Source organism: Nomascus leucogenys, chromosome 6 (genome assembly GCF_006542625.1).
Source record: "Nomascus leucogenys isolate Asia chromosome 6, Asia_NLE_v1, whole genome shotgun sequence".
NCBI lineage: Eukaryota > Metazoa > Chordata > Mammalia > Primates > Hylobatidae > Nomascus > Nomascus leucogenys.
Window position 1 is genome coordinate 93062391 of NC_044386.1, and position 69481 is coordinate 93131871.

Sequence of the window (69481 nt, forward strand, 5' to 3'; positions counted from 1 at the left end):
CTATGAGGAAGAACAGATCCAAGAACAGGTGCAGGGATGGGCTGCACCACAGCAAAATCTGGACAGGCCCGACCCCCATCTCCTCCCAGGCTGGAGCAGGGCCCTGTAAGGACAGAGCCCAAAGCCACTAGGTGTCAGGTCTGTTGGAGCCAAGTCCGGCCAGCAGTCTGGGGTGGGGTTGGGGGCAGGGCTGGTCGGATGGCCGTGGGTGGAAAGAAAAGAGGAAAACCAGCTCAGTGGAAATTGTCCTGCGGTTGGCTCAGGCGCCCACGACACTGTATTTATAGAGAGCTCCTTGCAGCTCTTAATTCCTCGCAGTCGAGTTAACCCTTTCTGGGCTGTGGTGACAGCATGGTGTGGAGGAAGAACCCAGGACTGGGGTCGGACAGCAAGATTCCTGCCCTGTTCCGCCGCCAGTCGATGACCAGTCAGTCACCTGTCCCCTCTCGCAGAAAGGAAGATTCGGCTCTTGGAAGTGTGGGAACGGGGTGGGGGATGGGCAGCGCCCTGCTCCCGGAGCCAAGGGTTTTCCCCGCCAGGGTCAGGCCTGGGGGCGGGGCGGGGGCCAGGCCGTGTGCTCTGCCCAGCGGGCTGGCTCAGGCCTCCGTCTGCAGCCGCCGCCGCGGGGCCAATCCGGCCTCGGGGACGCACCGGAGCCGCCTTTCCCGGCCCTAGGCAGATTCTCCGGCCCGGCCCGCCCCGCCCCTCGGACTCCCCGGGCCGCCCCCGGCCCCCATCCGGGCCGGGCCTCGCTGCGGCGGCGACTGAGCCAGGCTGGGCCGCGTCCCCGAGTCCCAGAGTCGGCGCGGCGCGGTGAGTGCTGGCGTGGCGCGGGCGGCGCGGGGTGGGGCGGCCTTTGTCTGCTGCGGGCAGGGCCCGGATCCCTCGGAGGTCCGCACGTTCCCGCGCAGGGCTGCAGGAGCTGAGCAGGGGCGCCTTCCCTGCGGGCTCCTGCTCCCCTGCCCTCCCCCGGGTCCGGGCGGCCCCCCGCGCACAGGAGTCCCGGGAACCGCGGGCGCCCCTCCTGCCCTGGGCTGTGGGGCCCGCGGAGAGCTGGGGGCGCCCGGATCCTACCCCGCCCGCCTTTCCTTGGGTTGAGAGGGGCCCGGGCGCCGTCGGACCTGCAGACCCTGGAAGCTGCGGATCGGGCCGGGTGGGTGAATGCGCTTTTGCAGGCCCCGGGTCTGGAGCGGGCATGGGGGCAGATCTGTCCAGTGTTGAAGCTTAACGAAGCCGCCGGCCGGCGCTGGGAGGTTAGCGGGGTCTCGGGTCCTGCAGAGGAAAACGCCCAGCTCCGGGAGGGGAGGGGCGGGGAGGGAGGGCGAGTGGTTAGGCGTGTCCACTCTGCGGGGCCCAGCAGGGCGAAGGTGTGGGCGACTGGTGCACTTCCACAGGCAGCCATGGGCAGCATGAGGGGTCAGATTCCGGGAAGGACAGGTAGAGAGGGCTGGGAGGGGCCACGGGGCGAATAGGTGTTGGGGGTGGGGAGGGAATTGGGATGGGCAGTTTGGGCTTGGGAAGCCTCAGGGAGGTGGGGGGTGAGGTGGGATGGAGAGGAGATGCTGGCGACGGTGGAGGGAGGTGGGGACCCCGAGTGGGGGCACACTAGAGTGGAGGGGATTGAATTCCAGCGCCCAGGGCACTCCCTGCGACCGTTTAGCTAGCGAGTTGGCAGGTTTGGCAGCCTAAGGCAGGGGATTTATTTCTAAGCCAAACCTGCTCTAATGAGAAAAGCGTGATAGATGACTCAGATATGGGATCTATCACTGAGGAAAAACATTAAGCAAATAGTAAAGCAAAAAAGATGTGTGTGTGTGTGTGTGTGTGTGTGGCGGGTGCGGGGGTGTTATTTGTCTTAATTTAGAAAAACGATTTACCTTCAAATTGGATGTGGATAATTGTAAATGAGTCTGATCTCTTCATTAAAGCCCAGGGTCCTTTTCTTATAAGCATGTCTTCAGCAGTTAGTTTCTATATTAGAAAGTAATGAAGCTGCTTTGTCTTTAAGAGAGTTATTTATTTAGTGCGGCCTCCTCTAGTTCCCTCTGGCCTCCCAGAAATCCCTAGGAAATCTGATGCTGTACAGCCTTCCTTGTAGTGTGGGGACCTGCAAATAGGTGGGACAGTTTGAGGCTGAGGGGAATTAAAGTCTAAACTCGAAGTCTAAACCTGTCCGATGGGTTGAGCTGATCTGAGTGCAGGGCGGGGTGGAGGGTTATGGGGCTGTAGGGTATGAAGTGGCTCATTTCAAGGGAGTATTTTGGGTGAGTACATTTTCCTGATATCTGGAGTTCGTGAGCTTAAGCACTAACACTTAGGGTAACTGTTGACCGTGGAAATTTACATACTTCACTGTCAGCTTACTGGAGTATCCTGATGTGAATGAAATTTTCCTTCATGACTTTGGGTCAGCCCTGTGGACCTCAGTTTTTGTACTGAGGAATTGTATGGCAAGGGGACTCTGGTGGGAGAGACTTCGTTCCTGCATTAAGTGGCCTCAGTGATGCAGTCTGGGTCCCATGACTGACCTTTGGAGTTCTTCCATGTCCTCGTGGCATTACTGGTGGTTTCTCCTGCCTGCAGTAAGCTTTCCAGCTTCTCTAGACTCCTGTGCTGTGAGACATGAGCTTGCCAGAGGTGAGGAGCCTGTGTTAATGCAAGTCTCAGGTGAGAAGGGGTGTTGGAATCTGAGGACCCTGTTTTCCTTCCTGTCCCCTCTTCAGTTCTGTCCAGGCACCACCCAATGGTGGGTCGGCTGAATGTCTCATGTTCAGATACCTGACAGCTGGGTTGGGTGCTTTAATATTTATGGAAAGGACAGTTATAGAAGTGTAGTCCCTTCAGAGGAGTCCTCTGGGGTGTCTATGTCCTTATTAGGTTGACTTCTGAACCTTCCTGTGGGAATTCCTCCATCCTTAAACTTTGGCCTTCTCTGGAGGGATAAATCTTTGTTCTTTGGAGTAGGATTTGAGTATGACAAGGAGCTGGACAATGCTGTTTGGAGTCAGAGATGCAGCGTGATAAGAGAGCTGTGAGTTGGAATTCCACAGCACCCAAAGAGACTCCTAGAAAGTGTTGTAGAACAAGTGGCTGGATGGTACTTGGTTGCACATATGGGGTTTGGGGTCTGTGCAGAAAAATGACCAAATCCAAGCAGCCTCTGAGATTATGACCACATGGGGGCTGTTAAGCTGTGGATCTGAGTCATAGGGTCAGGGAAAGAGGAAAAATGGCAAGGAGGATGACGTTACTGCCCATGAGCTTATCCTCTGAGTGGGTGGCGACTTCTCATTGTCCTTCTCCCACATCCCCAGGGCAGGAGTGGTAGGGAAAGTCCACCAGCAAAAGGGGGAGGGCACGCCCAGGGCCTAGGAGAGGGGGAAAGGGATGAGGACTGGTCCACATGATTTTTGAGAAATTGCCTTTGGTCTTGTTGGCTCAGAATGGACCCCACACCTGGAACGGGGCCACATGTACAGTTATGCAACCTTTGCCTGCCACCCCCAATTCTACCACCTTGCAGTGTGCCAGATAGGAGCATTGGGTTTTCAGGTTTGGGAGTGGGTAGGGTTGTGCTGGAGGCTAAATAGACATTATCTCATGTAATCCTCATAGTAATCCTATGAGGTAGGGTATCATTAACACCATTGTACAGTTGGGGAAACTGAGGCCCAGAATGGGTAAGTCACATGCCCAAAGACACACAGCCGGCAAATGGTGGAGCTGGGCTGTTGTCTGCTTCCAGAACTGGCTTTTTCTGCTGCTCTGGAGGTAGGCACAGGTTTTACCCCTCTTTCTGGAGCCCGGCAAGATGTGCCAAGGGTCTCTGTAGTAAATCAGGGAAGACTCATCTGGGGAACCAGAGAAGGGGCAGGCCTGACCTGGGTGACCCAGTGACTAGTGGCCTTCACAGCATAGTTAGGGCCTTTGCTGAGAGTTCTTCTCTTCCAGAGCCCTGGCCTTTATCATGCTGGGGCTTCCAGGAGTCCCCGCTCCACCCTCCAGTTCTGACCAGTGCTCCCAGCCAGCTGCGCCCTTTCTCCCTTTCTTTCTCTTTGTAGTCCAGAGAATGAATGCCTGCCCCACACACCTTATGCCATTGGGAATTTGACCTTCGCTAGGTATAGGGAGCTTAATCTGCGGGAAGTGGAGTGAGAAGCATTTCTTGCTGGGAGCCTTGGAGCAGGGAGAGATACTGTCTCTGGGAGGCGGGGTCCCAGGTTACCCTAGAGGAAATACAGGCTCCTAGGAACTGGGGCTCTCTTGTGGGAGACGTTGGAATGTGTCCTTGTGGGAATGCTCTGTGCTAGGGGCTATGGCAGCAGGAGGGTAGGAGCCCATGGTACTTGGAACTGTGACCGAGCATCTGCGAAGAGGAAGGGGCCCAGGACCACTAGAATGAGTCAGAGCCAGAGATGGAGTCGAGTTGTGCATTTGCTACTTTGGAGCTGGGGCAGTGATAGGGCTCTAGGTGAAAAGTGGGGACACAGAAGGAGTAATGGTCCCAGAGGCCCAGATGTGTGGCCTGACAGAGGAGGTCTTGGCTAGGGAGAGTGGGGTAGGGGCAAAGTGTTCGCTCAGTGCAGAGGCCCCATCTGGGAGGCCTTGTCCCCATGCTTGTGGCAATAATAACAGCAATAATAATAATTATTACTGCAGTTTTGGTACTGGGCACTTTCCTAAGTCCTCTCTCTCTATTGTCTTATTTTATTCTCACAGCAGCCCTGTGGGGTAGGGATTGTTACCCCCATTTTAGAGATTTGGAATTGGGTCTCAAATAGGTTAAGTCATTTAAACTTGGTCATGTGTTCAGCAAGGCATCGGTGTCAGGATTTAAACCCAAGGCTGCTGGCTTCTGAGCTCATGCTGTACCCTGGGCAGGCAAGGCAGCCTGATGATTCCATTCAACAAGTGAGGAAAAGAGATAGGAGCATCAGCTGGCTCTTAGTCACCTCTGCTGGTGGCTGATAATTGAGTGTGGGCCCTTGGGCAGCCGGCCGCCACTCTCTGGGTCCAGATTTCCATCTGTACAATGGGCCTGGAGCTAGGCACTGGACCAGGTGTACCATAAGAGGCCTTTTAGCTCTGAGGACTGGTGGAGACTGCTACACTCCCAGAGGGGTCTGGTGCTTAGATGGAGAGGGGTCGGCAGAGTCGTTCTGCTAAGCTGAGCCTCTTTCAGGGTAGAAACCAAAGGAATTTGGAGGCAAGGAGGCAATTAGGCAGATCACCTCTGGAGAAAACGCACCCTTCCTTGAGTGCAGTCTGGAAAGGCTTCTGGAAAGGATAGGATTTCCAGATATGTTTAGGTGGGCACCTAGCAGGACTCAGCAGATATTGATTGAATGCAGATGTGTGTGCCCTGGGCCTGCCAGTGTCTGACCCAAGATCTGCCCTCTGATGTGGGCTCGTGTGCTCTCAGCTCTTTCCTTCCTCTCCCTATTCTGCTTGTTGCCATCCCTTCTTTTGGCTGGACCTCCTCTGGGCCCAATGTAGCTTTCACTTTTTTCAGGGCTCTGTGCCTCCAGTGCGTGTGTGTGTGTGTGTGTGTGTGTGTGCACATTTCCACATGCATGTATAGGTCAGTTTTGCAGCCCCTGCACATGCCTCTAGTTCCAGGGAGACCTTAGCCCTGCTTTGCTGGCCAGCCCTGATGACATACTACTGTCCTGACTCACACAGAAATCACTTGGAGAGGAAGAACTGATTCCTGCTCTTGGGTGGGATCACGGGACTGGGGAGTGGTGCCCAGTGGACAGCCTTGAACACAAAAGGCCCAAACTGACTCAGATTATCAGGAAAAAGGAAGGCGAACAGGGAGGCTGTTCCCAGGGAACTCTAGGGACCCTCCCATCTCTTTTCTGAGACTGCTGCTCATTTATAGAGCACCTAGTATTAACTAGATCAGTTTTGATAATTTTACTCATTGAGTCCTACAATCATCCTATGAGGGTAAGGTTTATAATCCCCATTTTACAAATGAGCAAACTGAGGCTCAGAGAGGATATTTTCATCAAGTTCCATTACTAAGAAGTGACAGAGTCTGGATTTGAACCTGTCTCTCCAACTCTAAAGTCATCTTAAACACTAGTGCTAACTTCTTCCATGAAGCTTCTTGCGATTACACCAGCCCAACATGTGATATGGTCACAGCATGGGATGGTGGTGAGGACTCTTTGATGGTTGAGGAGATGAAGACCCAGAAAGGCAAGGGGTTTGCCCTAGGGAGCCTGGCAAGTGAGTGATAGAGCCTGGTCTAAAGTCCAGGATATCTCTGTTGTTGCTGTTTTCCTTTTTTCGTTAATTGCAAAAGAATTTACATGTTCATAGTTAAAAACGGAGAAGTGTATCAAGTAGAAAACAGTAGCAAACTCTCACCCTTATTCCCACACTTCAGAGTTGCATTCACTCTCAGGCATCCAGATCCTTTCCCCATATACAAACATCCATCCATCCATATATCTATCCATCTCTCTATCTAAACACACATGCATTCATTCATTCACTCATTGAATCGTGCATTGAGAACCCATTATGTGCCAAGCCATTGCTAGAATTAAGGATGCAATAGTTAAATAAAGCAGATGTGGTTCCTTCTCAGGGAGGTTCCCATATATCATGAAGAAAACAGACTGGGTGCAATGAATAACAGGGTCCTTCTTAGAGTGGCAGATCTCTTACCTGGCTTTTCTGTCAAGGTGACCCTCAGAGTATGGAGGTGTTACCTTTTATCTTAGTCCATGTTTTACTGCTATAACAGAATGCCACAGCCTGGGTAATATATAAAGAAAAAAAGTTTATTTGGCTTGTAGTTCTGGAGACTGGGAAGTCCAAGGGCATGGTGCTGGCATCTGGCGAGGGCCTTCTTGCTGGATTATCCTATTGTGGAAGGGCATGTGAGCGTGCAGGACAGACAGTATGGGGGCAGCACTTACTGTTTTATCAGGAACCCACTTTTCCTGTGATGACAGCATTAACCTCTTCACTTCTTACAGGCCTCACCTCTTAATACTGTTACAGTGGCAATTAAATTTCACATGAGTCTTAAAGCACCCATGTCATCTAGGAAGAAGAAACTGTATTTGCAGCAACACTGTGAGGTAGGAAAGGGAGTCCTATGTTGTAGGAACTGGAAGCAGCCCACTGTGGTGAGGGGCAAGTAGGAAGAGGTGAGGCTGGGCAGGTGGGCAGGGCCAGGGCAGATGGGGCTCTGTAGGCTACGGAGGAGCTGCAATCTTATCACAAGGAAAGTGAACAGCCCTATGATTAACTATTGAAGGCAGTGAAATCATATAATTTATGCTTTTATATTAATAGCAATTATTCTGGCTGTTGTATAGAGTATAGATTGGAGAACAGAATTGGATGGGGGAACTAGAGAAGGTGAACAGACTGGTGAAGAGGCTTTTATAGTTATCCAGGCAAGAGATGATGGTGACTTAGAAGACCAGGAAGAGAAGCAGGGGTAGAGAGAAATGGAGATAGTGAAGATATAGCAGACATATTTGAGGAGTCCCTCAGTTACAGATAATAGAAAACTAGCTCAAGCATATTTAAGAAAAAAAAAAAAAAAAGACTGGTTCAAGTACCTAGGCAGTCTATGTGTGCAGCTTGCTTCAGGGATAGGGGCTTAAATGATGGTTTTAGGGCTCTGTATCCTTCTAGCTTCCATCTCTGCCTCTGTTCATTTGTTTGGATCAATTCTTTAGATTGTTGGTAGCAGACAGATTTATTGTTAACAGTCCCAGACCATATCCTTCTTAGTAATCTCAGCAAGAAAGAGTCTTTTTTGATGGCTGCAGCAGCAAGGCTCTGGGGAAGTCTCTGATTGGGTGTGGCTTGGCTTACAGCTCATTCTCGAACTAATCACTGAGTGGGGGCAGGGCAGGGTTTCTCCACGAGCTAGGTCTTGTAACATGCCCAGGCCCTAGGCTGGGCAGACAGCTCCACCAGTACAGCGTGGACTGGGCTCCCTGCAGGAGTGTGGAGCCTTGCTACCGGAAGGGGCCAGCATAGACCAAGAGAAGGGCACTGTAGAATAAAGGACATGGAGCAAAATAACTGTGTTAAGACTAGCTAGCTACCAAAGACAGAGACGATCTGCTCGGCATTGGATTTGCCTCTTTGTCAAGGAAAGAAGGAGCAGATGTTAAGAAGGAATTGAAGTTTAGTTTAGGCCAAATGGGGAGGTACTCATCTGTTTTAAATGGATTTGTCCTGTGGCCCCTGGGATTGCCTGTCCTGATGTGGGGCGAACTTGGAGACAGAATCTCTGAGAAGCTCTCAGGGATATTTCAGGCCAGTCTAGCGTCAAGAGGGTTGGAGATGTGGGTCACGATATTCCACAGTTTCCTGCTGTGCACAGATTCAATCCGAGTCCTCATCTACCTCCGTCACTACCTCCCTTGCCTCCTCTCCTGAGTCTCGGCCTCTCCTGGAGTCCCATCTTCCCAGAATATGCTGTGGACATCTCTTCTGTGACTGCTCATGCTGTCCCCTCTGCCAGATAGCTGAGATGTCTCCTCCTCTGTGCAGCCCTTACTGAGCCTCCCCAGCCCCCAATGAATGGCTTGACCCTTTCATCCAGGTTTAAGCCTACTCCCTCATCCATTCCCACAATACCTTGTATAAATGTGTACCAAAAAACTGGTCATATTCTATTTTAATGATATATTTGTTTCCCAAACCTTTTTTCTATTTTTAATATGAAAATGTGAGATTTTAAATATGCCATTTAGCAGCTCTGTAATCTTGAGCAAGTTATTAAATCTCTCCATCCATGAATTTACTCCTCGGTGAAATAGGATAATAATAGTACCTACTTCACAGAATTGTTGGGAAGCTTAAATGAGTTAATATGTGTAAAAGCACTTAGAACAGAGCCTGGTGCATAGCTTTCAACAAAACTGGCCTACGTTATTATTATTTGATAAAAGCAAAATAATATATATAACATGGGTAACTTTTGAAGCACAATAATAAACATACCTCCCAACTTGAGAATGAGAACCCCTGGAGTTGAATATTTATATGTATGATTCTTCATCTCCATTCGTATTGCGTGCATGGCCAATGCCTGGCATGTGGATCATGAATAAGCATTTGTTGAGTGAATAAATGAACAAACGCCGGAAGACTTGAGACAGGGAAATAACCAGTTTTATGGGGAAGATGGTAGATTATGGGAACAACAGATGAATAATCTTGTTCTTAATCCCTGACAAAGTCCTGGAACCAATGAGCACTTGAAGAAGAGCCCACTAATAGGCACTTTCATGGCTTCACCGGGGTTTTGCAAATGCACTTCTTTTCTTTTTCTTCTCCATTTGATTGGTCCCCAGCCAGAAGCAGTGAAACTTCTCATGACAGCCCTGGGGATGAGATGGGTAGATGGGAGCCGGGTAGCAGCACGGGTAGAAACACTCCTAACCCCAGTGTACTGAATGGTGGATGTACATTGATCCAGGGACAGATGGTGCTATGGGCTTTCCTATTCCTGTCCTCTCCCTGAGGACCTTGATGACACCCAAACACAAGCAGAGAGAGGAGAGTAACCTTTTCAGATGATATTCATTCATTCTTTTTTTAATCCACCAACAAATTATCAAGCATTGTCTATGCACCAGGAACAGTCAAAAGAGTACTTCAAAAGATCACGACAGGGTTACACAGCATTGTAAATATAGGTAATGCTGCCGACTTATACACTTAAACCTGGATAAAATGGCCAACTTCATGTTATATATATTTTACAGCAATGAAAAAAATGTTGTGGCAGTTGGAGGAATGGACTCAGTTTAACTGGGTGAAATGGAATAGTAACAAATGAAATATCCTGTAAAACTCCTCCCCATTCTCAACTCCATCAGAAGAGGATGGCAGAGGTGTGGATTAGCAGCAATGAGTGTGAGTGACTTCTGATGGTTGGTTACAGATTTGATAGTCTGTTATTTTGGGTTATTTTGGTGAACAGTGTGATATGGCTGTTCAATGGTGACTTCGTCAAGGAAGATCAAATACTTTCAGGGCTTTGATAAGGAAGGGGGCAGACTCATTCTGTGTGGTCCAAGGGGTCAGATGAGGACTGTTGTGGGCTGTATTGGGAGACAAATTTGGGCTAAGCGTAAAGTAGAGCTTCTCACTGATGAATGCTGTCCAAAAGCAAGTGGATAGCCCATTGGAGGCCATGGGTGCCCATCACAGGGGAGGGCAAACAGAGATTGTGTGTATGTGGGGGGTGGGGGGGCAGAGAAAGGTTCCCTGTTCTGATACTTGATCATTAATTTCTGCAGTTTCCCCAGAATTTGTTCTCACGGCATCATCTCCCTCAGTGACCCCACCTTTGGCTCTGTCACCACCATTGCATGAATGACTGCCCTGTCCCTCTGTTCTGAGCCGCAGCTCAGTGTGTCTGGGAGTCCGTAGGACATTTTGGGGTGGATGATCCATAGCTCGAGCTCAGCAGGAACTGATCTTCCCCCTCCACATGCTTCATCTCCAGGTCTCCCCATCTTGTTATGTGTGTCCCTGTTTGCCCATTGCTCAAGACTTCAGTGCCCTCTTGACACCTTCAGCCCCTCCTTCATTACAAACAGTCCCCAAGCCTGGTCACTTCTACCCTTGACATTTGTCCAAAGGTGGGCTCAGGCATCACTCGGTGACTCTGATGAGATAGTCTTCTGTTCGTATTTTGAGATACCTATTTTAGATGTGGTTTCCTTTTGTGGCTCTGAGCAGTGGCAATGCTCATGGGCTAGGGAGAGGGGGAAGAGAAGGAGGGAAAGTAAGGGTGGGATGGCTCCTTAGTTAGTTCAGATGCTGTAAGAAAGGCCCAAAATAGGAATGACTTATGCTGGAAGATATGTTTATTTCTCACCCATGTGACCATCTGGGTATATCCAGGGCTGATACTACAGTCCCTCAGGGTTCTTCTGCCTGCTGCTCTGCCATCCTCAGGGTGTTGCCTTTGGCAGTATGGTCGCCACATACACCGCATCTATGTTCCAGCCAGTGGGAAGGGGGAGGGGAAAGGGAGGGGAGGGCGTGCTTCTCTCTTTAAGGGCATGACCCAGAAGCTGTACACATCAGTGTACACATTGCATGGCCACACTCAGCTGCAAGTAAGGATCTGCAGTCGTTAGCTGAGTGGCCGTGTGCCTAACTAAAAATGCTATGGAAGAAGGAGAGAGCCGGGTGTGGTGGCAGCACCTGTAGTCCCTGCTACTCGGGAGGCTGAGGCAGGAGGATCACTTGAGCCCAGGAGTTACAAGGGTGCAGTGAGTTCTGATTGCACCAATGAACTATGATGGTACCACTCCAGCCTGGGTGACAGAGCGGGACCCTGTCTCTTAAAAAGAAAAGGGAGAAAATGGGTGTAAGTGGACAACAACTAGCAGTTTCCGCCACAATCACTTTGTGCATTTCAGTGTGAACTGCGTGGCCGTGAATTGGCTAAACCTTAAGGATACAGTCCCTGAAAGCTTCAAGTACTGATAAAGTTCCACTAGCATCCACAAAGCTTTTCTTTTATAGGTAGGAACACTGAGCTCAGAGAAGGGAAGTTGCCTAGTTAAGATTGTATAACACAGTGTCAGAGCTGGGACCAGAACCCCACACTTTGGGCTCATTTTCTAGAATTCCAGGAAGATCTGGCTGAGAGGCAGACAGGCAGTGTCAGGAGGATGGGTCTCTGGAGTTCAGGAAAGGGTTACCTTTCCCAGCGCGGCTACCTGGGGAGCTGCTCATGACTTTTCAGTGATCACCTTTGGGTTTATCATGCCTCTGAGGTGCCTCCAAGTCGCCCTGACTATATCATAAATAGTATACTATACCAAACTGCAGTGATCTACCTGCATGTCCCCCTTCCCTATTAGAATCTGCTCCTTGAGGACAGACGCGTAGCTTAGTTATCTCTCTGCCCCTAGTATGTCCCTACCAGGAACTCCGTAAGTAGTGAAATGAATTACTAAAGACATGAATGCATGTGGATTCAAGGACTCCTTCAGTTGCAGACAATAGAAACTTAGCTTAAACTGGTTTAAGGGAAAAAAATGATGGGCTCAAATATCTGGGCAGTCTAGGTCTGCAGCTTGCTTCAGGCATAGCTGGATCCAGGGACTTGTCTGACATTTTCAGAACTCTATGTCTGTCTGACCCTTTTTGTCCCTTTGTGGGAAGTGTTGCTCAAGGAGCCCCTGCGGGGATTGGGAGGAAGTAGGGGGTTAGGAGGAAGTGGAGTGATGTGGGTGATTATGGTGGGGGGCAAGGAGACGCTCTTGGGCATCCCCAGGCCCAGGGCATTTTGGCCCTGAGCCCAGATGCAGTCTGGATTTGTTGTTGTAGCTTTCTGAGGGCACATCTTGGGTCATCTCTTGGGAGCCTCCCTTTGGCCCTGCTTCTGCAGGGTTGGATGCCCTTGCTGTACCTTAGGCTGAGGACAGCCTGACCCCTCTCTCCTGCTGCTGTGTGAAAGCCCAAGGTGCTCTGTGGTTTTGGGATACAGCAGGAAGGAGAAGGAGGAGGAGTGGGCACTGGCAGGTGACTCACTGGGAGGGGTGGCACATGCTGACTCCAGGGCAGGTCCCGGCTGGGGACGAGATTCCCCTTTGTGGAAAACATGGGTGGAGGGGGTGGTACGCAGGCAGCATGAGGCCTGCGTGGCTCCACGTGGCTCTGGGTCCCGGGCTGACCAGCTCTGTGTTCACAGGCCACTCTCCCATTCTCCAGAGAGCACTTCCTTTCTGAGCTCTGTCTCTTTCTCCTGTCCTCAGCTCCTCCAGGCCCAGCTGTCAGTGTAGGGGTCTCTGGGTGCCCTGGACTCTTTGCTTCTGGGCTGTCAAACTTCTCTCCAGGGCAGGTTTCCAGGGTCCAGAGTCTAGGAAAGGAACGAAAGGGAGCAAGTCCAGGGCACAGCCCTGGAAGTCCCTCATCTTCCCTCTGGAGGGAAGGGCAGCTCGGCCCTGGGAGAACCTGGGTAGGTCTGATCAGGGGAGGTGCCCTCTGCTTCCTGCACCTGCCCAGAGTGGCAGGAATTAGCCTGATATATGAAGGAGACAATTATATGAAGAGTCTTGAGTGCCAGGCAGAGGAATGGAGTCTGACTTCTATAGTGAATGGGGAGCCATGGGAAGTTCTTGAGCAGGGGAGGGACATGAGCAGATTCCTGTCTTAAGTCCTAAGAGAAGGCACCTTAGAGAACGGGGCTGGCAGGGGAAGAGAGGAGCAAGCAGGGCCAGTGAGGAGGGTGATGGGTCAGGGTGGGAGATGGAAGCTTGAGAAGCAGTGTGGAGAGTGAGGGAGGCAGCCCAGGAAGAATCCACAGGCCTTGGTTCTGTCTGGGGGTAAAGAGAGGAAGGGAGACGTGGAATCTGGGCGTTCGTTCATCCTTAGCCCTGGTGCTTCCCGCGGGTGGTGGGCAGGTCCTGCAGGCAGCTGCCTGCTGGATCTTCCTGTGGGCCTCAGGGTGGCCCTTGTGGGGCAGGATGTGGTGCCTGCCAAAGGTGCTTTATGAATGGAGCTGGGGAAGGCTGCTGACTCAGCAGGCAGTAAGGCTTTGAGGCCGGAAGCGTCTGGAAAGGAAGTGGCTGCTCAGGGCTTCCCCACTGTAGACAGCTGGGAGAGAAGGGGGGCTGGCCAGGATGCACATGGTTTGGCTGAGGGACTCCCTCGGCCCAGCTGCTGGGGGTGTGTGTGTGTAGGAGTGGAGGGTGGCGGGGGGCGGGTGTGCCTGGCTGGGATTGGAAGGATTGAGCCTGGGCGCCTGGAATGGAATTGAGGCTAGCAGCTGTTGATGAGGTTTGCTCCGTGGAAGGGCGGAAAGGTGTAGCAGAATTGGACTCTTTTTGGCTATGCTGACTGGCAAATTACTTGACATTAACAAAGTTACTTATCTGGGCTTCAATTTTTTTTTTTTTTTTTTTTTTTTTTTTTTTGAGACAGTCTTGCTCTGTCACCCGGGCTGGAGTGCAGTGGTGCGATTTCCACTCACTGCAACCTCCGCCTCCTGGGTTCAAGCAATTTTCCTGCCTCAGCCTCCTGAGTAGCTGGGATTACAGGCCTGAGCCACCACGCCCAGCTAATTTTTATATTTTTAGTAGACACGGGGTTTCACCATGTTGGTCAGGCTGGTCTCAAACTCCTGACCTCGTGATGTGCCCACCTTGGCCTCCTAAAGGGCTGGGATTACAGGTGTGAGCCACCACACCTGGCCATGGGCTTTAATTTTTTAAAGTCCTGCAAAAAAATAGGACCAAAGGTTACAGCCTATCTCCCAGGGTATTAGGAGGACGTGAAATCATTTCTATTCTTGTTGATCAGTGTTGGTTGGCATAAATGTGGCTTGATCAGGACATGGCACGAATGTTTAGGCAGCAGCTGTGGGACTCAGGGAAGAGGTGTGTGCAGCCTGGAGGGTGGCTAGGATTGGGAGCAGGGCTGGATTTAGGGATGTCTGCCCTTCCCATCCCCAGCTCAGACCTGACCTGCAGCCACAGACCTGCCTATTACTCAGTCCTGACTCCAGCCTTGAGGTCAGCCCCAGTCCTTGCCTCTTCCACTTCTGATCTGTCTTGGTTACTCAATACAGATGTGTTAAGCTAGCAAATGTTCTCTCTGTGCATTCCCACACTCATACACCCAGTCGCCTCCTAAAACTCTGTCCTAGAAGCTTCTTTGCAAATACTGCTGACTTCACTCAAGCTATACTGAACCCTTCCATTTTCTCTGCCTCAGTGAATGCTCCACCCTGTCACTGAGGCTCAAAACCACGGCCAACCTGACTGCTCTTTCTCTCTCCCCAAGTCCTCAAATACTGTCACTTTTACCCAGACATGCTTTGTCTCCTGTCTGGCCCCTCATTTATTCCACCACTATACCTTCCTACAGGGATGGCTGTATTAGCCTCTTTTTTTATTTTTATTTTTTGAGATCGAGTCTCACTCTGTCACCCAGTCTGGAGTGCAATGGCGCAGTCTTGGCTCACTGCAACCTCTGCCTCCTGGGTTCTAGCAAATCTCCTGCCTCACCCTCCCAAGTAGCTGGGATTACAGGTGGCCACCACCATGCCCAGCTAATTATTTGTATTTTTAGTAGAGATGGGGTTTCACCATGTTGTTCAAACTGGTCACAAACTCCTGACTTCAAGTGATCCGCCTGCCTCAGCCTCCCAAAGTGCTGGGATTACAGGCATGAGCCACTGCACTCAGCCTGAAATAGCCTCTTAACTGGCCTCTCCCTTGCCCTGATACAATCTAGTCTATGCCAAGGAGCTAGAGTGAATTTTAAACATTGTTACCTAGATTATGTGTGATTAAAACGCTCCCCAATGATTCCCATTACTCATAGAAAAACCTAAATTCCTCACTGGTCTCTCAAAGCCCTGCTTGATCTGGCTGAAACACACCCTCCCATCAGATGGGGGGTGGAGGTGCTGTCAGATTAATCTTCATGAAGCTCAGCTCTGACCATGTATTTCCCTTATTCGGGAAGCTTCAGTGGCTCCCAACTGCCTTTAGGATACAGTTCACACCTGTCAGCCCATCTCTAAGTCCGGCCCCCACAGGAGCTCCTGCTCTGCCCTACGAGCTACTGTCTGCCAAATTGATCTGCACACATCCTAGCCCCAGAGCAAGCCAACCTTGCCTTCACTTGCCGCCTTGCCTCCTCTTCCTTATATTTGGATACTAACATCTTAGCTGAAAGGGTGGATCCCAGCTGCCCCCTACCCCATCTTCCCTGTTAGGCCTCCCCAGGGACTCCCTGCCAAGCATCTGTCACCAAGATCCCTCAGCAGGGGGCCCTGTGGGGTATGGGAACGAGGACCTCCCAGTGGCCAGTTGCAGCATTCCCCACTCTGGTCCAGGAGAGATGAGGCGAGAGACAGTCTGGGGAGAACCTTTGGAGACAAAGGCCTTGCATCCTCTTCCTCCCAGGCAGGGGCAGCCTTCCACCACGGGGAGCCCAGCTGTCAGCCGCCTCACGGGAAGATGCTGCGTCGGCGGGGCAGCCCTGGCATGGGTGTGCACGTGGGTGCAGCCCTGGGAGCACTGTGGTTCTGCCTCACAGGTGAGGGCAGCAGCATGGGGACTGGAGGGGAGGGACAGTGATTGTGGCAGTTGGGGAGGGGGTGCCCACGCCTGTCAGGGGTCCTGCCAAGCCAGCTCTGGCTAGCAGGGCCATACCTTACTTCCACCTGTGGGATCCAGTAGGCAACTCATGTTACTGTTCTTAGCTTCCATTTCCTTGTCTGTAAAATGGGAACGTGAGTGCTAAATGAGATCGTGCTATTTCTTGAATATACTGTGTGTGCCCCCTCCCAGGACCTTTCCACTCGCTCTTTCCTGTGCGTGGAACTTTCTGCCCCTAAACATCTGCATGACTGGATCCCATATTTTGTTGAGGTCTTTGCTCAATGTCACCTCCTCGCAAGGCTCTCCTGGCTCCCTTGTATAAAATAGCACACCTCCGCTCCTCCCTCCCTATCCCTGGCCTTCCTGCGTTATTCTGCCTAGATTCGCCGCCACCTGGCGTTTGCTTGCTTCCTCCCTGTTCAAAGAGCAAGGTCCATCTCAGGGCCCGGGGCGGCTGCTGCATAGTAGGTGCCCAATAACTGTGTAGAATAAACGATGTGACTCTCCCCACACGGTGCTTGGCACACAGGAAGCACTCAATAATAATAGCTACTTTAATAACAATATCCTCATCACCTTTCAAATTCTCATCAGCATCTCTGCTCTGAGACGGCTTCCTCCGTGGGGAAGACAAAGCTGAGTTTCTGGCGCCATCTTGTGGCCTTAAAGAAGTGGTGCCTGTCTCTACTCGGCTGCTCTGATTTCTCTAGAGCAAGAAAGGGTTTTTTGTCTGGGTGACTTATCAGGTTTCATTCCCCCAAATGCCCCCTCCAAGGGGCACCCTGGTTCGACTGACAGGGCATGAGAACTGGCCTGGGGCACCAGGGGTTTCAGCAAGACATCCAAGGCTAGCTTAAGAACTTTGGAGATCTCTAGGTACTGCAAAGATTATGACACTGAGTATGACTCACAATAAAAATAATAACCATAAAGTCAATGTTATTTTTCTAAATGCAAGAAACCTTTAATGAGTGCTGTATTCAATTTGCGTTGTTTCAAGGCTGATCTTCACGCATTTTGAGTGTGCCTGCTTTGCTAGTGCTCGAAGCACACAATCTAACCACTACCAGAGAACGGTAGTGCCAGGGTGGGGGGCTTGCTTCCCCAAAAGAAAGGCTATCAGGACCCCTGCCTAACTATCCAGTGCTCTAGAAGAAGAGCTAGTATGAAAACAGAGGTGACTGGGTGGGGAGGCTGTGGGGTAACTCCACAGGATAGACGGCAGGGATGGGATCAGGGGACCCTGCCCAGGGGCTTTTCGCTGGAGGCTCTGGCTCTGGACATGACCTGGCCCTGTCTCTGGAAGTAGAGTTGACTCTGGACAGCTGGGATACCTGTTCTTGCTTTCCTCCTCCTCCCTCTCCTTCCCTTCCCCCTCCTCCTCCCCCTCCTCTTCCTCCCCCTCCTGCCCCTCCTTCCCTTCCTCCCCTTCCTCCTCCTCCTCCTCCTCCCCCCCCCTTTTTTTTTTTTTTTTTTTGAGATGGGGTCTTGCTCTGTTGCCAAGGATGGAGTGCAGTGGCGAGATCTCGGCTCACTGCAACCTCCGCCTCCCAGGTTCAAGTGATTCTCCTGCCTCAGCCTCCCGAGTAGCTGGGATTGCAGGTGTGCGCCACCACCCCTGGCTATTTTTTTGTATTTTTTAGTAGAGATTGGGTTTCACCATATCTGCCAAGCTGGTCTCGAACTCCTGACCTCATGTGATCCACCTGCCTCGGCCTTCCACGCCGGGCCTTTTCCCCTCACTTCTAACTCATCAGCAAGTCCTGTTGATTCTCCCTCCTAAATAAACCTTGAATCTGCCCCCCTCTCTTCCTCTCTACTGCCACCCTTTGAAGCCACACCACCCTCACCTCTTACAGGGACAGCTGAAACAGCCCCTAACTGGCCTCCCCCTTGCCCTGCCACAGTCCAGTCTCCACAGAGGAGCTAGAGTGAGTTTTAAGCATTGCCACTCAGATTATGCATAATTAAAACACTCCCCAGTGATTTCCATTACTCATAGAAAAACTTAGATTCCTCACTGGTCTCTTCAAGTCATCTTTGGTCTGGTGGTACATGCCCTCGCATCAGATGTGTCTGCCACACTGGACACTCCCTGATATTTTCACACAGCAAGGCCAGTCTTGCCTCAGGGCCTTCCACCTGCTGTTTCCTCTACGGGGTTCTCTGTGTGTCAGCTATTTTTCATTCCCTGTAAATTTCAGCTTAATTGCTTTAAAGAGCATGTGCCTCACCACCGTATTTAAAGGTACGGGTATTCTTTCTTGTATAAAAACAAATCGTGTTTCTTTAGGGAAAGGAAAAAAAAGAAAAAAGAAAAAGCACTTGTGATTCTCTCTCCTCCAGAGAAAACCACTATTGACATTTTTGGTGGATACTTTTTTGGACTCCCCAATTTATAAAATTACTTACGCTCATGGGGAAATGCACATGGCGCAGGCAGGTGTAAAGTACCTGCTAGATTTTTGAAAAGCTGTTGCTTTACTTACTAACCTGCTGGCTCCTTTTCTTCACATACCTTAGTCACATGCTGATGAGAATCTGTGTGCTGTTTGTCCCTCTCTCCCATTAAAATGTAAGTTCTGTGGGGATGTAACCTTAGTATTGCTCTCTGTTGCATTCTGACTCTTATGCTTGACACCTGTAGGTGCTGACTATATTCTCGACTGAATGAGGTCCTAAGACAATAAATTACTTTGGGTCTCAGGCCTAAAAGGAGTGGTGGACAGGGCCTGGGGTTAGCGGGAGCAGGGAGTGGGACTAGGGAGGCCCAGAGAGTTCCCACCCCTCCTCAGTCCCCCTTATATGTTCCCCACTCCCCCTGCCCCCAGGAGCCCTGGAGGTCCAGGTCCCCGAAGACCCAGTGGTGGCACTGGTGGGCACCGATGCCACCCTGCGCTGCTCCTTCTCCCCCGAGCCTGGCTTCAGCCTGGCACAGCTCAACCTCATCTGGCAGCTGACAGATACCAAACAGCTGGTGCACAGCTTTGCCGAGGGCCAGGACCAGGGCAGCGCCTATGCCAACCGCACGGCCCTCTTCCCGGACCTGCTGGCACAGGGCAATGCATCCCTGAGGCTGCAGCGCGTGCGTGTGGCAGACGAGGGCAGCTTCACCTGCTTCGTGAGCATCCGGGACTTCGGCAGCGCTGCAGTCAGCCTGCAGGTGGCCGGTGAGCACCGGGAGGGGGACGCCTTCCCCTTAGTTCACCCTCCATTCCCCCTGCAGCCCACCCCCTGCTGCACCACTGCTCCCAGAACCCCAGTGCTGATTCCTGTACTCAGCCCCATGCATCCTTTTCATCCTCTGCCATTGCCCTGCCCTTGACCCCTGCCCTGTGTCACCTCCAGCTCCCTACTCGAAGCCCAGCATGACCCTGGAGCCCAGCAAGGACCTGCGGCCCGGGGACACGGTGACCATCACGTGCTCCAGCTACCGGGGCTACCCTGAGGCTGAGGTGTTCTGGCAGGATGGGCAGGGTGCCCCCCTTGCTGGCAACGTGACCACGTCGCAGATGGCCAACGAGCAGGGCTTGTTTGACGTGCACAGCGTCCTGCGGGTGGTGCTGGGTGCGAATGGCACCTACAGCTGCCTGGTGCGCAACCCCGTGCTGCAGCAGGACGCGCACGGCTCCATCACCATCACACCGCAGAGAAGCCCCACAGGTTTCTTTGCTTAAATGTCCCCTTGGGGGAGGGGGGTTCTGCTTCTGTCAGCAGGGGTTGGGAGCTCCGAATCTGGCCCCACCTTCAATCTCCCAGAACAGCGAGTTGCCTTGTAATGATAGGGAGAAAGATAACGGGGAGGTGGGGGTGTTCATTGGATGGGGTTGGGGGCGGAGCAATCACAGGCCTTCTTGGCTCTCCTGACTTTAGAGGCTCTGGAAGCCTCTGGGAAGAATGGAGCCACATCTGGGTCAGCAGAGGGGTGGGAGAAGGAAAGGGGTCCTGATGGCAGGATTCACCAGGGCTGAAGCCAGTGAGAGTCACCTGCCTCAGGCCTGGCCCTGGGATTGATCTGGTCAGGCCAAGACCCACCTGCTGTGATTGTTCTCAGAGGATTGAGGAGACTCCATATCTGAGAGTCCTCAGGCTTAATCTGCTTTTGTATCTAAGAAGAAAATAGGAAGATGGAACGGGGTCTGGGAGTTGATGGGGGAAGAGATTGGAGGACTCAGGTGGTAGCCTGGGGAGTCCCACTTCTCACCACCCTGCCCCTCTGCCCCCACCCCCAGGAACCGTGGAGGTCCAGGTCCCTGAGGACCCGGTGGTAGCCCTGGTGGGCACCGATGCCACCCTGCGCTGCTCCTTTTCCCCCGAGCCTGGCTTCAGCCTGGCGCAGCTCAACCTCATCTGGCAGCTGACAGACACCAAACAGCTGGTGCACAGTTTCACCGAGGGTCGGGACCAGGGCAGCGCCTATGCCAACCGCACGGCCCTCTTCCCAGACCTGCTGGCACAGGGCAACGCATCCCTGAGGCTGCAGCGCGTGCGTGTGGCAGACGAGGGCAGCTTCACCTGCTTCGTGAGCATCCGGGATTTCGGCAGCGCTGCAGTCAGCCTGCAGGTGGCCGGTGAGCACCGGGAGGGGGATCCCTTCCCCTTGGTTCACCCTCCATTCCCCCTGCAGCCCACCCCCTGCTGCACCACTGCTCCCAGAACCCCAGTGCTGATTCCTGTACTCAGCCCCATGCATCCTTTTCATCCTCTCCCATTGCCCTGCCCTTGATCCCTGCCCTGTGTCACCTCCAGCTCCCTACTCGAAGCCCAGCATGACCCTGGAGCCCAGCAAGGACCTGCGGCCCGGGGACACGGTGACCATCACGTGCTCCAGCTACCGGGGCTACCCTGAGGCTGAGGTGTTCTGGCAGGATGGGCAGGGTGCCCCCCTTACTGGCAACGTGACCACGTCGCAGATGGCCAACGAGCAGGGCTTGTTTGACGTGCACAGCGTCCTGCGGGTGGTGCTGGGTGCGAATGGCACCTATAGCTGCCTGGTGCGCAACCCCGTGCTGCAGCAGGATGCACATGGCTCTGTCACCATCACAGGTAGGGGCAGATGAACAGCTGGGGAAGGACGGAGCGAGTAACTCCCTCTTTACTGGTGGAATTTCCATAGGTTTGGGTGACCAGAAGACTTTCAAAATCCCTTTCATAGACTTCAGGTGCTCACACTCTTCCCCACAAGTCCTTAAGGGACTCGAGCTGATAAGAACCATTTATAATGTTTGACTTCCTAAGAGTGCTTTTCGTGGCACTTATGCTTCTTATGCAGAGGACCAGGTACCTGCCCAAAATTTGGAGGCATGGGCAAGAATTCTGGGGCAGCCACAAGGCATGGCCCAGGGGACTTGGGGTGGGTGTGCTTTCCAACAGGAACTCCTCTGAGTGGTAGGAAGATATTCTGGGTCAGTGGGCGCCATCTGATTCTGAAGGCCTGAGTGACAGCTGGACCTCCCCAGTTAGTCCCCAACACCTGAGTCAGCGTCAGCTCTTCTTCCTGCAGGCTTGAGCTCCACCTAGGCAGCCGTTGGATGGGCAGGGGCTGTCTCTGCTGCCCCCGTGTGGTCAAACACCAGATAGAGGCCACTCCTTTAGTGATTCTTAGTCTCTGGTTTCCAGGTCCTAGCCTGGTGGGCACCTCTTGTGCATGAGGGTGTGAAGAGGGTTGAGGTCAAGAGCCGCAGTCTCCATCTGTGTTTGGCCCTGAGAGGCCTCTGGTCAGTCACTTCCTGGGCCGAAGTGCTCAGTGTGGCTCTTCAGTATCTCTCCCTGGGCCAACTGAGCTTTCCCAGGGACCTCGTCCTGGTGCACAGTGAGGTCAGGACAGCAGGTTTTGTCTGTCTGGTTCTCCTCTTGTCTTCTGATGACTTCCACCTGCCCCCCAGCCCATCCAAGTTCTGATCTCACCCCCGGTTTCCAGATCTGCACGCACCTCAGGACTCACTGACTTATTCCTGTCCTCTCCCTCTTGAGCCCTATGTGGTCCCCACTTCTGACAAGCTCCGAGCCAGGGCCCGTCACATCGTCTGCTTGGAGTTCAGGCTCACTCCTCCTTCTCTCTTAGGTGTTTCCTTCTGGCAAGGTTGTGCTCCTTCTGCCCACCCCTTCCCCAAGATGGAAAACACTCCCTTCCTGTGCTCTGCAGGACAGAGTAGCTGCCCTGAGCTCTTGAATGTTCTGAGACGTGTCCTTGACCTTTGAGAGAAGAGCATGTGGTCTGGTGGTGAAAATGCTGTTCACAGGAGAAAAGAAGAAATAGAAGATAGAGTGATCTTGGCAGAGGAGATGAAGCTTTCAGAGGAGGGAGGGTGGTAGTTAGGACACCTCCAGGGCCAAGTGGGAGCTGAGAAGGTCTTGAAGGATAAGGGGTCTTTGTGGTTATTTGCACCCTGGGCTGAGCTGGATATTTGTGATGCTGTGCAGAAAGGACTTATGAGTGTAAGTGTGATTGCAAAGAGAATGTTTATCTCACCTAAGAGAAAATTCTCTATTTTAAACCTGAGTAGCTAACATTTAAAGTGATTTCAAAAAAATTTAGGGCCGGGCATGGTGGCTCACACCTGTAATCCCAGCACTTTGGGAGGCCAAGGCAGGCAGATCACTTGAGGTCAGGAGTTCGAGACCAGCCTGGTCAGCATGGTGAAACCCTGTCTCTACTAAAAACACAAAAATTAGCTGGGCATGGTGGCATGCACCTGTAGTCCCAGCTACTTGGGAGGCTGGGGCAAGAGAATTGCTTGAACCTGGGAGGTGGAGGTTGCAGTGAGCCGAGATAGCGTCACTGCACTCCAGCCTGGGTGACAGAGCAAGACACTGTCTCAATAAATAAATAAAATAAAAATAAAGTGATTTCATTGAGGCCATTGTTGCCAAGCATGTTTCACAGATGAAGAAACTGAGGTCCACAGAGAAGGGGGAACTTTCCCAAAGTCACAGACTGGCACAGTGGTTCTCAATCTTTGGGGGTCAGACCCTTCTTTGAAAATTGGATAAATGATCAATGCAGCAGTTTGCATATAACTCTGGAGGGTTCGCTGCCTCTCTAAACTCCTCTGTGGGTCTGTAGACCTGGGCCAGCGCCCTGCAGTGAGGAGATGAGCCACGATCAGAATCCAACTTTGGCCTCTCAGCCTAATTTCCTCTCCTCCCCACCAGCCAGCCTCCTGTTTTTGTTAGAGCAGGTCTGGCCTACTTTGGAGCCCTTGGCCTGTATTTTGCTTCGGGCAGCTTTGTGTCATGTCAAACATTCTGGGATTCAGGCTTTCAGTCCTCCAGCTGGTCTCTCCCATACCTGACGAAGTTAGTGAAGTTGAGTGTGCTGTGCAGAGCCTCTCGGAGGGGGATTTATGGAGCAAGCCCTGGAGACGTGGCCTGAGCCTGTCCTTTCTTGGGTGAACGGGGAAAATCTAATTTGTGTTCCAGGGACAACACCAGTTAAGGGGGAACATAGAGACCCTCTGCTTGAGTATTTCTATGGCTCTGCCCCCTCCTCTGCCACCAGAGCCCCATGATGGGATTTCCAGGGTGGTTGTTGTTGTTTTTTTTAATGTGTGCTCTGTGGACGGGTCCTCTTGGCCACCACATCAGCTGCTGCCCTCCTTTTCTGCATACCTCTCTTCATCACTGGGGTGATGGATCCCTCTGCTTCCAATGCACAGAGCAGCAATTTTGCCAGCAGTGCCTATTGAAGGTGACATCTGCAGATCCCTGCACGAGGTGCATCTATGCTGGGGTCTCTGCTGCCAAAGGGTCCATAGCACTGTGCACTGCACTGACAGGGTCTTCTGCAGAAGCTGCTGAGGCCCTGCGCATACATCGTCTCCAGAGAGCAAAGGAAAGCACACTGTCTTTTGTCAGACTTTTCCTCTCAAGACCTCTGCCCAGGACCCAGCTGGGTGCAGGGGCTGGGCTGGAGGATGGTGTGTAAGATGGAGCCACACAGGCTGTGCTCAGAACAGCTCCTGGCCCTACCCAGCTTTGGGTTTTCAACTTCATCCCTCTTGACATGAGAGCTCTGAGAGGAGGGGCCTCAGTGTTTCATGTAAATATCCCCCTGGCAAGGCCCCTGCAGACCTACCTGACTCCTTGGGGAAACTCCGAGCCCTCGCTCCAGCCCCCTCAGTGACCTCATCTGTATGTAGGACTCAGCAAACATTTTCTGTAAATGGCCAGGGAGTAAATGTTTTTAGGCATCGTGGGCCACACACCATCTCTGTTGCTGCTGCTTCTCCTTCTGTTCCTCCTCCGCCTTCCCCCATCTTTTTTTGGTAACCCTTTACAAATATAAAAACCATCACTAGTTTGTGGACTGTACAAAAACAGGCCACAAGCCAGCTTTGGCCCATGGGCTGTAGTTTGCTGCCTTCTGATCCATAGAATGGGAGATGTCACCAGGTGGGGCTGGAGCAGTCAAAAGAGGGCCTCTGGAGGAGGTGAATATTGAGCTAGGTAAAGAGTTTGGGAAACTGATAGCAATAGTGCAGAGGTTGGAAGGAGCCAGTTACTTCTGGAGAGAATGGTTAGGACACCAGTTTGGCTGGAGCTGAGGCTCCTACGGTAGAATTAGAAAAGTTAGGGGAGGGTAAGCAGCAGCCAGCTTATAGAAGTCCTTGAATCACGCTTGAAGCTTAAAGCATTATTCTAAAGTCACTAGGGAGCCATAGAAGGTACTTGAGCATCATTCAACCACAGACTCTTCAACCCTTCCCAGTTGAGGCATGTCCACATCAGCCAGGGTTGTATCAGGGTTTGGGGAGTGTATGGCGAAGGGACTGTGGGAACTTAAGTGAGCTCTATTCATAGTATTAGGGCCCAGTGAGGGTGGGAGCCCCTGTTCACACTTGTTGCCAATGGTGCTGTCCTCCAGGACATGGGGCCAGGCATGACAGTCTCACTGTTCCAACTTTTCCTCTCAGGGCAGCCTATGACATTCCCCCCGGAGGCCCTGTGGGTGACTGTGGGGCTCTCTGTCTGTCTCGTTGCACTGCTGGTGGCCCTGGCTTTCGTGTGCTGGAGAAAGATCAAACAGAGCTGTGAGGAGGAGAATGCAGGTGAGTATGTGTGTGTGTGTGTGCATGTGCGTGCACACTTATGTGTCTTGGGGTATGTTGCTGTGTCTTTGGTGTCAATAGTGTCACTTTCTAGTGACAGAATGAGTGCGAGTGTGCAAATGGGGCTGGATTTGTCTGTGTGTGACCTTGAGTCTATGTCTTGTGTGTGTGAACAAGCGTGAGCCTGTCTGTCCATGTGCAGATACCACAGGATGAATGTGGATGAGTGTGACTGGAAGGTGGTGGGAGTGTAAGGCCAACTGCTACAAAGGGATGAGTGTGTGCAAACAAGTGTGCCTGTGAAAGTAAGTCAGTCACGTGTGTGTGTAAGAGAGCAGGCTAGAGCATGGAAGCTGTGCGGCACAAATGTAGGCACGCCAGGGGCGTGCATGACACTGGGGGGGAACGTGCCTGCCTCAGAGTGAGTGAGTCTGAAGCAGCTGCCATTTGTGGGGCTGAGGGTCAGCCCGAGCTGGCATTGGTGACTGGTAAGTGGGTGTGAGGAAATTGGTGGGTGGTGAGTTGACCCTGGTGGGTAAACAGATGCATGAGAGTAGATGGGTAGTCAGAGGCTGGGGATGGCTAGAGGTCAGGAAGGAGAGGGAAGAAGAGAGTGGTCAGTTGGCAGGTAGGTGCGTACTTGTGAGGTGGACAGGTGGAAGGATGAGCAGGTGGACGGCTGGTTGGTTACATGTGTTGGAGGCTGATGGTTGGCAGGGCTACTGAGCGAGCGGATGGGTGAGGTGATGGGTGGGTGGGCTAGTGGAGGGTAGGTGGATGGTCTTTGGCCGCGTGTGTGGTGGGGGCTCTAGGCTGAGTGGATGGTCTTTGGCTGGGTGAGTGGTGGGGCGCCAGGCTGGGTAGTTTTTGGCTGGGTGAGTGGTGGGCTTCAGGCTGGGTGGATGGTCTTTGGCTGGGTGAGTGGTGGGGGCGCCAGGCTGGGTAGTTTTTGGCTGGGTGAGTGGTGGGCTTCAGGCTGAGTGGATGGTCTTTGGCTGGGTGAGTGGTGGGGGCGCCAGGCTGGGTAGTTTTTGGCTGGGTGAGTAGTGGGCTCCAGGCTGGGAGCCCCTTCATATTGTCACAGGCTCGACTCTGCTGTGCTCTGCTCTCGGGCTCTAACTGGTGTCTAGCATTTGGACCACAGGTCAGGCCCACTCACCACTCAGGCCCTGTTCACCAGCTTCCTGCACTCTCAGGTGGGAAAGCGCTGGCATGAAAATGGGCTTGCGAAAGATTTTTGTTTATTCTGAGTTCTTGCCTTTGCAGGAGCTGAGGACCAGGACGGGGAGGGAGAAGGATCCAAGACAGGTGAGTCTGAACTTGGAGCTGACCCTCTTGGCTGGGAGAGGGACATATGGGAAAGGAGAGAGGACTCTAGGATCTGGAGGGGCCAGATTTGCTGTAAGGTTTGAATGAAATGTGTTCTCTGGACTCAGGCCTCCCCACCCCGGTGAGTCTGCTCTTTGCCCAGAGTTAGGCAGGAGGTGGATCACCCAGTTCCCTCCCAGGTGTGGCTTCATTTCTCCTGCCAACCTTTACCCATCTGCCAGGGCCGATTCCACCTGATTGGCCCCACACTGTGGAGTCTGGTGGCTTCCTAGGGGTGGGAGATCGGGCAGTCTGGGTTTAAGTTCCTGCTCCATCTCAGGTAACCAGAGTGGCCTTGAGCAAGATGCTTTGCCTCTCTGGCTTCAGTTTCCTCTTATGTAAAATGCGGATAATCACAGATTCATAGGTTGTTTGAATTATTAATTTAATTAATTGAGATAATGTATATAAAGGACCTAGTATCATATCTAGTGCCAAGTGCTTAATACTCTGGAGTCCTATTACTATTAGGCAAACAGCTTAAGACAATACTGTTCTAGTTACAGACTGTGTAGCTTTGGGCAAGGTGCCTTGCTCCTCTGGGCATCAGTTTCCCATCTGTAAAATGTCATCCTGACCCTGCCCTGATGGCACCAGAGGGCTGTTTTGAAGCTCTCTCAGGTGACTGGAGAGGGAGGTACTTGCAAAGGACATACGAGCATGGCACAGTAAGCCAGGGGCCCAGCTTGGGTGGGTGCCAAGGCACTGGTGCCCATGGCCGACTCCCAGGGGATCCTCGGCTGGGAGAGGCAGGTTTCCGCTGAGCCATTTGGGATGGTTCCAGTTAATGCCAGTTCCCTCCCCACCCCCGCAGAAGGAAGGGCAGGAGATTGACACTTGGGGACTGCTATAAATTATGCCAATTAATTCTTTGCCTGTTGGTGCCCAGTGTGGCAGGCATAGAGACAGCTCTGGGATCAGACCTCATTTTTCATGCTCAGAGGCAGATGTAGTTGGCAGAAGGGAGGGAGTGGGGAGAAGAGTGTGGGTGACAGAGTTGGTCAGTCTCATTCCACATGGTCCCAGGCCCACCTACAAATCTGCCAGCCTCCTTTAGCTTCTCAGATCACCCTGTGTATACAGTGGGCTCAGGGCACTTCCGCGTCTCCAGCTGGAGGTGGAGGGCTCAAGGGTTGTCCCATTCTATAGATGCAGAAAACTAAGGCCTAGAGGGGAGAATGACAAGCCACAGAGTGGAACTGGGACCTGGGACTGGGGCTTGGGACAGCAGCCTAGGGCCTCTTCCCTTGTGCTATGAAGTGGTCCCACTCTGCTGACTTCTCCCGCCCTTTCCAGCCCTCACTCCTCCCACTGCCTGACTTCCTACCCCACCACTTCCCACGGTTCCTCCCTCACTGTGTGCGCCTTCCTTTTTTTACAGCCCTGCAGCCTCTGAAACACTCTGACAGCAAAGAAGGTAAAGACACCTGGGCTTGAGATTGTGTCTGTGTATGCACACATCTGTGTGTGAGAGGCTGAGAGGGTGGGTAGGCATCATCCCTTCACTAGTGACCTGAGGCCCCCTCTGCAGAAGAGCAGCCTCAACTTCCCCCTGGTGAGATGGCAGAGGGCTGAGTAACCAAGGTCCCAGCTGCTCTAATGGGACCCACATATGACAGAGGCTTAACCAGGACAGGAGTTTATTCCTCCTTCCTGTGATAGTGTGAGCATAGGTAATCGTAAAACCACGGATGACCTGGAGCCAGGTTCCACTTACCTGGATTCTGCCCTCTTCAATTTCAAGCTTTACTCCTAGGTCTAAGAGGCTGTTTGAGCTCCCACACCCTCTCCAGAGCCAAGAGGGAGAGAAAGGAAGGATATGTTTCCTTCTAGAGCTTGACTGGAAGTAGCCTGCATCACTTCCGCTTACATCCTGTTGGTCAGAACCCAGGCATATGAGCCCTAACTCAGGGGAGGCTAGAAAAGTGTTCAGCTGGGTAGCCATGTCCCTGGTGCACAGTGGGTGGTTAGTAAATGTCCATAGTCATTATTAGGCCTATTGTTATAATGTCAGTGATGACATTTGGAAACGTAGGAGATAAGTCATTTCCTTCCTGTTGTTCAGAATCAAATAACCATAGAAGAGCTGGGCAGATGGAGATAAAAAGTGTCAGTTTAGGCCAGGTGTGGTACTTCACACCTGTAATCTCAGCACTTTGGGAGGCCGAGGTGGGTGGATCACTTGAGGTCAGGAGTTTGAGACCAGCCTGGCCAACATGGTGAAACCCCGTCTCTACTAAAAATACAAAAATTAGCTGGGCGTGGTGGTGCATGCCTATAATCCCAGCTACTTGGGAGGCTGAGGCGGGAGAATCACTTGAACCTGGGAGGCAGAGGTTGCAGTGAACCGAGATTGCACCTGTGAACTCCAGCCTGGGCGACAGAGATTCCATCTCAAAAAAAAAAAAAAAAAAAAGGTCAGCTTGATTTTGAAGAGTTGCTGGAGAATGTGGCCTGGATGGGCAAACCAGTTTGCTTCCTAATCCTGCTCCTTGGTGAGGCAGCCTGCCCCCTCAGTCTCTGGCCACGCTGGACAACCACAGAGGCAATGCCCAGATGGGGGAGCGCTTCTCCTCTCCCTAGGGACATACAAAGCCCCAAGAATGGGTGAGGGCGAGGGCAGGGGCAGGGCCCAAGCCCTTCTTCCCAAGTCTCCATTCAGCTCCAGATGCCCTCCATGTGGGATGGCCCTCCACATGAAGACAGGAAGCCCGAGGGAAGGAGGAGGGCCCCTGCCGTGTCACTCTCAGGGAAACCAGTGTGGAGGGGAGACTGGGAAGGCTGCCTGCTGGACGAGGGAGTTGGGCCAGGCCTTGGAGGGTGGATGGGATGGACAAACAGGAGATGAGAAGGGAAAAGTGTTGCACATAGAGGGAGAGTGGAAGGAAGTGTATAGGGCTGTGGGCCTGTGGGTACTGAGAGGGGGCTGCGTGAGGTGGTCCCCCTCAGGTGCCCCGGCGTGCCTGGCACCTGCATCTGTGTCTGGGCCTCCAGGGCAGTGGTCAGCACGGGGGCTGTCCGTTGGGCTGCTGTCTCACACACACTCCCCACTTGAAGTGTGACCAGGTGCCTGAGCTTCTGGCATGATCCCAAAAATAGAACTTCTGGCATCTAATGCTTTTCCCCTCCCTTTTTTTCTTCCCATCATGAAATGAAGATGATGGACAAGAAATAGCCTGACCATGAGGACCAGGGAGCTGCTGCCCCTCCCTACAGCTCCTACCCACTGGCTGCAATGGGGCTGCACTGTGAGCCCTGCCCCTAACAGATGCATCCTGCTCTGACAGGTGGGCTCCTTCTCCAAAGGATGCAATACACAGACCACTGTGCAGCCTTATTTCTCCAATGGACATGATTCCCAAGTCATCCTGCTGCCTTATTTCTTAAGACACAATACACAGACCACCCACAACCTTATTTCTCTAAGTCATCCTGCCTGCTGCCCTATTTCACAGTACATACATTTCTTAGGGACACAGTACACTGACCACATCACCACCCTCTTCTTCCAGTGCTTCGTGGACCATCTGGCTGCCTTTTTTTCTCCAAAAGATGCAATATTCAGACTGACTGACCCCCTGCCTTATTTCACCAAAGACACGATGCATAGTCACTCCTGGCCTTGTTTCTCCAATGGCTGTGACACATTAGTGATCATGTTCAGCCCTGCTTCCACCTGCATAGAATCTTGTCTTCTCAGACAGGGACAGTGCGGCCTCAGCATCTCCCGGAGTCTAGAAGCTGTTTCCTCTCCCCTCCTTCCTCCTCTTGCTCTAGCCCCAATACTGGCCTTTTTCCTCCCTGCCCCAAGTGAAGACAGGGCACTCTGCGCCCACCACATGCACAGCTGTGCAGAGAGACCTGCAGGTGCACGTGCTGGAACACGTGTGGTTCCCCCCTGGCCCAGCCTCCTCTGCAGTGCCCCTCTTCCCCCCCCGCCCTCCCCACGGAAGCATGTGCTGGTCACACTGGTTCTCCGGGGGTCTGTGATGGGGCCCCTGGGGGTCAGCTTCTGTCCCTCTGCCTTCCCACCTCTTTGTTCCTTTCCTTTCATGTATCCATTCAGTTGATGTTTATTGAGCAACTACAGATGTCAGCACTGTGTTAGGTGCTGGGGGCCCTGCGTGGGAAGATCAAGTTCCTCCCTCAAGGACTCCCCATCCAGCTGGGAGACGGACAACTAACTACACTGCACCCTGCGGTTTGCAGGGGGCTCCTGCCTGGCTCTCTGCTCCACACCTCCTCTGTGCTCAAGGCTTCCTGGATACCTCACCCCCATCCCACCCCTAATTCTTACCCAGAGCATGGGGTTGGGGCGGAAACCTGGAGAGAGGGACATAGTCCCTCGCCACGGCTAGACAATCTGGTGGTGTCCAAAGTGTCTGTCCAGGTGTGGGCAGGTGGGCAGGCACCTAGGCCCTCCGGACCTTTCATAGCAGCAGAAGAGGCAGAGCCTGGGGCAGGGCAGGGCCAGGGGTGCTTTGGGGACACCGAGGAGACTGCCCCCTACCCCATCATGGTGCTATTCTGGGGCTGGGGCAGTCTTTTCCTGGCTTGCCTCTGGCCAGCCCCCGGCCTCTGGTAGAGTGAGACTTCAGACGTTCTGATGCCTTCCGGATGTCATCTCTCCCTGCCCCAGGAATGGAAGATGTGAGGACTTCTAATTTAAACGTGGGACTCGGAGGGATTTTGTAAACTGGGGGTGTATTTTGGGGAAAATAAATGTCTTTGTAAAAAGCTTTTTCTCTGTGAAGTGTTTGGAAGCAGGGTGGGCCCCAGGACTCAACTGGAAGGATTCTCTCCTGGATGTTGTAGTCTGGGGTAGGGAAGCCTGGCCCTCCTTATCTCACCATCCTTAAATCACTGGATCTCCAAGGCCATTTGGCTCCCTCCTTGGCTTCAGTTTCCCTCTGGGTAAAGTGAAGTTGGTTGTCCAGAAAGCCAGGCCCTTTGGTCACTGTATGGGGCTCCTCCCACTGGAAGCATCACCCAATTTCTTTGCCTCAGAAAACTCAAACCTAGGCTTGTTTAGGGCCTCTGCTAATATACCCATTTTAGAGATTGCGAAGCTGAGACCCAGTAAGAAGCTGGCACCAGGAAAAGAGTTCTGAATGCTGTTTCTGGCTGACTCAATTGGATGGGCACCAGGCCAGGGATCAGAGGGCCATTCCCAGGACATAGTTCTGCCCTATGACCCTGAGCAGGACATTTACCTTCTCTGAGCCTTGGCTTTCTTGTACGAAAAATAGCCACCTATGCACAGTGGCTCATGCCTGTAATCCCAAGACTGGGAGGCTGAGGTGGGAGGATCGCTTAAGGCCAGGATTTCAAGACTAGCCCGGGCAACATAGCAAGATCCTGTCTCTGCACAGAAATAAAAAATTAGCAAGGTGCGGTGGCACACACCTTAGTCCTAGTTACTCAGGAGGCTGAGGTGGGAGGATTGCTTAAGGCCAGGATTTCAAGACTAGCCTGGGCAACATAACAAGACCCTGTCTCTGCACAGAAATAAAAAAGTCACTACAGGCACACACCTGTAGTCCTATTACTCAGGAGGCTGAGGTGGGAGAATCACTTGATCTTCAGCCCAGGAGGTCAAAGTTGCAATGAGCTGTAACTGTAGCACTGCACTCTAGCCTGGGCAACAGAGCAAGACTCTCTCTAAAGGAAAAAAAAAAAAAGAAAAATAGGACTGAGGTTTTAACCACCTTCCACTTTGAAAGACTGACAGGAGGCACACAGGCTTCCAGAGAGCCAGATTCAGGGCTGTGGGAGCCTGCCTAGGATACTGCGTTTATTTGCCCCTGGATGACAGTGTCCCAGCACTGGGACAGCCTGGAGCTTTGCAGACTCTGGGCAGCAGGAGGAGTCTGTGCTGGGGGTCAGGACACTTGACTTTCAATCCTGGCTCTGCTACTAACCTGTGTCCATGTCCTTCATACCTCTGAGCCTTACTTTCCTTATCTATTAAATAGGGGTAACAAGTCATCTCCCAAAAATTATGTGGCATTCTTTACAAACTGGAGGATTTGTTATAAAGTTGATGGCTCTAGGGGTGAGATTAGTCATGTTGCTTGAGGTCCTGTCATCGGTGCTCTGGGTGGGTATTAGGATTGAAGGACTTCTACCTTTGCCCCTCCAACCCACTGTGTGCCCGTGAGCTTGCTGCTTCACCACACTGGGCTTCAGTCCCTACCTGTAAGGTAGAGACAGTAATACTTCCTCTTTCAAAGCATTGTTGAGAGGGCTGGATAAAGCAGTGGGTGAGAAGACACTGCAATTAGGCCAGGTGTGGTGGCTCACGCCTGTAAGCCCAGCATTTTGGGAGGCTGAGGCGGGCAGATCACCTGAGGTTAGGAGTTCGAGACCAGCCTGGCCAACATGGTAAAACCCTGTCTCTACTAAGAATACAAAAAAATTAGCTGGGTGTGGTGGCACGCGCCTGTAGTCCCAGCTACTCAGGGGGCTGAGACAGGAGAATCATTTGAGCCCAGGAGGTGGAAGTTGCAGTGAGCTGAGATCGCGCCACTGCATTCCACCTTGGGTGACAGAGTGAGACTCCATCTCAAAAATAAATAAAAATAAAAAGACACTGCAGACCATTAGGTGCTGGGCACATGTGAGGGGCTATTCTTTCCCTCCTGCAGTCAGGCCCACACACTTGCTCCTTAGGTGATTTTGTAGATAGAGCACAGTGACTTGGAACAAGCTGTCTGAAGCCCAGTTTTTTCATCTGTAAAACAGGCACAGGAACCCATGCTTTTTCTTTGTGACAGGGCTGGATAAGGCTCAGACATGACACTGTATCAAGTGTTCTGGGCATGGACCCAGCAGGTGTGGGACTTGCCTGGAGGCTTAGGGGTAAAGAGAGTGGCAACTAAGTCCTCTGGTGACAAGTGCCCTGGACAGCAGTATTTTTAGCTGCCCTTCCTGGGCAAAGCTCCAACTCCTGCATTTTAATGGAGAAATAATTCTCACAGTGCGACAAGCTGTAGCCTGCAGGTGTCACATCCATATTAAAGAGGGGACAGAGCGAAGTTCATTTGCCTGGCTCAAGGTGTGACCAGAATTCGCCTCCAGGACCATTTGTAACCAGGGCTTGAAGACCAATTAGTGGATCTGACCACTCACCACCCAGAAGGAGGAGACTGGGAGGAGGGGTGAAAATGGTGTGGCCAGGGCACCTGGATCATCCTGCCTCTTCTACTTGTGTGTTTGGAGCATTCTGCTTACACTCGCAGACCCTGGGCAGCAGGAGGAGCCTGGGCTGGGGGTCAGGACACTTGACCTTGAATCCTGGCTCTGCTATTAGACTGGCCTCCTTCTAGACTGTTGTATCAGTCTTACACATTTACAAAAATATCATAATCAAACATTTTGCAACCCTTTTTTCTGTTTTTCTTTACTCTTTTCCCAAGTCACTTCTAGAGTGTACTCGTCCTATTTACTTTCTATATTGATGTGTAACATACCTCTAGTATTTACAAGATGCTAATCATCAGTGTATGACTCCATGAATTTTTACACAAATCTCTACCCATATAACCACTACCCAGATCAAGATGTAGAACAGTTCCTGGATTCCAGAAAGTTCCCTAGTGTTCCTACCCAAGCAACAGCCCCGCCCACTTGGCTGCTTTCACCAATTAGTTTTACTTATTCTTGAACTTCATATAAATGGAATCCTGCAGTACATGCTATTTTCTATCTAGCTTCTTGCAAAGACCTCCCTCGTTCTTTTTAAATGGCTACATAGTATCTCATAGTACTGCTGTTCTAGCCTATATTTTCCTAGTTCCTACAGTTTAAGACACAAATAATGCAGGCTTGTGCTCGAGTTTCTACAGTATGGAGCCCTAGAAGTGGGATCTCTGGATACATTTTAAGTCTTGGGAGAGTTGCCAATTGTTTCAGCTGCCTTTTTAGCCAGTCCCTGTGGCAGTAAGAATGTGCAAGTGAAGAAAACTTAGGGTGGCTGGAAAAACTGAATCTAGACAAGGCAGAGATGGTGCTTGGAATTCACATCCAGCTGGGCTCTGAGACTTCAGAGCGGAGCCTGATTCGGTAGTGTACAGGGCCTGCAGTCATCCCTTCCACCCACTCTGGACCACCTTGCCCGTTAGCATCTGTCACTGCCGCTGCCTCAGTTCCCAGGAGCTGTCTGTGTCCCCGGTACCCCAGTCCTGGGGAAGTGCGTCTGCCTCCTAGTGGATTATGTGGGCCCAGCAATGTGTTCTGAGTGAGTGTGTGCCAGGGTTGAGCCCTGCACCCGCAGCACCGTAACTGATGGGGGGAGGTTCTCAGCATCTTTGGGGTTTTTCTCTTTTTTATTTCTTTTAAAGAAGGTCTCACTCTGTTGCCCAGGCTGGAGTGCAGCGGTACGGTCATAGCTCACTGCAGCCTCGCCCTCCGGAGCTCATGATCTTCCTGCCTCAGTCTCCTCAGTAGCTGGGACTGCAGGTGCCTGCCACTACACCTAATTTAAATATATATATATTTTTATTTTTTATTTTTTATTTTTTTTTGCAGAGACGGGATCTTGCTATGTTGCCTGGGCTGGTCTCAAACTCCTGGGTTCAATCAATCCTCCTGCCTCGGCCTCCCAAAGTGCTGGGATTACAGGCAAGAGCCACTGTGCCTGGTCAGCATCCTGTTGGATGCAGGTGGCTCAGGTTAGGTTAAATCTCTTGCACTTGTGTCACAGAGTATTCATAACCTTTGGCACTGCCAGCTCCAGGTAATTATGGTGACACTACTTCATTACTAATGAGGCAGCTCTTTGTTAGAACAGAGAAACACCTGGGTATCATAGAGAAGGCATAACCCGGCCCTCAGACACAGGGTCTGTGACCTTTACCTCCAGCCTTTCTCCAGCATCTGAGCAGCAAAATATCCCCTGCACCTCAGCCTTCCTTAGCTAATATGATTTCTCCACCCCAACGCCCTCCTCTGGATGTGTTTCATCAGCATCCCTTGCAGATTGAGGCTCTGGCATGGATCACGATGCTTCAACTCATGATAGATTAGCTTTCACCTCCCGCATCCAGGGCACTATGTTCCTAGTGATACAGCTCCAGATCCCATTAGTCCAGTGGTTCTCAACCCTGGCTGCCCATTAGCATCACTTTGGGAGTTGTAAATGGTGCCTGGGCTCCATCCCCAGAAGTTCTGATGCAATTTGTTGAGTTTATTGCTAAATATTTGATGTGCATATGCCAGTGGCCCTAGTCTGGCTTATAAATTAATGTAAAATAGGATTCAGAAGACAGCCCTGAGCAGAGACCTTTGAGACCCCACCTCTTAGATAAGCTAGCTATTCTCAGTGATCACCATATTGGACTGTAGGGTTTCTGTTTTTAATTAAGGGAAGCACACAAAATACAGGAGCAAGGAAGGTTGAGGGAAGTGATAATGTTTAGTTCGGAAAGGAGGGGGCCCTGTTCCCTGTGTTGTGGGCTGGGGAGAGAGCAGGCATCCTGAGTTCCTGCACTCAGACCAGACACGTAGGCTCTGGGAGAATGATGAAGGATGGGGTGCCGCTGGTGATGGCTCAGTCCTTTTTAGCTCTAGGAAATGGGGGGCCCTACCTACTCCTGAGCGTCCCCTCTCCCTCCTCCTTTCACGGCCTCCCTTTTGTCTCTGTGTCTCTCCCCTGTTGCCCCCAGGCCTCCAGATGTGCGTAGCCACATGGCTGCTTCTGACTCCCTCTTCCCTCCAGCACTATGTCCTCCGCGGAGGGAAGGACCATCTGTCCTGCTCCCGGTAGCCATCAGTCTACGTGCATGTGCCAGGCTCAGGGAAATAATAGCCTTCGTACTTTTCCTCCTCCCCCCCCACCCACCTCCCATCTCACACGTGCTTCAGAATCAGGGTATCCTGGGGTCTCTACCACACTGCAGCCCTGTAGTATCCAGAGTGACTGAAGCACAGCAGCTCTCCTCTACCACCCCCACCCTCCTTCTTGCAGCTCTCTGGCCTCTAGTTCTTCCTCAGTCTCAAAACTCACCTATCTGAAGTCCACCTGCCTACCTACCTACCCTAATTTACAGGCCAGCATGCTCCCTGGGTGCTGGTCCTCACGTTGCAGTATCCTCTCCTAAAAAGTCCCTGTGGAGTGTGGCACCATTGTTGGAGATGGGGAAGAGGGACTGATGTGTCTGCAGAGCCTGCCAGCCACTGAACTGACATTTTGCCTTATTTGCTAAGATAATTTAGTGTAATTTGCTACTAATGAATGAATGCGCTTCTTGTTCTTATGGCTTTTGTAATTGCATTGAAGTCCATGTGCTTCCTGACAGCAGTTTCAGCAAACGTTCCGGGAACTGAAGCTGGCCAGGTTGCAGAGAGCTCAGCCTCCTTGGGTGACCATGCTGAGGGCCTTGGTGACCTGTGAGGCATGGCCAGGGTGCTGATTTTCTTGGTGTCTCTATCTGTGCTGTTCTTCTCAGCGTCCTCCCGTCCACTGCGGCCAGGAGGATCTGGGTCAGCCCAACAGGAGAATGTGCTGGCAGCCAGGGGTTCTGGACCTAGGACATTTTTGGAATGGGCAATGCAGTGCTAGGAGAAGAGAGTGCATTCTGTTCTGTCTGCAGGATGGGTGATGAGGGAGTCAGGGGGAAGTATAAGGGAGAAGGGGACAGAGATGACTGGCGAGTGGCAGAAGTTGCGTTTCACATTCAGTCGTGTTTATAAGCATGTGCTCCAGCTCCCCCCATCCTTGGATATGCCCTCTCTCCCCTCTGCCTATTCAGATCCTATACACCCCTTCCTATGTATCCCCCCAGATCTCTGCAACTCCGTGTTTCATAGCTACGATGAAGCACTTGCTCATTCATTGCTCTCTGGGAACTCATCTCCCCAGAGCAGGTCTGGCTTGCCCCCAAGCCCAGAGCCGGGCACAGAGCAGCTCCTGTCCTCTGGTCTGCTGCAAGCAGGAGGTACCCAAACCACGTTAATTCAGGTCTCTGAATGGAAGTAACTAAGGCTGAAGTTTACTTCTACGCTATCCTTGAAAAAAGGATTTCCCAGTAAATGAACAATGTAAATGAGGCTGCCAAATGGTGCTTCACCTATTTAAAGGAATAATCTATTTTTAAAATCTTTTAGAAGCCTTTAGTTACCCAGAAACAATTGATACGGTAATTGCAAGCCATTTCTAAAATTTATTAGAGAAGACTCCCTAAGCTCTGTTCACCCACTCCCATGCTCTGCTAACCCTTAGGGAGCTGGGTACTAAATGCTCGGTGTCCTGTAGGCCCCATCTGTAAAATGGGGTCAAGAGTAGTACCTTCCCCTCCCTAGTTGACCAAAATGGACAGAGAATGCCCAAAGGACAGAGCCTTCACAGGGCCACCTCACCTGCACTTGCACAGTATGAATGGACAGATCTGGGCAGATGGCACTGGACTCAGCCAGGACAAAAGAGAGCTTTGACCTGAGACCAATAGGAAGGGGCTGGATGGTCAGACAGGATTTGTGTGGGGAGGATGGGGGTGGAAGCAGAGGCAATTTCTCATTGCTCAGCCCAAGATGGTAGCTGAAGGAGCTCCAGGCACAAGGAGAAGCAGCCATGGCCCCCTGAGCACCAGCACCGCAGATCCCTGGCCTGCAGATAGATTCTGCTTTCCCAGTTTGATAGGCTCGTTGGCTTCAGCTTGGGGAGGAAAAACAAGCTCTTTCTCAAGGAGAGGAGCTGTGTCAGAGGTGGCTGTGGTGCCTCCATCCCTGCCGCACACCCCACCCCCAACCAGCCCTGCGAGAGATGCTGGGTCAGCAGGCAGGACACCCTTCTTAGCCTCTCCCCTGGCCCTAGCCAGGCCTCTGCCTGCCTGGTGGTGTGGGGCGAGGCAGGCCAAGATGCCTGGGTTGAGGGACTCCTGCGGGCAGTTGTCTGGCCCTGTGCACCTGCTTGCCACAGCTGCTCCTGGTCCAATGTTTGTGGCCCTGGATGGATGTGTGCATTTGGTGGGGTGAGAGGGTAGATAAGAGTGAAAACAGGAAAGCAAAGGGCAGCATCCACAAACTTGGAAACATCACCCTGCTGAGGAAGGGACCCTCAAGCCCCTTTTCCACAGTATTGCTGAGCTCTAGAAGGGGAGGAATTGGGAGCAGCTGGGAGCAAAGCTCAGCATAGGACCCAGGAGGCTCTACCCCCGGCTCAGCGCTGTGTCCACAGGACTCTGTGATACACCTCTGTGGGGTTCAATATGAGGACAAGAGGATGGGTATCTGAGCAGCCACTTCCTGCATGCGGTGAGGCAGCCCAACACAGCAGGCTTTTCCGTTTTGCAGCCCCCACAGAGCCAGCCCCTCCAAGGGAGCACATGTTTCATTGGCAGCAGTGGTGGCAGTGGCAGCTACGCCCTTATGGGGCACCACTCCTCCCAACCTCAGCAACCTCCTCTCTCCTCCTGTGGTTTTCCTAATAAACACCTTTAAAATATTTATGAAGGCAGCTTCGATGAAGTAACATGACATTGCTTTAAAACGATTTCCTTCTAATAGGTAGCTTGAGCACGGGCTCCATTTCCCAAGCTCCTAAGGACAGGCCTATCAGGGTGAAACCCCAGGGTGGGCATTCAAGGCTCTCCATGAATGAGCTGAGCAGTGGGGATCCCTTCCCTCTCTCAGGGCCTCCACTGGGGGGCCAGGCCTGGTGGCAAGTGTGGTGTGACAGTGTCATAGGGGTCAGGGACTGGACTCTGGCAGAAGGGGTCTAGGGGATCAGGCATGCCAATTAGGGCTCCGGAAGAACTCCTGACATGGGAAGAAGCTGAAAACTGGAAGTTTCTCTAGAACCATGGATAGCACCTCCAACCTGTGCCCCTGGGGCACTGAGAAGCCCAGAAGCTGGGAGCTAGGACTCCTCAGTCTCTCTCCCACTTTATTGATAGGAATGGAGAAAGGCTGTACTTCAGAAGGAAGTGATGAGTGCCATGGGTTTCTAGGGAGGAACCTGGACTGGGATGCTGTGGCCACTGAACAGTTGGTAGCTGAGCTCAGCTGTTCCCCAGCAGCCCTGGCTGGAAAGGACACGATGGCAATGCTTTGTGTGCACGTTGTGGGGGTGGGTCAGGAGTAAGTCAGGATCTGCTGTTGGCCCCCAGATGTCTGTCTGGCCTTTGAAACTCCAAGAAGCCACCACCTATCCTCCTCCTTACACAAACCTGAGCTGCCCTCTCATGGACAGGTAGGATTGTACCTTGTCCAATCTCTTCCCGGCACAGAGGGGGAAACTGAGGTTCCTCCCCATCTCCCAGCCTCTCCCCAGGCTAGAAGGAAAATCCCATCCATATCTACCTGGCATGAACACAGAGAGGAGGCCCTGATGGAGAAATTTTGGGAGGAAGGTTCTATTCTCAATTCTCACCCCTCTCATCCCCAGAAAAGTCTCTAACAAGAGCTGTTTTCATCACCATTGCCTAAAGCCTGGAGCTGCTCTAATTACGTGTCAGGCTGGAATTTGACAGGAAGCATTTTAATTATTAATTTGAAGTGTGCTGAGCATGGGGTGGAGGAGGGCCGGCTCTCCAAGCTCAGGCCCAGCCCTGTCTGTTGGGACCTCATTAATGATACCTCAGACCTCCCAGCCTTTCTTCTCCAGATGGAGCCTCTTCCCTGCCATGGCCCAGGATCTGCACCTCCCACTCTTCTGACCTTCTAACCTCTCATTTTGCACCATGCTTTCTTGTTTTCCTTATTTTCCTAAGCTGTTTGGCACAGAGTCTACTGTCCCCATTACATGTGATGGAGGAGACTGAGGTGCAGAGAGGGCAGGGAGTCCAGTGGATGTCACAACATGCATTAGCCACACGCAGGGCAGGGCCTTTTGGGGTTGTTGCCTGACAGCAGAGGTGGCCTTCTGCAGGACTGTCTTTCATCTGTTGTGTGCCATCTTTATATCCATATCATCTAAGGTGGCATGCAAAGTTTTTTCAATTTGTTGCCTGCATCTGATCTCATCTGATCCTTTTTTTTTTTTTTTTTTTTAAATGCAGAGTCTCGCTCTGTTGCCCAGGCTGGAGTGCAGTGGTGTGATCTTGGCTCACTGCAACCTCTGCCTCCCGGGTTCAAGTGATTCTCCTGCCTGTCTCCTGAATAGCTGGGATTCCAGGCGCCTGCCACCATGCCTGGTTAATTTTGTATTTGTAGTAGAGATGGGGTTTCACCATGTTGGCCAGGCTGGTCTGGAACTCCTGGCCTCCAGTGATGTGCCCGCCTCAGCCTCCCAAAGTGCTGGAATTACAGGTGTGAGCCACTGCACCCAGCCTGCATCTGATCCTTTCAAGGAGCATTCTTTGCTTCATTTACACCCAGGCATGGGTGTGCCCTCTGGGCTCAGGGGCCAGACCACTCATCCAGTCCCAGGTGAAGTAGAGTCAGAGCCTGTCATGGGCTAAGGACATCATTTTGCTCATTTCCTCTTCTGCCCTCAATTAAGAAAGATTCATCCCCTGCTCATTGGTTGCTTTCTGGGTTTAACCCCTGGCACTGTCCTGTGTGTTGGGGCCTGTCTCTTCTTTCGCATGTCATTGTTTCTGCATTCTGGATTCAGGGCCACAAAGCTGCAGGCTAGGATGCAGCCCTGGGGCTGAAGATTGTGCTGTGTCACACAGGTCTAGCTGCTGCTGTGGTGTGTGAGACTGAGATTGCATTTCTGTCCCAGGCTTCCTTCCTTCTGCTGCTGGCCAATCCCCTTCCTCTCCAGGGCATCCCTGCTTCTGCCTGCATCCCAGGCTCGGTGCTCAGGAGCCCATGCTCAGCCAACGGCCCCTATTTCATTTCTTGATGCAACCTTCGTGTTAGATTCGGTGCTATAGTTAGATGGGAAAGTCATGATCCACTAGGGGAGATAAGCATTTATGTGAATTCGATCTAGGCAGAACTGTGGGGTCCAGAGGAGGGATCAAGGAACCCTGGAAGAATTGGAGCAGATTTTCCAGACATGGTGATGTGAGAGCTGAGTCTTGAAGGACATTTGGTATGTTATTCATAGTTGGGTGCATTGAACAGAAGCAACTGTATTTTAAACAGAAAGGAATTTAGTACAGGGTATTGGGTGCTTACAAAGACTGAAGGAGCCAGCTTGGGGCTGGGTCTCAGGAAATGATTTTTTTTTTTTTTTTTTGAGATGGAGTCTTGCTCTGTGGTCCAGGCTGGAGTGCAGTGGTGTGATCTCAGCTCACTGCAACCTCCGCCTCCTGGGTTCAAGCTATTCTCCTGCCTCAGCCTCCCGAGTAGCTGGGATTACAAGGGTGCACCACCACGCCTGGCTGATTTTTCTTTCTTGTTTTTCTTTTCTTTTTTTTGAGACAGAGTCTTGCTCTGTTGCCCAGACTGGAGTGCAGTGGCGTGATCTTGGCTCACTGCAGCCTCTGCCACCTGGGTTCAAGCGATTCTCATGTCTGAGCCTCCCATGTAGCTGGGACTACAGGCACACGCCACTATGCCCTGCTAATTTTTGTATTTTTAGTAGAGATGGGGTTTCACCATGTTGGCCACGCTGGTCTTGAACTTCTGACCTCAAGTGATCCACCTGCCTCAGCCTCCCAAAGTGCTGGGATTACAGGCGTGAGCCACAGTGCCTGGCCAGGAAATACTTCCAGAATACAGAATATCACAGAACTGACCAACCAGGGGGCTGCTACTTTGTCATGCAGTAGGTTGAATAATGGTCCCCAAAGATGTCCATGTCCTAATTCCTGGAGCCTGTAAATATTACCTTACCAGGCAAAAAGGACTTCGCGGACGTAATTAGGTTAAGAATCTTGAGATGGGAAGATGATCCTGGATTATCTAGATGGGCCCAATATAATAACAAGGGTCCTTATAAGGAGGCGAGAAAGCAGAATCAAGAAAAATCAAAGGAGATGGATGACAGACCAGGAGCTGGCTTGAAGACGGAGGAAGGGGCTGTGAGCCAAGGAGAGCAGGTGGCCTCTAGAAACTGGACAAGGCAAGGAAATGGACTGTCCCCTGGAGCCTCCAGAAGGAACGCAGAGCTGCTGACACCTTGACTTTAGCCCAGTGAAACCGATTTTGGACTTCTGACCTCCACAGCTGTAAGAGAATAAATGTGTGCTGTTACAAGCCTCTGAGTTTGTGGTATTTAGTTATAGCAGCAAAAAGAATATGGGGAATGGGGAAGAATCATTGGAACCATTGGGTTCAAGAATATGCTTCAACAACCTGATCCAGGGTACAGAAACAAACCCATCGCTGCTACCCTTCCACACCCCTGAATCTGAGGCCTCAGCACTGAAATGCTGCTGCAGTTCCACAGGCAGTCTTGCTGGCTGAAAGCAGCCATAGATAGCCTCCAAATCTGCCTTCCAGGTCTTGCCAAAGGGCCTCTAATTGCTGGAACTTAATTCACACACAACTTCAGCTGCAAAGGAGCCCTGCATGTTTAGCTTCCCAGCAACTGCAGTCTAGCAAGGCCACGAGGAGATGGCAGGAAAGGGATGCTGAGTGTTCACCAAACATCTCAGACACAATGGGGAATAATTAATGATGAAAATGAGTAATATGCATTAAAACCTGACCACGGGCTCACCAGGAAAATCTCCCACCAGCCCATGCATGAGCATTGTACCTGGCCTCTGTGTAAAGATGAAGCTAAGCTATTTGCCCAAAAGTCCCACAGCAAGGAAGTGATGGAGGCAGGTTTGAATCCAGCTTTGGTCTACTTTAGCGCTTGAGCTTCTAACCACTACACAATACTGAGGAGGGGCAGGGTCAGTGCCACGAGGGGAAATTGCCTTGAAGAACATAGAGGCATGAAGTAACCAGGCACTTCAGGGAACTGCAAGCAGCTCCTATGCCTTGAAGAAAAGCTGCATGGAGAGGAGAAGCAAGGAGAGTAGAGAGCAGCAGAGGCCAGGCCACGAGGGTCTCCAGTGCTCTGCCAAATGGCTGCACTGCACTCCTAAAGACCAGCAGGCACCATGGAAATCTCCTTTTTGTGGGCTTTTTCCATAAAAGGTCTTAAGACAGGAGAGTAACAATTTGTTTTGCATTTCATATGTGAAGAAAGGTTTACACTAGATCAGAGAACTGAGTCACGTAGGAAAGACAAAACCCTGACCCTGTGATGGACTCAGCGTCATAGACTGAGCTCCAACCCTAGTCATAGATTGAGCTCCAATTCTGGTCACACACTGAGCCCTTACCCCAGTCACGCACTGAGCCTTGATCCTGGTCACACACTGAACTCTGACCCTGTGATGGGCTCAGGGTCACAGACTGAGCCCCAACCATGGGAACACACTGAGCTCTTGACTGTGGTCACACACTAAGCTCCATCTCTGGTCATAGACTGAGCTACAATTCTGATCACACACCGAACCCTGATTTTGGTCATACACTGAGCCCTGACCCCAGTGGTGCACTGAGTCCTGATCACACACTGAACCCTAATCCTTGGTCATACACTGAGCCCTGACCCTGGTCACAGATAGAACCCTGATCCTAGTTATAGACTGAGCCCCATCCTTGTTCTGAACTGAGTCCTATTTTTGGTCTCTCCCTGGGCCCTACCTCTGGTTGTAGACTGGCCTGTCTTGCAGTTGAGCTCTTATCCCATCCAACCACACCAGGAAGGCCACTTATCACTGGGGCAGTCAGGCAAAAGTGTGATTCATTCAGTGCAGCCCTTCTCTATTGCTGTGTCCACAGCCCAGGATGCACATCTTTAAAAAGCAGAGAAGTCTGCTTCTGTGACGTGAAAGATGACTGGACATGCTTACTTAGTGCTTGATGAGTCAAGGAGTAGGAGAAGGTGGAAGAGGAGAGGGAGGTGAGTTCCTAGAACATTAATCTCCCTTTTCTATAACAAAGAGGGCTCTCACTACAAGCCCCGAGCTCCCTGCCAACCAGATAGGAATGCAGAGGGCATAGCGAAAACCTGGGACTAGCTGTGCTCTGGCCTGGGGCCTGCTGGGCTTCTGGGAGAGAGATCAGACCTCAGCCTCTCCCATGGCCACAGGCCAGCAGGATCTTAGTGAGATCCTGCATTCACAGGGGGCAGCAGGCAGAGTGGGCCCTTGGGGCTGGGCCCTGAGGAAACAACCCATTTGTCTGCTGGCAGGTGGATCCAAGGTACTCACAGTATAGTCACCCCAAAGTGGTTGCAGATGGGGTAAATGTGCTAGAGCCCCTGCGTTGCCCTCCACACCCCACCCCTCCTACTTTCCCCTTCCAGCTCTAGAGGTCACTTGGGCCATTCCTCTCCACACTGCCAAGCAAATTTCCACTAATTAAAACTGGAATTAAACCACTCTAGCAGCCTTCTGTTCTGTCCTGTCCCTAAAGTCTCCAGGACTCAAGAATGGGGTCTACCCACTAGCAGATGTAGTCGTCTCCAGCATGGAGGAGATAAACCATTCTTAATGGGCAGCTTGTTAAAATCCCCAGGACATGACTGGTTCTGGTGGGCCCACTTCCAGCAAAGTACAGCTGCCTGTGAGGCTCTTCTCTAGCCCCACCCTCCTGTCCTGCCTCTGTGATGACATATGGGTCAGGTACTATCCCTCTCTGGACCTTGCAAACTGACCCTGGGAGCAGCCACAAGAATGCTGCCCTGGGCCCTTGTTCCTGAGCTCAGGACATTTCCTAGGCCCGATATGACAGGGAGGCAGAGAGCCCTTGAGAGGGAAGTAAACAGACGGTGGTGGTGCATATCCTGGCAGGCCCTGGGGAAGGGGCTTCACACATATTTTTACATTGAGCCTTCACAGCAGACATTGGTGGGTTTTATATCCTTAAGAAAATGAAGCTCCAAGAGGTGAAATAGCTGGTGCAAGTTCACAAAGGTAGGAGGAGATGGAGCCCCAGTTTGGAACCAGGACTTTCTGGCTCTAAAACCAGAGTTACGGTTAGGGTTTAGGACCTCACATTGCATCACTTGTAGGCCAGCCTTCTCCCGGCTGGCCCTGCCCAACATTTGGCCCAGGGTACAAAGCAGCTTCTGAATCTGGCCACAGTTGGGGCAGGGGTTGGTCAGCCATCTTGAGCCTCAAGACTCTGGGATGGTGTCTGCCAGGCTTGGCCTGCCATGGATCCTGCCCTCTGCATCTGAAGTTTTGGGATGAGGTCTCTGCAGAGGGTGGTGAGATGGGGATTATGGATCCTCTTGGGACAAACCTGAGGCCAGGAAGGGACCCTTTCACTAGCCACACTCTGTCCCCTGTAGGAATCTCTCTGGGCCCCAGTGTGTGTCGTGAGGGTACTGTGGGCAGCTAGAGCTCAAAAGCATGAGGTCTGAGGCTCTGAACCTGGTCCAGAAGCCCTGGCAGCCTCAGCTTGGTGTCAGGGCAATGTGTCCTTGTGGCCCTGTGCAGGTGTCATAATCACCATGCTGCCCACCTCCAGGACACACTGCTGTGGTGTCTCCAGGGGAGCTGTGCTGAGGGGGCCATCTACATAAGTGACAATGTGAGTGGTGTCCCTGGAGTTGTGCAGCGGCCCTGGCAGGTGCCCTCAACACTCCCTAGGGAAGGAAGTTCTGATAGGGATGAGGCAGGGGCAGAGGGAAGAGAGCTTGTCTGAGGGGTACATTGGAGGGCTTCTGGGCCAGCCTCCCAAGGTCGGCAGTAGTGGGGAAACCAGAGAATCTGATGTTGATGCATTTAGCTAGACCTTGCTTGTTGGGAGCACCACTGGGCCTTCAGAATATGCAAGCCTATGGGGCAAAGACACTTAAGAAAAATTCACTTACTGACATCTTCCTATGTCCCATTCAGTACTCGAACGATGGCGATTACTTGGTGAATGAGTTATCCCTGTGGCTGGCACTACAGTGGATTGAAGGAATAGCAACAAGGGCTATTTGATTTGAAGATTCCCTTATTAAAAAGCATGAAATCAGCCCTGCAATGATGCTCTGCGTTAAAAAGCAAACAAAGCAACAAAACAAAACCAAAACCAATTGAGAAAAAAAAAAAAAAAGCCAACCACCAAACAAAACTGGGTGCTTCGGAAAGTCCAGCAGAAGCCGGCTACCTCAAAGCACCAGAGGGTCAAAGTGGCCTGTGCCTGCCTTCACTGCCCCACGACCCAGAATGAAACTTCCTCCCTTTCAGGAAGCCTCTGGGAGTCTTGACCCTCCAACTCTGAATCTGGAGAGGGAGTGAAGCCCCGTGGACAAGGGAGGGCCAAGCAAAGGCAAGAGGTGTGTTTATTCAATGTACATGCACTGAGAACCTTATGGAAGCATTGTTCTTGCCCTCAAGGGGCTTGCAATCAACTGGAGGAGACAGCTGTATGGGTGAAGATAAATCTTAGTGCAGTGATGAGGGTGGGTCAGAGGTACACTTAAGACGCAGCAGGGCAGAATGGAAGACATGGTGAAAGATGAGTTTGGGATAAGCTGAATTGGCAAGAGTCAGCCTCATATGCCTGCAGGTGCCAGTGTGAATAAATCAGAGTCCCTGGGCCAGCGTGGGGACACGGGTGAGTGCCTGTCCCACCCAGAAGGGCCCTGCTGCTCAGTTCCTGCTGACTGGTTCTGTGTGGAAATGCCAGCCCAGTGTTGTCACAGCTACTGATTTTTTCCAAGAACTCTGAAATCTGGAATTTTACGTAAAATTCTTTTTTTAAAAAAATGTAGGAAGCAAAACAGGTGTGCAGGCCACCAGTCTGCAACCTGTGGATGAAAGAGAAATATCCAGGGAACTGAAGGGTGAGCAGGGTTAGCTTGACCTGAAAAATGAAAAGGGTGTTCTCTGGGCTAGGGAAGTTCTCAGGACATCCCCACCTACCCCAGGCAGGAGGACCATCTGCAGCTTCCCTGACACCACCCCCAGTCTCCAGCCCAAGCAACCGCATTTTTCAGGAAGCCAGAGAAAAGGGTTTTCCTTAAGAAAGACTGGAACCCTTTAAAGAGGCCCATATGTTGACTGGCAAGACCAAACTCCATGTCTGGGGGGCCATCCTGAAACACTTTTTCTTGTTTACACCAGGCATTGAAGTCTGTCTTGAGAGGGACCGGCAGCTCTTAGGTACCAGGACGCTGCAGCCTGTGCCACTCAAAAGTGGTATCAGACTGAGCACGCCTGGGGACATGTCCTAGACCTATCTCCTTGCGAAGTGGGGCTCCTGCCTCCCACCCATATCCCAGGGACCTGCTCGTGCTCCCCTTGGTGCCTTTAGGATCACACGTTTACCCTAACCACCCTCACCCGATGCAGGCCAGAAAAAGAGCTTATCACACCTGGGCCTCATCGGCTCATTGGGTGGTTTTCTGGATTTAACCCTCCGCCCTCCCCCTGGGTCTCAAGGGCACATAAGCCTGCTCCTAGTACTGCCCCTACGGGACCAGTAGTGTCTGGAGTACAAAAAAACAGATGGTGCCGAGATTGTTAAGTGGGGGGAGGCAGCAGGGTTCTGTTCCCTCCCCCACTCCTGGATCACTACGTCTTAATACCTCCTTCCCCTTCCCCACCTCACCAGGTGGGCTTGTGGCCAGAATTGGTGGATTCTTGGTGTCACTGACTTCAATAATGAAGCCACAGACCCCTCGCCGTTGAGTGGTACAGTTCGTAAAGGCGCGTGCCTGGAGTTTGTTCCTTCCGATGTTCGGATGTGTTCAGTTTCTTCCTTCTGGTGGGTTCGTGGTCTCACTGGCTCAGAAGAGAAGCTGCAGACGTTCGTTGTATTACAACTCTTTAGGTGGCACGTCTGGAGTCGTTTGCTCCTCCAGGTGGGTGCGTGGTCTCGCATGCCTTCAGGAGCGAAGCTGCAGACCTTAACGGTGTTACAGCTCTTAAGGCGGCACGTCTGGAGTTGTTCCTTCCTCCGGGTGGGTTCGTGGTCTCGCTGACCTCAGGAGTGAAATTGCAGGCCTTCGCGGTAAATGTTACAGCGCGCCTGGAGTTGCTCGCTCCTCCTCGTGGGTTCGTGGTCTTACCAGCTTCAGGTATGAAACTGCAGACCTTCGCGGTGTTACAGCTCACAAAGGTAGGGTGGACCCAAAAGGCAAAAGAACAAGACTTCGCCAGTGTGATAAGAAACCTCAGCGCGTTGCTACTGCTGGCGGGGGCAGCCTGCTTTTATTGTCTTATCTGGCCCCACCCACATCCTGCTGATTGGTCCATTTTACAGAGAGCCGATTGGTCTGTTTTACAGAGAGCTGATTGGTCCGTTTTGACAGGGTTCTGATTGGTGCGTTTACAATCGCTGAGCTAGACACAAAAGTTCTCCATGTCCCCACTAGATTAGCTAGATACAGAGTGTTGATTGGTGTATTTACAAACCCTGAGCTAGACGCAGAGTGCTGATTGGTGCATTTACATACCTTGAGATATATACAGAGTGCCAATTGGTATATTCACAATCCCTTAGCTAGACATGAAGATTCTCCAAGTCCCCACCAGACTCAGGAGCCCAGCTGGCTTCATCCAGTGGGTCCCGCACCGGGGCCGCAGGTGGAGCTGCCTGCAAGTCCTGTTCCCTGAGCCCACACTCCTCAGCCCTTGGGCGGTCAATGGGACTGGGCACTGTGGAGCAGGGGGCAGCGCTCCTCGGGGAGGCTCGGGCCGCGCAGGAGCCCACGGCGGGGGGGCGGCTCAGGCATGGCGGGGTGCAGGTCCCGAGCCCTGCCCCGCTGGGAGGCAGCTAAGGCCGGGCGAGAAATCGAGCACAGCAGCTGCTGGCCCAGGTGCTAAGCCCCTCACTGCCCGGGGCCGGCGAGGCACGCCCGCGGAGCCCACGCCCGCCCGGAACTCGCGCTGGCCGGCAAGCGCCGCGCGCGGTCCCAGTCCCTGCCCCCGCCTCTCCCTCCACATCTCCTCGCAAGCTGAGGGAGCCGGCTCCGGCCTTGGCCAGCCCAGAAAGGGTCTCCCACAGTGCAGCGGCGGGCTGAAGGGCTCCTCAAGCACGGCCAGAATGGGCATCGAGGCTGAGGAGGCACCGAGAGCGAGCGAGGGCTGCCAGCAGTACCTCCTTTGAGAAGCTGCTCACACTCAGCCATTTAGCTAAGGAAAAATTCTCCATCTTAGAGGGGTCTCCTGGGAAGGCCCTACCACTGGCCATGGTGCGTCAAGGAACCCCACAAAGATTAGGGCCCCTCGGGATCTTTCCACAGCTGCTCCACAGGCAGTGCCTTGCAGTGACACCTGCAACCCCCACCCCATCCTGCTTTCTTGGGGGTGGAGGACAGGTCGGGTGGTGCCTGGAGACTGGGTTTCTGTGGCTCTTCTAAGGTGGTGGGGGAGGAGAGGACACCAGGGCGGGTCTGCACCATCAGATTTGTTGTCCACAGTGGGAAGTGCCTGACTTTACACATCCCAGCATAATAGGAAGGGAGCAGCCTGAACAGGAACTGAGAGCCAAGAGCCTCAGGCAGGTGTGTGAGCTTGAGTGTTCCTGGCAGGGAGTCAGGTCTGATCAGCACAGTGCTTGGGCCCTGGATAGCGTCAGCCTGGGGTCACCCGCCAAGACCCCTTGGTCCCCTAGTCTGGCATGGCTAGTACAGGTAAGGTGGGGGTAGGCAGGTAGTGATGGCAGCTGTGCTCGCCCCTGTAGTAGGGGTTCGGGGCAGGCCAATGAAGGAGTCAGGTTGCATCAGAATTCCAGCTAGCTCCCACGTAACATGTTACAGGAAGATGCAGCTCCAGCATCCCACCCCTGTGCCCTGTGGGAGAAAGAAAAGGACACTGCAAATGCATTGCAGGAGGGACCTTTAACCCACTTGCAAGATCCAGTTATCTTCAAGGGGTTAGCATATCTATGTTACTTACCAATGTGCTAATTGTGTGCTGTTCTTATCTATTCATGAGAGTGGTCCCTATCATGATGGTCTACTGGATAACTGTTGCTGGGCTATCATAAAGCTATTCTCCCAGTATCAGACTAGACAGGATACCCTGGCTTCCTCCCCCACAGTTAAGAGGATGGAGTGGCTCTGAGTGGGGCTCTGGGGACTCAAAAGTCCCTTGCAGAAGGTGCTCTTATCTTTTCCATTTTGCACCAGTATGCACCTCTACTTTAACAAGGGCTCTCTCCACCATCTCCTATATGGTTCCCCCAGCCATCTTCGTGAAGTTCCACCAGTATCTCATGTCCTTCATTCCCACTTCTAGGTGACCCAGCTCTATTCCATTTCAAGTGAAGTTCCATGTGAACTCCTCCCTCCTTCCGGAAGCCTTTTCCTTTTTTTTTTTTTTTTTTTAAACGGAGTTTTGCTCTGTCCCCAGGCTGGAGTGCAGTGGTGCAATCTCGGCTCACTGCAACCTCCACCTCCTGGGTTCAAGTGATTTTCCTGCCTCAGCCTCCTGAGTAGCTGGGACTACAGGCTTCCGCCACAACACCCAGCTAATTTTTTGTATTTTTAGTAGAGACAGGGTTTCACCATGTTGGCCAGGATGGTCTCCATCTCTTGACCTCATGATCCACCCGCCTCTGCCTCCCAAAGTGGTGGGATTACAGGCGTAAGCCACTGTACCCGGCCCCCAAAAGCCTTTTCTAGATACTCCAGCCCCACCCATTGTCAGGTAAGCCTAGACCAGAAAGGGCAGGGACATTTACTGGGCTTAGGGCAGGCTAGTCTCGGCTCTGCCTGAGAAATGGAAAGGGGGAAGGATGCTTTGGACTTGGAGCTGTTTTTCTGCTAGTCACCCAGTCAGTGCCCCAGACCCACCAGAAACTAGGGGGTGTTTCTGAAAGTCTGGCCTAAAGCGGAGTTGAAGTCAGGGCCCAAACCCTGGTGAGCACTATGTAAAGTGCCTAACAATCACATAGTATGTATTCTATACATTGTAGCACTTATATATAGTGTAAATAATAATGGCAGTGTCAGTCCCCAGAGCAGCCAATTTCTGGCTGTGTAACTTAGAATGAATTCCTTATTTTTGTTCTCAGTTGCCTCCCCTGATCTGTAAAATAAAGATTGTGGTTAATTCATTTACTCAACAAATAATTATTGAGCAACATATTCTGTTCTAGGTACAACTAAATCTGTCATTTAGTGTTTGTTAAAAGATGTAGCACGGTACCTGACATATACTAGGTTGTCAATAAACATCAGTTTTCTTACACAAGTCTCAGCTGTGGAATGGGAGATGGGTGGGCGTGGGAAGGGCCGGAACAGAGAAATGGAAAGTCAGGAGTGGACGGGGTGGAGGGCTGGTCCTGTTGCCTCTGGAATTCCCAGCCCCACTACACCCCACTTTCCCTTCTTGTTGACAAGGCCTCATTAAGGACAGGGGATGGTGCTGGGGTCTCTGAATAGTTTACCCTCCTTTCTGTCCCTTGATCCCATTAGACCACTTCTGTGGATGACATCATCTGTCCCTCATCTATAAAATACAGACAGCGGTGCCTCCTCATTCTTAGACACCAAAGGCATGGCAATGTGCCCACCCTATTAATGGAGTGTCAGGTTGGGGACCCCCACCCTTCCCAGGACATCTCCCAGAGTGGTCTCCTCACCAAGCTGACTTGCCTCCCACTTCTGGTTCCTTTCGCTGGCATCCCAGGCTAGACCCAGCAGCAGTTATGGCTCCCTTAGTGCTGAAACCCCACACCCTTCAGTTTTGACTTTCCCCAGCCCCAAGGCACACCAGACCAGACCCTCACAGGGGAGTTGTGTGTATCTCTGTGTGCAAGCACCATGAGACCTGGCACACAGGAGGTCTGCAATAAAAGCTGATTGAATGAATGCATAGTGGATACCCTTCTGCAAATGGGGCTCGTTTATTCATTCAACAAACATTTATTGAACCCATAATCCATTTGGTGCCAGTCTCCGAGTCAGGAGTGGTGACATTCAGGTTAACAGTAATCAAGTTCTCCAAAGACTGAGGCATGTTCACATGTTTCCTCACCCCAACACTCCCCTCACCCCGAAGACCCGCCTGGCTCTCAGACTACCCAGCCCCCACCCTCACCTCCAGTGACCAGGCCACCCACTCCAGGCATTTTAACTGCAGTGGATGTTTGCAGTGGATGATGCTAAGTCACTGTGTTTGGGGTTGAATCCTGGTTCCATAGCCCATCCTGTGTTTCCTTAGGCAAGTTACTTCACTTCCCAGAGCCTCAGTTTCCTCATCTGGAAGCTACTTAGATATAAGTAAGATTGCTTATCTCATACGTGCTGTGAGATAAGACATACACTTAGAACAATGCCCAGTGCCTAGCACGTGCCCAGTGGACATGAGTTATTCATCATGCTATGACTCCTCTCCATCACCAGGTTCCAGCTCCCTCCTGCCCCTCCACAGCACCACTCAGCACAAGCCTGTGCACACAGTAGGTGGTCAGTGGAATAGGACTTCCTGGAAGCAGAGAGATCTGATGGAACATCCTGGGTAAAGAAACTCAGAAACTGGCAAAGGTTTGGAGGCAGGGAAGAGCAGCAAAGGGCTGTAACTGGAAGGTCTGGAGGAAGGACCCAAGGGATGGCTGTGTCTACCCCAAGGACAGGGAGCTCACTACCCAGAAGCAGCCCATGCCACGGCTCAGCAGTGTTGAAAGTCAGAATTCTCTCTATCCCTAGTTGGCCACATTTTGTGTTTCAAGTCTGAAGAAGCCACTGGGGCCAGGTGCGGTGGCTCACGCCTGTAATCCCAGCACTTTGAGGCCAAGGCAGGCGTATCACCTGAGGTCAGGAGTTCAAGACAAGGCGGGCCAACTGGTGAAACTACATCTCTAAGAAAATACAAAAATTACCCGGGCATGATGGCGGGTGTCTGTAATTCCAGCTACTTGGGAAGCTGAGGCAGGAGAATTGCTTGAACCCAGGAGGCAGAGGTTGCAGTGACCTGAGATCGCGCCATTGCTCTCCAGCCTGGGAGATGGAGCAAGACTCCGTCTCAGAAAAACAAAACAAAACAAAACAAAACAAAAATTGGCCAAGCGTGGTGGCCCACGCCTGTAATCCCAGTGCTTTGCGAGGCCAAGGCGGGCAGATCATGAGGTCAAGAGATCAAGACCATCCTGGCCAACATGGTGAAACCGCATCTCTACTAAAAATACAAAACTTAGTAGCTGGGGTGGTGGCGGGTGCCTGTAGTCCAAGCTACTCAGGAGGCTGAGACAGGAGAATCGCTTGAACCCCAGAGGTGGAAGTTGCAGTGAGCCGAAATCGCACCATTGCACTTCAGCCTGGATGATAGAGCGAGACTCCATCTAAAAAAAAAAAAAAGGAAGCCACAGGGATCCCACTGTGTCAGGAGGCCCAGACTGGGTGTAGCAAAATTGTGAAGTTAGCCAAGTACTACCTATATCCCACTTCCCCCTCCTCCAGGACATACTCCTACCGCTGCCCCATTTGGGGGCAAACGGCCAGGCAGGGGAGCAGGGGCAACTGATGGACATTAGCCACTACCACAGAGTCACATAGAGCCAGTGTGGGGTGGAGGATCCCATGGCTGTGTCACAGACCCCTAGCTCTGGCCCTCAGTTTCTTCTTCTGTGAAATGGGAACTATTCCATAGGTTTCTTTTCCCTGACTGTTGAAAAGATGAGAAACTAAGCCTGAAAGTGATCTTGCCATGACAGATGAAATGCAAGCCTCAGAGGGAGAACTGTTATGTCCATCCTCAGCACTAGGTGGGCCCATTCCTGGTTGGGGACTGCCCCCTTCTCACTCTCAGGGTGGGGCGGAATGCAGCTGGCCCCTCTCCCCAGAGGAGCCCCTGGCACTCGTCCTCTGAACCAGAGCCCTATCGCCGATCAGCACCAAATGCCTGAGGATTTCCTGGGGCTGATAGAGGGGCTCAGATCCCTGGTTCTCAGACGCGAGCTGGGAAGAGCTGGCCATGGCCTGTACCGTCCCTGGATTTCCACACCGGTGGCTGCACCCTGGCGGCTGCACCCTGGCTAACTCTTTAGGGCTCCAATCTCACCATGAGCTTGAGGAACAAGCTCTACATTGCAGAGCCTCCTAGGTCTGCTCAGTCTCGTCCAGATCATATCCCCTGCAACTGCTCTCCAGACTGGCCTGTACAATCTCACTGTATGTCCACGGCCGGGGCTGGATAGCACCTCCTCAGGCAGGAGCAGTGGGTGCTGCCAGGCCTGCTGCTCAGGCCCCCTCCGGATAGACGCTGGGGGGCTGTAAACCTGCCTTAATTGAAATGTGCAACAGGGAGGCCCCCAAGGAGCGATGTCTTTGCTGTGCTGCCAGTCCCACCTCCCTGCTCTGAGCGAGGGACTGTGAATCAAGCTGCAGTCAACTTCTGACTTCGAGCTACTGCGAGGGACCAAGCAATGGAGGGTTTGTGACCCAGGGGTGGCTCCCAGTTGGATGGGGGTATCTTCTTTGGCCATCCCACTCAAAGCCCCTGTGCCCTGGAAATCACTGGACATCTGGGTTGAGGCCACACTGACCACAAGCCATGTCCAGTGCCTTCAGTTTGTCAAGTGCTTTCACAGTCGCCATCTTGTCGGAGCTCCACAGCAGCTGGTGAGGTAGGTGAAGACTACCAGACCCATTATATAGAGGAGGTAGATAGGCTCAGAGAGGCAGACTTGCCAAGGTCACACAGCTGCTAGCTAGCAGAGCCAGGCACAGCCTAGAAACCACTAATTCTTGGGTGCAGAGTAGCACAGGCTTTGTGGCTTTGGGGCAGGTACCGAACTACTTTGAACCTCAATCATCTCATTTGAAAAATGGGGATAGGTGGGGCACAGTGGCTTACATCTGTAATCCCAGGACTTTGGGAGGCCGAGGCTGATGAATCACTTGAGGTCAGGAGTTCGAGACCAGCCTGGCCAACATGGTGAAACCTGGTCTCTACTAAAAATACAAAAATTAGCCAGGCGTGGTGACATACGCCTGTAGTCCCAGTTACTGTGAAGGCTGAGGTGGGAGAATTGCTTGAACCTGGGAGGTGGAGGTTGCAGTGAGCCAAGATCGCCCCACTGCACTCCAGGCTGGGTGACAGCGAGACTCCATCTCAAAAAAAAAAAAAAAAAAAGAGAAAAAGAAAAATGGGGATAATAATACTTCCTGTCTTGTCAGGTTATTGTGGTGGTTAAATGAGATGCTGCTATAAAAAGTATTCGGCATAGAAGTAGCAAAGTGACCTGCTCCATAAATGTGAGCAATATAATTGTGATTATTATCCCAAGGATATTCAGCTGCTGTCCCTGTGCTGGCCATGCCCCTGATGAAGCCCTGGTGCCTCCAGGCTGTAACCTCATCTTTGTTCAGGACCTGCTGAGGTGGGCTCAGGGGCTGGGTGTGGAGACGTCGGGACAGAGTAGGGGTCACTGGGCTCCTTTCCAAGGCTGCCCACCTGGTGAAGGTGGCCAGGAGCCTGTCTATGGCCCTAATTTGTAGCCCCATGGAAGTGGCTGCCTACTTCCTAGCACAGATCTCAGGTCTGCTTAGGGCCACGCCAGGGCTGGCTGAGGCTTTGCCCTGAGGTTTTGGTCTTGGTCTCAGGATCAGGCCGAGAGAGAATGGGAGCTGAAAGGATTGGGGGTGGTCCAGACCCTCCAATCAAACCCCTGCCCAGCCCAGGCAATCCTCCAGGCTCTGTGGATGCCCAGCATCCCAGCACGGAGGCCTGTGCCATGGGAGCAGCTTGCCATTCCCCTATGTCCCAGGCAACCCTAAGATGGAAGGGGGTGAGGCAGGACTGTGTATAGCCGAGTAAGTCTGCCTTGGAGTAGAAGGACGGCGGGTGCAAGGGATGCAAGGCCTGGCCAGAGTGATGCCACCCCCAGGCCCTGAGTCCTGCAGTCTCCAAACCACCCCGACTGTGAACCCTGGCCTAAAGGGACACCACTCCCTTTAGAGCCTGCCTCCTGCAGGGGAGTCCCCTCTAGGACATGGCCCTGGCCAGCTGCCAGACTCCACCACGGAGTTCAGGAGCTAGCAAAAGGAGGATCAGACCTCCCATCAGATTTACATACGTTCAGACACCCCCTTCAGGAGCCCTGCAATGAGAAGGGAGGAAGGGCAGTCCTGCCCATACCTCCTGGGACCTCGGAGGCCAGTGGGCATCTTCGTGTCTAAGAGGAGCTCTGTGAAAGCTTTGGGGCCTGTGGGGCCGGATCCTTAGCATTTTTAAATTTTATTATGACTTCATTTGTTTAAATATATATATATATATTTATAGCTCTATGTGCCCACCGCCCCCGGCTCCCTCCCCGGCCCCTAGTTTTTCCCCCTGGCTTTCTGTCTAGTGGCTGTGTAGGGCAGAACCGTCTGCGTGCTCTTGTCTGACACTGTCTGGGTGCTGCTGTTCCTCGTGACCCTTCGAGTCTGTTCAGGGGCCAAGGTAGAGCCCGAGTGGCGGCTGGTCAGTGGAGAGCGCCGTGACTTGTAGGGGGCTGGGGAGGGCTTGTGGGGGCCTGCGTGGGCCTCTGTATGGGCAGGCTCGGGGGGCAAGCCCACCTCTTCCTCCTCTGCCTCCTGCTCACCATCCCCCTCCTCATCGTCACAACACAAAGCATGGTAGAGCACTTTGTCACTGAACCGCACCCTCTCCCGCGTCCCTGGGGTCCGCTGGGGCAGCTGGCTCTTCACCGCGGGGCCAGCACCGAAGGCCTCCTCGCTGGAGGAGTCTGGGGTCTCCACTCGTGGCCCATTGGGGATGGGCGTGCCACCATTCATGAGGCGGTAGTCAGGGCCAGCCCCTGGCCGAGTCGACTCGGGACCATCCACGGAGTCCGAGGGGGTAGAGACGTCCAGGAAGGAGCAGAACTCCCAGCTGTCTGAGAGGATATCAGCTGTCATGAAGTCCAGGTGGCCCAGGTCAAAGGGGCCGCCCACGCCCGCCTTGTCACTGCTAGAGGTGCTGCTCACAGTGGCCGTGGTCCAGTCGTCCGGCTCCAGTTCAAAGTCGAAGTCTGAGGTTAGCTTATCGATCTGGCTCACCACCTGACCAGGGAAGGGGAGAGGAGATGAGAGGGGCCAGGTGGGTCCCTGCGTCAGCCAGGTATGAGTGTGTCTCCACCCCGTCCCTGTAGACCCCCTGGCTGGTGAGCGTATCGGACAGGGGAGAGCCTGTAGGATGGTGACTGGCCTGGAGGTCACAGGTTGGTTTGCCCTGTGGAGGGCCCAAATCAGATCAGGCTGGACAGAGCTTGTTCTGGCCCTTCCCAAAGGTCTGTTTACCACTGTTCAGTGCCCTGGGGGAGAGGGAACTGCTTTCCAGCCCTGCACACTATCCATTCACTCACCCCTGTCTCTCAAACACAGCAGCTGCTCTGGGGGCAGCCCTGGTGATCAGGGATGAATCTTCCTTAGTTTGAGAGGGGGCCATTTCAGAGGGGCTGAGGGCCCCCAGCAAGCCCATTCCACAAAGAGCTGAGCAGCCCACGCACCCTCAGAGAGCAAATGATGTCGGTGATCACAAGGAAGACCCTGTGTGGGCTTTCTAAAGCATCCTGGACCAATCCTTGCAGCTGGCTGGTGACTGTCCCCGCTGGGTCTCCACCATCCCTCACGGCAAGAACACCAGGTGTACAGCACTGGCTGGGTCACCCCACCCCCATCTCCATCTCCCGGAGCCTCCTCATTCCTTCCCCTTCCCTGCCCACTGACAAGTGGAGATCAATCCTGGCTTGTTGAGAGAAGGAATAAAGCAAGCATTATTTGATAAGTAATAAAGAAGCCATCTATTCTGGGCCCAGAGCTGCTTGTTCAATGCACCCAGGGGGCAGCTCAACTGCGGAGGTCACTCCACCCTGGCCTGTCTCGCATAAAGGGAAGCCCTGGGTGTCTATACAGGTGGCCCTGGCTTGGGACACTCCCTTGCCTGGGTGGCCACTGTCAGCACATAAATCAGGGAGGAAGATAGCAGGGGAAAGAGGGAGATCCAGTCAAAGACACAGGGATGGGACACGGCAAGAGAAGGGAGAGAGAAGATTCCAGCCAAAAACAAAACAGAAAAACAATGAAAACAAAGCAGAGAGGCCAAGAGTCAGAGTAACAGAGACCAAGAGATCCACAGTGAGTCATCCAGATCAGAATCCAGCCCCCAGCACCTCTCCGGCGCCCTTCAAGCTGGGGTCAGAGCAGACAATTAATTAACTCAGTACATCCTTAATTCAACAAACATTTGCTAAGGGCTGCTGCTGTCCAGGGATGTGCTAGTATTTGGCAAGGAGTGGGGGTAGTGAGTGCCCCAAAGTGAAAGGAAAGCAAGGACAAAAGTGATGGCCAGAGTGGCTTGGGCCGGTGGGAAGACTACTTGGTCAGGAGTCAGGGGCTGGATGCAGGAGACCTGGTCAACCATTTTCCCTCTCCAGGTCTCAGTTGCCCAGTCTGTAAGCGAAGAGGGTGGGTGAACTAGTTAATTTCCAAGGTTCCTTGCATGTCTGAGATTCTAGGACTCTGTTTATAGGAATGAGTCTGAGAAGCTGCTTGGGTGCTGATGCCTAGGGATGGCCCCTCAACCATTGCCCAGGCCAGGAGTGGGGAAACCACTTGGCTGAGGCCTCCAGAAGAGCTGGAGGAATCAGGACATCTGGATTCCAGACTTAGCTTTGACATTGTTCTGTATGTCTTTTGGAAGACCACAGAACCTCTCTGGACCTCAACCTCATTCACCTCCAAGTGGGTATGACAATCCCAGACCACCAAGTGAGTATGACAATCCCAGCCAACCTTATGAGAGCTTCATGAAGAATGGTGAGAAGGGCAGCAAAAGGGCTCTGCGAAGCACTGGGGATGAAAATGACACCATCTCCCATCTCTGAGCACCTACCATGCACCATGCTTTCAAGTGCTCACCTCCACCCATGAGATCATTATCTCCTGTGTCTACAGATGAGGAGACTTGGGCACTAGTCACTGGAAAGCTGAGAATCTCCCCCTGCGGCCCCCTGCAAAACTGCACACCATCATGAAGTGCTGCTGTGACTGCTGGGCTTGGGCAGGCGGTAGGGATAGGGCCCTACCCTCCAATCTGGCTACTTCCTGTTGTGCTTCTCCCAGGATGATGCCTTCCTGCCCCAAAGGAACCTCAGAGAAACTCCTATCTCCCAGAAGCCCTTGCTCAACCCAAGCTCCACCCAAGGGCTGGTGGGAGCACTGGCCTAGGGTAGGGGTCCTCAGACTTGAGTGTCCCTCAGCTCACTCCCCAGAGTTTCTGGTTCTGCAGGTCTGGGGTGGTGCTGGAGAAGGTGCCTACCTAGCGTGCCTCCAGGTGCTGTTGCTGCTGGTCCAGAGACATGCTTTGAAAACCACTAGCCTAGGGCACTGGGAGATTTAAGCTGGGTGAAGACCAGCAATTCAAGGCATTGATGGCCTCAGGAGAGGCCCCACCACCTCTGGGGCAGCTATGCCCTCAAATGAGACTCCCCTGATCAAGCCAGAGCTGTGGAGTTTGCTGCTGCCTGAGGGTGGGGCAGAATGCCAGTAGGAATTGGAGTTGCATGACTTGGCTGTGACCTCGCAGGGTCAGCTGAGGCCAGGCTGGGCCCAGAAGCTGGGTCTCCTGATGCTTAGTGAGGACAAGCACCGTTGGGCCTCAGGCCCAGCAGCAGGGAAGATCCAGGGTACACGTGGCAGGAGCCCAAGCCTTCAGGCTGGAACACTCCCCCAACCCAAGAAGCCCTTCCTCTTCTTTATTAGTACACTCCCCTCTGGTTCCAACCTGGGGGGATGGAGGAAAGAGAAGGAGGGAGGCCTGCATTCCCGAGTCCCACGTCTGCCATCTCTTGGCTGAGAGACCTTAGGCAGATGATTATCCCTCTCTGGGGCTTGATTTCCTGTCCTATAAAAGGAAGTAACACTCCCCTCCTCACTCAGTGTGATGAAAATTTAACAGATATGGGCTGGGTGCGGTGGCTCACGCCTGTAATCCCAGCACTTTGGGAGGCCGAGGCGGGCAGATCACGAGGTCAGGAGATTGAGACCATCCTGGCCAACATGGTGAAATCCCGTCTCTACTAAAAAATACAAAAAAAAAAAAAAAAATTAGCCGGGTGTGGTGGTGCGCGCGTGTAGTCCCAGGTACTCATGAGGCAGAGGCAGAGGAATCGCTTGAACCCAGGAGGCGGAGATTGCAGTAAGCCGAGATCGCGCCACTGCACTCCAGCCTGGCGAGAGAGAGACTCTGTCTCAGAAAAAAAAAAAAAAAAAAAAGAAAAAGAAAAAGAAAAAAAGAAAATTTAACAGATATGAATGTGTTTTACATCGCAGAGTCAAGATAGCTAAACACTTAAGAACCTGGGCTCTGGAGCCAGACGTAGAGTCCCACCCTGGCTTCACTGCTTACCAGCTGTGTGACCTTGGCCAAGTTACTCAACATCTCTGTGCCTAAGTTTCATCATCAAAGGAGAATTCTAGTAATACCTACTTGATAGGGCTGTTGTGGGGATTTAATGGCTTAATGCACTTTGGACAGCATATGGAACAAGGCAGACTACCAACATCCACAATGCACCGTTGGGGGCTAACGTGATCATGCCCCTGCACCAGGCCTAAGAGCAGTGGGAATTAGTTCTGCACCAAAGGAATGACCCTCTGATGTGGGTCCAGTGACTATGGCAGAATTTCCAGTGCCTGTGGCAGAATAATGGGACATGCCGGGCCTTTCAAAACCTAGCACATGGACAGTACCTATTTTGCCGAAAGTTAGGGCTGTCTCCAGAAAGAATAGAACCAGAAGAAGTTCTAAAAGCCAACTAGCTATGAGGCCCACAGGCAAATCTGGCCCAATCTATTAGGTGAGACAGGTCACACCACTTGATGAATGACGTAGTCAGGATGTGAAAGGGAAGCCATGTGCCCGAGGGTATGCAGCTTCTCTGTGGGGGGCCTGGGTCAGTTCACAATCCCCACTGCCCTTCCCTGGTGCCTCGTTTCCTGGGCCAATGGTGAGGGCAGTTGTGGAGCAGACCGCAGTCTTGCTCTCTGCTTTGGATGTCTTGAAATCTGTGATTTTTCCCTGAGGTTTAATAATCATTTTGCCTACATGTAATTTGGGATTGTCTTGGAGTGCATGGAAATAATTATATACACAGAAGGAAAGAGAGGGGGAGAGAGAGAGCGGAGAGAGAAATGGAACCATAAAATTACAGAATCAGACAACCCCCAAGTCAGAAGGGACTGCAGGCACTGTTGAGTCCACCTGTCTCAATGTGTTTGCTGAGGGGGACAATGAGGCTCAGAGACTGGGAGGAGCTGAGCTGGGACCAGAGGGTGAGTTTGACTCCTGGACATTGCACCTTAAGACCAAGAATGACTTGCTCTGAAGAGACCAAGAGGGAGCCCTAGAGAGCAAGGGCAGGACTGAGGGCTGTGACAGAACCTGCAAGCCTCGTGCCAGAGGTGTCCCCAACCTCTGTCCTGGTCACAGCCTTAGCGCCCCTTGCTGAAAAACTGCACCCATCTAGTCTTCCCACTGTTAGCAACTTCCTCCCAGCTCTTGCTCCATGCTGCACCTAGGGAACTTTCTCATCAGCCAAGAGGACCACGTTGCCCCTCTGCTTCCAGCCCTTCCATACTCCCCAAACTCCTAAGCCTCCCAAACATAACTCCCTACCCACTCCCTTTCTTCTCCAGCAAGCAGCCTCCACCCTGCCAGGCCTGCCTCCTCACCACCCCTACACACTCCATCGAGCTCACTTCTGCCTCTGGGCCTCACCTGATGCGCCCTCCCTCCTTTCCTACTCACTCCGTCTTCACTTCGAGAAGGAAGCCTTCCCTGATCCCCAGCTGAGGTCAGGTTCCCTATGAAAGGCTCTCAAAGCACCCTGCACCTCTCCTTAAAATGTTACACAATATTTAACACTGCTACAATTTTGCACCTATATGTTATAATGTGGTTAATGTCTGTCTCCCCACTAGACAGTAAACCCCATGAGGAGCAGGACTAGGTCTCTTGCTCACCGCTACATCCCCAGCTTGGCACAGGGATCGGCACATTCTGCAAACACAGCTGTTGGATGAGTGATGAGTTGAGACAGATGGCTTAATAAAAACTACTCGGGAGGCTGAGGCAGGAGAATGGTGTGAACCCGGGAGGCAGAGCTTGCAGTGAGCCGAGATCGCGCCACTGCACTCCAGCCTGGGCGACAGAGCGAGACTCTGTCTCAAAAAACAAAGCAAAACAAAACAAAAAAACTGCTGGGGGCTTCTTTTCTGAGGAAGAGTTCTATAGTCCTGGACAACCCTATATGGCCAGACCCCAATCCTCTCTCCAGCCCTGGCTGAGCCCCCTCTCCAGTGGAAGCTTTGCTGTGTTCCTTAAGGCCCTAGAGCTGGGACTGAGGACCTGTAGTCCCAGAACCAGCATCCTGTACCCCCTGGACCCCCCACCACACCCCCACCCTGCCCCACCTCACCTCCCCTGACAAGCTGCCACCTCCTTCCCTCTCTCCCAGCTCCCCAAGGCAGCTGGTTACATAACTGGGGATTCTGCATTATTTATGACCACTGATTATTTTTTAATTCTGTGATTATGTTATTATCTTCCTGGGGGGCTGTGGAGTTGAAGGGGCAGCGAGCTGACCGTGATTCGTGGCTCTTATCCTGCAATTTGGCCTAATCGGCCAGGGAGCTTTGGTAAATCTGTCCGGAGGAGGAGAAGGCAAAGGGAAAAGGGAGGAAAGGAAGGCGTGAACAAAAATAATAAGAAAAAAATCCGCGCAATTCTTGCTGAGCTGCGGGTGATGGAGCTGACCCACTTTGGCACAGCTCCGTGGTCCCCAGCCTCTCCTGCTCCAGCTGCTTCCTGGCTGGGCCACATTTATCTCACACTTGCATGGCCTATGGCTTTCCCTGCCACCTTCAGACAAAGCCCCTTGCTGATGGGACTGCACAATGGAATGGCCAGGAAACAGAATGCCAGGATGACTGCTTCCTAGGCAAATCCGGTGGGGGGATCCTCCACTGCCACCCAAGGCTGGGGAAAGGTTGTGCCAACCCCTCCATCTTCCTGAGGTGTTTGGGCCAAAGTGAGCAACTGTGCCCTTAAGTTATATCCCACCCAAGAGTCACTGATGATGTGGGAGACACTGGTGTTAATGCAAGGATCACTATTGAGCCCCCATGTTGAGTGACACCTGGGGGAGGGGAAAACCAAGGATGAGGAGGCCAAGTACCTGCTCAAGGTAAGCTCAATACCTGGGGGCCAAGGATGGGGGCCCTTAACCCTGCCTTTGGGAGCTTCTGGTGGGTGGGTAATGGGGGAGCAGTGGGGAGGCAGATTCCCACCCAGAAACATGACCAGCAGATTCCTGGAGAGTGTGTGGGATTCTCACTGAGAACGAATCCAAATTCCGTGCCATGCTGTGCATGGCTCGATGGAATCTCACTCCCTGCTCCCTCTTTGACCTTTCCTCTGCTCTTCTCCTTGTTCACTGCCCTCCAGCTGCTCTGGCTTCCTTACTGAACCTGAATATGCCAAGCACACTTCCTCTTTGAGACCTTGGCACCAGCTGCACCCTCAGCCTGGAATGCTCTTCCCCTAGATAGCCATGTGACTTGTATCCTCACTTCTGTGGTGTCTCTGTTCAAAGGCCACCTTATTGGAGACCCTTCCTGCCCCCATCCCTGTCACTCTCTGTCCGCTTTTCCCACTGGCAGGGAATGAGACTGCCAACTGCAGGAGAAACTAAAGGGCCCCAGCCAGGAGGCCAGGATGTGGTCCTGACCTCCCTGGTCATGGCTAAGAAACTGATGTGATTCCAGAAAACAAGGCCATACGTGGAGCTGAGGAGCAGGCCAGCGCTAGAATAATTCATTAAAAACATCGAAAAGATACGGAGTGAGCTTTGTGTCTCTCATTGTGCTAAGTGCTTTATATATGTCTCATTTAATTCTCACAACAACCCTGGGGCAGGGGTAGGGGAGGATGCCTAAAATGTAGTCTCCCCATTTTTACCAATGGGAAAACAGAAGCACAGAGAGGTAAAGTAACTTTTGCAAGTTCACACAGCTAAGGAGAGGGTGGAGCTCAGATTTGAACTACAGGCATCTAGCTGCAGAGCCCATGCTCATAGCCCCTGAGCTGTTCTGTATCTCTAACTTAAGATCTACAGAACTTTGAGGAGCTTAGAGAACCTGCTGGGACTGGCCCGGTATCCTGGAGTATTGGGGAGCCTGGGAGAGATAAGGGCTAATTAATGATTGACCGTCATATCCCTCTGCAGCACAATTTTAGCTTTCAAAGCACTTTTACGTTCCTCACCTCACTTAATCCTTTAAAAGACTTTCCCCACCAATGGGATAGAACTTGCTCATCGCCCAGGGAGCCAGTGGCAGAGCTATAGCAGGGGTTTGCGAGGGCGAGGGAGGTGTGGGAGAGGGAACTCCAACTCCTCTAGGAGTGTGAGTAGGTGTTGACCACCCCCCACCCACCCACTGCATGCCAGGCCCCTAATAAATCCTTGTAAGATCACCGTGCAGTGCAAATCACCACATCCCAATTTCAGATGAGCAAACTGAGGCTGAGGGACCTGGGGAGGAAGTGCTTTGGTGTGGCTCATCTTTCAGTGAATTTCAGGCCATATGCTCAAGAGGATGAGGAGAGTCTGCCATGATCAGTGGCATCAGGGGCCTGGGGAAGGGGAGCAGCAGGCAGAGGAGGAAGATGGCCGAGGGGAATAAAGCTAAGCCCTTCCACTCCGCTGGCCTTGTTCTTTCACCAAGCATATGTGCAGCCCCCCACCCCCAACAGTCTTGTATGTGACTCTCATCTCTACTTCTAAGTGCTTGGCCTGAGACAAGAACCCAGCTGGTGGGCTCTAAGCTGGTGCTGCCCAGGTCATGCGGTGAGGTGAGGGAATAAGTGAGTGCCTCTCAACCTTAAGCCTACCCATGCCCCCGATAAAAAAATGCTACACAAAGGGACCGAGGAGAGCCAGGCAGATTCAGCTTTACAGCTCCCTTGGAGAGCCAAGAGCCAAGACCACAGGTTCCAGAGAGCAGGGAGATTCCAACCCTTTTCTCCAAACCAGGATGTGGCACCCTCCTTGGTAACCCAATCCCTGGCAAATCCCATCTCACAGGAAGACAGTGATGGCATCTCTTCTTCTGCTTGGACCTCCCAGAGCTTCACCTGCCTTCCTCCACACTCCCCTCTGCCTGTCACCCTGTGTCTAGACCCCGCCTGGGGGATGAGAGAGTTCTGAGGCTTACCCACTCCCCCAGCTGGGTGCCATTGGCAGCGGGCAGGCAGTGGCATACGGGGTAGGCTCTGGTTGCCGTAGCAACCTGCCAAAGTCTTGGGTGGAGGCACATGGCCTACAGGGTGTGTGGGGGGAGGGGACTCATTTTCTCTGCCCTGGCTGAGGCCTCTGGGCTGCATAGCCTGTGAACCTGGAGATCTGCTATTGGAGACATGGGAGTGGGTGAGTGTGAAAGGGAAGGAGAGGGCATCTAAAAGATCTGCAAATAAATCCTAGAGCTACTGCATCACAGATGAGCATAAGGGATCATCTCTGGAAGGCCTCTGTCAAAATGCAAAGAGATTGCCCAGTAGCTCACCTGCTGAAACCCCAGAAAAGGCATCAGGAACCTGAGTTCTAGGCTTACTTCTGCCACTGGTAGGCTGTGTGACCTTGGACAAGCCCCTATTGCTCTCTGGGCCTCAGTTTCTTCAATAGTAAATGGACAGGGCTGGTCTGGATTACCTATGAGATCCCTTCAAGCTCTGGGTGGCTATGCTGTGGGGAGAGGGAACACAGATGCCTGGAAGATGCCCAATGGGGAAAAGGCTGGGAGTTGTATCAAAGTTGACTCCCAGGCTTAGAGTCAATCCTGGCTCTTTGTGGGTACCTGCCAGGGCATAGGTCTCATGTCCCTGGCCAAGACTGAGACTTTGGACAGTTCCCATGGCCGTGATCTAAAATAAGATGGAGGCAGGGGGAAAACTGTAGTGCCTTGGACCCAAGAGTTTGGAGGAGGAAGGGTTGCGCAGGGGCATCTGGCGTTTGATCTCCGAATTGTACTGTCCAAAAATGTGCAACCCAGACTATGGCCAGCCCAGTCCATGGGCAGAAGCACCACCACCTCAGTCTGCCTGAAGCAACAGTCATTCCCATCTTCTGAGATGGGATTTCCTGGCAGGCTCCACGAGGCTGACCCTGGACAGCTCTTGTCCTGGCATCTCTATGCCCACTCCCTATCCCATTCTGAACACAGTGCCCTTCAAACAACCCCTCCTCCTTGGCTCTCAAGCCAGGCTGCAATGCCACTTTGCCAGCATGGAGTCGGTATCTACCATCATCCCACCTCTTCAGCCTTCCTAGAGCCCCTATCCTCCCTGCACAGCTGGCCAGGGAGAGCTTGAGCCCGTAACTCCAGCTCAATCACTTTCCCTGCCATCTCTGCAGGGGCCCTGGTTACAAGGAGTTGAAATTTGCCTAAAGCCCACCTGGCTGGTATAATGGCACCCAGTGGGCAAATTCAGGCTAGCAGCTCAGAATGCTGGTCATGCATTTTGGACTCAAACGCAGCCCAGGGGGCAGGGCTGAGGACATGTGTACCTCATTACCCCAGCGATGTGAGAAGCAGTAATTAAACCGGGCTCCACTTAGAAAGACAGAGAGGGACACACACATCCCAGCATTTCTCAGTGGCTTTTCAGCCTTGGCAAAAATATTTAGAACAGTGGGATGGAGACACACATCCCCTTAGGGAAGATTCCTGCCCCTGCCAAAATATGCAAGGAACTCTTATCCACTACAGCACCCCCAGACCCATTCTTACCCCCAGACAAAGAGGACATAGCTGGCTTAAATTTTTCCAAGATCAAGGGTTCTCAGTATCTGTGTGATTTCTAGGGATATGCTTTGAGCTGGGCATCAAGCAGTGGAAACCACCTCAGCAGAACTATCTGCACTCTCCCAGGGCCCCTTGTGACCAGGTCAGAGTCTGGGAGACAGATGGTGGGGTCAAGGGTCAGCTTGAGTCCCAGAAGGGTGTCTTCCACTAAGAAGCTGTGGCAGGATTCAGTCCTTACTGGCCATCTTGGCAGCCCTTCGTGCTAACCCAGAGCTCCAGGCTCACTGACATGCTGCTCAAGTAACCTCTACAACACCAAGGCCCCTCCAGCCTTGGGGTCTGATGAGATTTTTAGCAAAGCAGATTTGGGGAAAGGAGAGCAAGGAGAAAGAAGGTCTCCAGTAGAGTGACACATGTGCACACAGCTTTGCACGCTCCGACGTATTTATGAGTACGTTTTTGTGCCAAGCCCAAGAAGGCTGGCTTAGGGTCTGTCTGGTCCCTCCTCACCCCTCACTTACCTCCCTCAGCTCCTTGGCCACCTCCTTGAGCTCGCGAAGGATGCCCTCAAGCTGCCCGATGACCATCTTCATGCGCTGTCGAATCCGCTCCCGCTCACCACCACTGCTGGGGTCGTCACTGGGCTGCCCGAGGTCCGGGGCGCCCCGAATGTTCATCGTTTACCACGTGGCCGCAGGCCTGCCCATACTCCCCCCAGCTGGGCATACGCTGCGTCTGCCTCCACGGAGCCCCCCTCGGCTGGGCAGAGCTCCACATCTTAACGGCCCCCCAGCCCACCCTGGCCCTGGGCGGCCCTCAACCAGCCCCTGCCCCCTGCCACCCAGCCTCCTCTGCCTCTGGGTGGGGAGTGGGACACCCAGAGGGAGACAGAGTCTGGCAGAGGGGGTCAAGGTGAGGACACAGGAGAGCAGGGGGAGGGACCTTGGGTCCCAGGAGTGGCCTCCAGGTCTTGAAGTGCCTGTGGGTGTGCAGAGCTGATCTCTGCCTGAGCTTGAACACAGAGGCAGGGGGATGACTCTGCAGGGACTAAGGGTAAGAGATGCCCTTGGGATGGGGGAAGGCAGCAGGGATCCCCTCACAACTCCTAGACAGTTGCAAAGGCAGAGGTCTCTGGATACAACTGACACCTGCAGAGGGATGGTGGCCAGGGTCTTCCAGATGTGGAAGGGGCTCCGGATATGGGCAGCTCTGGGGGGGAGCTGGATTGGAAGAGGGCAGCCCCCTGCGGAGAGAGCGAGCCTGGCGTCAGCCCTCCCAGGCTGCAGCACCAGCCGGCAATGCCGCTGCCTCCCTCCTCTCGCCAGCCTGCACCCTTCCTCGCTGGGGATTTTTTTTTTCTTTGTGGGGAGGGGTGGTGGAGGCAGATGGTTTACAGCACAGCCCCTCCTCTAGAGGGAAAGGGAGGGAGCCCCTGCTTTAGAAGCAGAAGTCCTCAGCCTGCTACGGGGCACCCTGGCCGTAGCTCCCGCCCCTCCCCACCTTCCCCCCAGCCAGGCCTGCCCAGGCTGGTTCACCAGAGGGCCTCTCCAGTCACCTATCCTCCTTCCTAGCGCCCCCAGGGTGCCCTCGTTCCCAGCGGACCCTCCCTCCCCCAGCCCCGCCTTCCCTCAGAACCCCCACTCCTGGACTCACCGAGGGTGGGGGCACCGGCCTTCCCTCCAAGCAGCGTCGGGGGCCAAGCCCCAAGACGGGGTTGGGGGGCCCCCAAGGCTCCCTAGGGCGGGCTTCTCTCTCTGGACCCTTCGGCCCCGGGCCTCAGGGAGGTCCTCCGAGCAGTGACCGGAGACATCTGGGCGGTGGGAGGGGGCGGGGCCTCCGCGCTCCAGGGAAGGGGGCAGGAAAAATCTTTCTCAAGCCTCTCCAGGCTCGGGGTCGGGGATGAGCGAGGGTCCGGCAGGTACGGGACTCCGAGGCCACAAGTGACCGGGGCGCGGGGAGGCCGAGGAGACGCCGGGCCGGTCCCAGCGCGTAAGCCAAAGTCGGAGGGCTGGGAGGGCGCCGGGATCCCCTCAGCCCACGCCCGGCATTCCCCGGGCTCTGCACCGTCCAGGATTCGCTTTGTCCAGTCCAGATCGGCCGGGTCCGGGCTCCGCTGGGGTCTGCCCTGCCCTACCCCGCCCGGAGTGAGCTGGCACCGCCGGGAGCCCGGGACGCGCTCAGCTCGGACCCAGAACGTCCGCGCCCCGGCACCCGCGGCGTCCGGAGCGGCCGCGAGGGTCAGCTCAGCCTAGCCCCGCGGTCGGCCCTGGGCAAGATCGCTCCCACGGCTCAGTTCACGTTCC

At 52.8% G+C, this 69481-nt stretch overlaps 2 protein-coding genes across 4 annotated transcripts in view; one reads left to right on the plus strand and one right to left on the minus strand.

Annotated features, from left to right (window-relative positions):
- Window positions 1-565: 565 nt before the first annotated feature.
- CD276 (CD276 molecule) lies at window positions 566-31286 on the plus strand. Of its 3 annotated transcripts, XR_004030557.1 has the most exons (11): window positions 566-813; window positions 15930-16062; window positions 18959-19297; window positions 19476-19790; window positions 20360-20698; window positions 20877-21173; window positions 25043-25177; window positions 26444-26485; window positions 27927-27962; window positions 29703-29832; window positions 30058-31286. XR_004030557.1 is itself a non-coding variant. In XM_030814724.1 (10 exons), the coding sequence occupies exons 2-10, from the start codon at window positions 15984-15986 to the stop codon at window positions 29723-29725; spliced, it is 1605 nt and encodes a 534-aa protein (XP_030670584.1). In that variant the 5' UTR covers window positions 566-813; window positions 15930-15983; the 3' UTR covers window positions 29726-31286. The 3 variants fall into 3 exon arrangements, 2 of the variants coding, with proteins under 2 accessions (XP_030670584.1, XP_030670585.1); XM_030814724.1 differs by having other exon boundaries at window positions 29703-31286; XM_030814725.1 differs by lacking the exon at window positions 566-813 and adding an exon at window positions 1360-1437 and having other exon boundaries at window positions 29703-31286.
- Window positions 31287-52213: 20927 nt separating this feature from the next.
- INSYN1 (inhibitory synaptic factor 1) overlaps window positions 52214-69481 on the minus strand; it is a 17618-nt gene continuing 350 nt past the window's right edge. Inside the window, exons 1-3 of the mRNA XM_030814726.1 lie at window positions 68832-69481; window positions 67700-68421; window positions 52214-57377 (exon numbers count right to left, since the gene is read on the minus strand). The exon at window positions 68832-69481 is cut by the window's right edge and continues 350 nt beyond it. Of these exons, the coding sequence (XP_030670586.1) occupies window positions 56652-57377; window positions 67700-67855 (882 nt within the window). The 5' untranslated portion in view covers window positions 67856-68421; window positions 68832-69481 and the 3' untranslated portion in view covers window positions 52214-56651. The remainder of the gene's footprint in view (window positions 57378-67699; window positions 68422-68831) is intronic.

Coding starts and splice junctions, on each gene's coding strand:
- CD276 (XM_030814724.1), top strand. CDS start 15,984: ATGCTGCGTCGGCGGGGCAGCCCTGGCATGGGTGTGCACGTGGGTGCA. Junction 19,791..20,359: donor ACCGCAGAGAAGCCCCACAG/GTTTCTTTGCTT, acceptor CCCCACCCCCAG/GAACCGTGGAGGTCCAGGTC. Junction 26,486..27,926: donor GGGAGAAGGATCCAAGACAG/GTGAGTCTGAAC, acceptor CTTTTTTTACAG/CCCTGCAGCCTCTGAAACAC.